General features: G+C 42.1%; 4 protein-coding genes and 1 pseudogene across 6 annotated transcripts in view; 1 reads left to right on the plus strand and 4 right to left on the minus strand.

Moving 5' to 3' along the window:
- Positions 1-472: 472 nt before the first annotated feature.
- LOC136700325 (sialidase-1-like) lies at positions 473-7,432 on the minus strand (annotated as a pseudogene).
- A 774-nt stretch (positions 7,433-8,206) lies between these two features.
- LOC136700160 (sialidase-1-like) lies at positions 8,207-17,428 on the minus strand. Its single transcript, XM_066675425.1, has 6 exons — positions 17,245-17,428; positions 15,945-16,134; positions 14,531-14,793; positions 11,907-12,089; positions 11,588-11,807; positions 8,207-10,589 (listed from the first exon to the last, which is right to left on the minus strand). Exons 1-6 carry the CDS (start codon positions 17,317-17,319, stop codon positions 10,369-10,371), a joined length of 1,152 nt encoding a protein of 383 aa, XP_066531522.1. The 5' UTR covers positions 17,320-17,428; the 3' UTR covers positions 8,207-10,368.
- Positions 17,429-20,574: 3,146 nt separating this feature from the next.
- Positions 20,575-38,327, plus strand: tmem268 (transmembrane protein 268). Of its 3 annotated transcripts, none has more exons than XM_066674728.1 (10): positions 20,575-20,660; positions 22,050-22,112; positions 25,528-25,653; positions 27,538-27,632; positions 28,779-28,886; positions 31,156-31,314; positions 33,083-33,193; positions 33,890-33,979; positions 34,334-34,546; positions 35,973-38,327. In XM_066674728.1, exons 1-10 carry the CDS (start codon positions 20,621-20,623, stop codon positions 36,138-36,140), a joined length of 1,173 nt encoding a protein of 390 aa, XP_066530825.1. In that variant the 5' UTR covers positions 20,575-20,620; the 3' UTR covers positions 36,141-38,327. The 3 variants fall into 3 exon arrangements, with proteins under 3 accessions (XP_066530825.1, XP_066530827.1, XP_066530826.1); XM_066674730.1 differs by lacking the exon at positions 20,575-20,660 and adding an exon at positions 21,708-21,931; XM_066674729.1 differs by lacking the exon at positions 20,575-20,660 and adding an exon at positions 21,709-21,922.
- Positions 38,328-38,489: 162 nt separating this feature from the next.
- On the minus strand, positions 38,490-51,107 carry prrt1 (proline-rich transmembrane protein 1). Its single transcript, XM_066675754.1, has 4 exons — positions 50,793-51,107; positions 46,870-47,231; positions 45,814-46,005; positions 38,490-44,668 (listed from the first exon to the last, which is right to left on the minus strand). Exons 1-4 carry the CDS (start codon positions 50,809-50,811, stop codon positions 44,492-44,494), a joined length of 750 nt encoding a protein of 249 aa, XP_066531851.1. The 5' UTR covers positions 50,812-51,107; the 3' UTR covers positions 38,490-44,491.
- A 2,528-nt stretch (positions 51,108-53,635) lies between these two features.
- The window catches only part of skic2 (SKI2 subunit of superkiller complex), a 37,855-nt gene continuing 19,401 nt past the window's right edge, over positions 53,636-72,089 (minus strand). The window contains exons 21-29 of the mRNA XM_066673937.1: positions 71,909-72,046; positions 71,547-71,651; positions 71,214-71,349; positions 70,818-70,944; positions 70,230-70,440; positions 69,632-69,742; positions 60,023-60,241; positions 57,447-57,587; positions 53,636-55,396 (exon numbers count right to left, since the gene is read on the minus strand). Coding sequence (XP_066530034.1) covers positions 55,196-55,396; positions 57,447-57,587; positions 60,023-60,241; positions 69,632-69,742; positions 70,230-70,440; positions 70,818-70,944; positions 71,214-71,349; positions 71,547-71,651; positions 71,909-72,046 — 1,389 coding nt within the window. The 3' untranslated portion in view covers positions 53,636-55,195. The remainder of the gene's footprint in view (positions 55,397-57,446; positions 57,588-60,022; positions 60,242-69,631; positions 69,743-70,229; positions 70,441-70,817; positions 70,945-71,213; positions 71,350-71,546; positions 71,652-71,908; positions 72,047-72,089) is intronic.

A 72,089-nucleotide genomic window follows, 5' to 3' on the forward strand; every position in this document is an offset into this window, starting at 1 on the left:
CTTGTTGACAATATCCATCAATCTTTCCCCCCCTTCGACTTGCTTTAAGGTGTATTTCCTGTGGTTGAGGTGTAAACAAAGTCATTCACAGTTGTCGGATCAGAAATGGTTCATTGTAGAGAAGCTTACTACCTCAGCAGTTACAGTGGTGGTGGAGCCAGGAGTCACAAGGCTTACAATACAGAGACAGTAGTTGTGGATCAATTAAAAACATAATTAACCATGTTTTTGAAATATGAATGATTCCATTATGAAAAAAGAGGAAAACTGGTGGAATTGCCCTTTTAACTGTAACACTCATAAAGCATTTGACTTCAAAACACAGATCAGTACCTAGGTAAATGAGTGGAAGAAACTGACACAATCTTCATTCAACCTTTACATCCTGTGATTCATTATAAAAATAGTGGATTTCCCTTTGCTTTTCATAGTGTTTTGTTTTTAAAATGCAAAACATCACCACTCTTTCATACTACAGGCCTCCGTAAAGGTGGATCTTGGCAAAAGAGATGGTCTCATAATAGTCCTTATGACCTTTTTCATAGATGAGAAAGATGTGTTTCTTATCCTCAGCTTGGTCTCCTCTGAGTGAAGTTAAAGAGGAGTAGCCACTTGGACCTGTCCAAATCTGCAACACTTCGTTCTCCCAGGACTTACCATCCGTCAGAGACCAGCGGAGAGTTAGATTGACCCCTGGAGGAGAGAGACAAGGATAAAAATGTTTTTACAGATGCCCTCAATTAAATATTCAGGTATTTATGGGGAAACACCCCCCTCCAGAAAAAACTAAACTCTTTTCTCACTCTGTTGGGAGTTGGCCGGGTTACTGAAGTACAGCACCCCCTCCTTTTGCAGAGCTCCAGCCGCCACCACAGGGTCAACTAGGGTGTGATCAAACAGTAGTTCCTCCACCGGCAGCGTCTCACCTCCGTCCAGACTTCGCACCACCATCCGGCAGCGGCAGTGATAGTTATTCTGGTTTCGCACATTTATCAATATGCTTCCGTCCTGCAGTTCCACCGGCTGAAAATGTTACATTTATTTAATTAAATTCTATTAAAAATTTAAAACACTTTATTAGAGTGATTTTATGAGGACAATCTAAATAAAATGAGACCAATGGAGAGACAGCTTTGGGCTGACACACACACACATACACACGGAGCAGTTGCAAGTGCCTTGCTCAATGGCAACTCAGCCATGGATGTTGAGGGAGGAGACAGGGTTGTTTCTGTATTAACCCTGCCCTTATTCTTATTAATCTATCAGTGTTAAGCCTGAACCCCATTGTCTCTCACCTGACACTCATCTGGGTTGAAATCCAGGTTCTGTTTCAGCTGGTTGTAGGGGATACTCTTTAACGCTGCCCCATTTCTCCAAGTTTGTCCATGATCATCGCTAAGGATGCAAAAAACTCCATCTCCCTGGATAGTGCCATGACCACACACCACGAGACGGCCTTGAGCGGGCGGATAGTGTTTCTGTTGAATTTATAATAATATATATATATATATATATATATATGTATATATATATATATATTTAAGTAGTTAAAGTTTTGAATCTAGAAACACTGTAGTTAAACAATTATATTCAAATTCACATGAAAATAGTGCAGATTAAATGTAGATGGGCAACTTAGTTAAAGTGCTTCTTCAACTGGGAATGATCTGCAGAAACATTTGGAAATGTTTTTTTCCCCTGATTTATTAAGGTTTATTAGGGCGGCACGGTGGCGCAGCAGGTAGGTGTCGCAGTCACACAGCTCCAGGGACCTGGAAGTTGTGGGTTCAAGTCCCACTCTGGGTGACTGTCTGTGAGAAGTGTGGTGTGTTCTCTCTGTGTCTGCGTGGGTTTCCACCGGGTGACTGTCTGTGAGCAGTTTGGTGTGTTCTCCCTGTGTCTGCGTGAGTTTCCACCGGGTGACTGTCTGTGTGGTGTGTTCTCCCTGTGTCTGCGTGAGTTTCCACCGGGTGACTGTCTGTGTGGTGTGTTCTCCCTGTGTCTGCGTGGGTTTCCTCCGGGTGACTGTCTGTGAGGAGTGTGGTGTGTTCTCCCTGTGTCTGCGTGGGTTCCCTCCGGGTGACTGCCTGTGAAGAGTGTGGTGTGTTCTCCCTGTGTCTGCGTGGGTTTTCTCCGGGTGACTGTCTGTGAGGAATGTGGTGTGTTCTCCCTGTGTCTGCGTGGGTTTCCACCGGGTGACTGTCTGTGTGGTGTGTTCTCCCTGTGTCTGCGTGGGTTTCCTCCGGGTGACTGCCTGTGTGGTGCGTTCTCCCTGTGTCTGCGTGGGTTTCCACCGGGTGACTGTCTGTGTGGTGTGTTCTCCCTGTGTCTGCGTGGGTTTCCTCCGGGTGACTGCCTGTGAGGAGTGTGGTGTGTTCTCCCTGTGTCTGCGTGGGTTTCCTCCGGGTGACTGTCTGTGAGGAGTGTGGTGTGTTTCCTCCGGGTGACTGTCTGTGTGGAGTGTCGTGTGTTCTCCCTGTGTCTGCGTGGGTTTCCTCCGGGTGACTGTCTGTGTGGAGTGTGGTGTGTTCTCCCTGTGTGTGTGTGGGTTTCCTCCGGGTGACTGTCTGTGAGGAGTGTGGTGTGTTCTCCCTGTGTGTGCGTGGGTTTCCTCCGGGTGACTGTCTGTGTGGAGTGTAGTGTGTTCTCCCTGTGTCCGTGTGGGTTTCCTCCCACGGTCCAAAAACACACGTTGGTAGGTGGATTGGTTACTCGTGTGTGTGTGTGTTGCCCTGTGAAGGACTGGCGCCCCCTCCAGGGTGTGTTCCTGCCTTGCACCCAATGATTCCGGGTAGGCTCCAGACCCACCGCGACCCTGAACTAGATAAGCGCTACAGACAATGAATGAATTACGCATTATTAGATCTACACTTGTTATTAATTTTTATTAAACTCAGAAAAAAGTTATTGTATTTCAGTGTATTGCTTTTTGATTTTTCAGTTTGATGGCAGTCATTTAGTTTTTTTATTATTTGTTTTAATCCACATGATGGCACCGTTCACACAGATGTTAAATTAAAGAATGAAACGAAATCAAATCAAACCTGAATGCCGAAACCAGGTCCTAGGATGAAGCTCTTGACCCCAAGCTGGAGGGTGAGGGTTCGAGGATGGCTCCAGGTCAGTCCATCGTCCAGACTCTGCACCAGCATGGTGCTGGGGGAACTACAGTGATAGCGGTAGAAACACAGAGAGTAAATCAGCATCAGTGTTCCTGTTTCTTCATCCACAACAACAGAGCCCAGGTTAGAGCCATCTGTGTGAATCCCATCGTCCACAATGAAGGAGGTGGGAGACCAGGTTGCTCCTGTGAATAAAAGAGAGAAGAAGAAGAGATTTACAAAGAATCCACTCTTTTAAATTGTAAACTGTACGTTATTCTTTTACAAGATGCCATTCTTTCTACTGTACTGGCATAAGTAATTTATTTTCTAGCAATAAGCACATTTCCTTTATCTAATAAGTATAATAATAATAATAATAATAATATATTTTAAATCCATTTTAAAGTCCTTACAAGGTTTCCTTGAAGAATATGTTACTCTCCTAATGGATTATTTAAAGGAGAGTTACTTAAGGAACCATTTATTTGAAGTAAATGGTATCTTTGAAAAAAATTATTTCTAGAAACCTCTATCAAAGCTATCATTTAAGTACTTTTATTTGACTGTGAATGTAATTGACATATTAGGACTGATTAGACAAATCATGTATCAGCATTAGAAATGAACATCTGATGAAACTTCTAGTGCAAAATCACTTCTCTGGGTCTTAAAATAGCAGGGTACTTTCAGCTCGTAATTTCCACGGCCTAAAAACGTATTTAAGGAACTGCTGTAATGGAGAACTCAGAAAAGCAAAGTGAGATCTGGAAGAAGAACTGTCAGACAGAGCTGATTGTACGCCAGAAACCTTATATATCTTGTCTAGTCAAAAATAAATCAAAAGACTGATTTAAAAATGTCTGCAGTGGTTGTATTTATGCCTTTTAAAAACTGAACATAATTTTGTCAGGGGTTTTCAAAATGTTTAATTCATATTGTATTAAATGTGTTTAGAGGCCAAACACTGATAAATTCCATAAAGTGTGGAGTTATTATCCAGGTATTAACCTTGTTATCTATTATTCAGTACCTTCCCATTTCATCCACTCACATCATCATGAAATGCTTTTTCTTACTGAGTCACATCTGACCCTTCACTGAACCCCCTGCAATATGTTTACCATCCCAACCATTACACAGATGACACCATCACATCAACCCTTCATCAGACCCTCACCCACTTGGGCAAATAAGTGAAAATATACTAGCAGTTCATGGACTTCAATTTAGCATAAAACACCATCATTCCTCAGAATCTGAACCCTCTAAGCCTCAAAAAAAGAAAAAAACAAAAACACAGTTGGATCCTGATTGGAAGACCTAAGATCATGAGCAGCATCTCCACTATGACCATGCTGAGCAATGGCCTTTCCCATTGGCAGTGTGTTAAGTCCTCTACTGTTCTCATTTCACAAGTTTAATCACATCAGGTTTGCTGATGACACTACTGTGCTGGGCCGCATCAGTAAAGACTATGAATCAGTGTACAGAACAGAGATGTGGCAACTAGCAAATCTAATCAAAAACTTACATCTGAATGTGGACTAGACAAAAGAGATAGATTTTGACATTACAAGCACCAAGTTCATTGGCATTCACCTAATGAAGAACCAATCCTAGACAATGGACACAAGCTCCAGAGCTGAGAAAGACCAGCAACTGAAGCTACGGAAGACTCCAGCCTCCCGTCTGTTATTCTTACCTTTTTACACAGGAACTACAGAGCACCCTGACTAGCTGCATCATTTGCCTGGTTTGGTAACTGCACTTGGTCTTAGGCCAAGGCCTTCCAGAAAATACTGAGAACAGCTGAGAAGATCACTGGGTGATCTCTCTCCCCTCAATCATGGACATTTATACCACACACTGCATTCGCTAAGCCAGCAGCTTTGTGGATAGACCCACACAACCCTCACACAAACACTTTCTTTTCTGTAGTTTGGTTCTGTCCAGTACTGTTAGATTATATAACAGGTTTTTCTCCACAAGCCATCAGACTCCATGACGCCCAGATTCTGAAATGTCAGATACCTCCAAACACACACACACACACACACACACACACAAACAAATACTCACTAACAGTCATTGTCTTTGAAACAATGCATTTAAAGGCAATTATTGTACTGCATATCAAGACACTGTACTTATCATGTCTCCTATATTCTGGTTTTTCGGTAACCTTTGTACTTTGCAAAATATGGACAATCAGAGTTTTTTTGCTAGAATATCTTTCTACAAATTGTTTGTTTTACTGTGTACTTGACTGGAACACAATAAATCCTCTTGAACTGCTAGGAGACTATTCTGTATGTTCTTTAGTAAAAGAAGTAAAGAAACGTAAACACATGTAGACCCTCATTCATTCATTGCCTGTAAGCGCTTATCCAGTTCAGGGTCGCGGTGTGTCAGGAGCCAACCTGGAATCACTGGGTGCAAAGCAGGAACACACCCAGTCCTTCACAGGGCGACACACATTCACTCACACCTAAAACACCTTTTTTTGAGTCGCCAATCCACCTACCAGCATGTGTTTTTGTACTTTGGGAGGGAACTGGAGTACCCGGAGAAAACCCACGCAGACACAGGGAGAACACACCACACTCCTCAAAGACAGTCACCCGGAGGAAACCCTCGCAGGCACAGAGTGAACACACCACTCTCCTCACAGACAGTCACCTGGAGGAATCCCACGCAGACACAGGGAGAACACACCACACTCCTCAAAGACAGTCACCCGGAGGAAACCCTCGCAGGCACAGAGAGAACACACCACACTCCTCACAGACAGTCACCCGGAGAAAACCCACGCAGGCACAGGGAGAACACACCACACTCCTCACAGACAGTCACCCGGAGGAAACCCACGCAGACACAGGGAGAACACACCACACTCCTCACAGACAGTCACCCGGAGGAAACCCACGCAGACACAGGGAGAACAGAGAGAAGCAGGACTCGAACCCACAACCTCCAGGTCCCTGGAGCTGTGTGACTGCGACACTACCTGCTGCACCACCATGCTGCCCTAAACAGCTGGATTTTGTAAAGGTGCTGAACCTCTGTCTGTGGAGCGTCTCAGGGCGATAAACTTGGCCTCCATGTCTCCACTAGATGTTTTCCGAGAAAGCCAACAGACTGCCGAGGGGGGTGAAGGTCAGCAGGGGAATCCGGTAGGTGTGCACTTCTCCAGCTCCTCCACCCACCCACAGCAACTTCTCTTCAGTAATGATGGGGTTAAACTAACAGAGATGATGCAAAAAAAGACAAAAACAGATACATTTCATATTTCCCTTTTCCACGAACCTTGCTCCGTTTTCTATGAATGACAGCCCAAATGACTAAAGCAAAATGTCTTGGTGTTTTATGCAGATAAAGAGCCCTAAAACAGAATATTCCTTACTTTCTTAATATAATATAGGTAAAGGTAAATATAACACTTTCTAGTCCTACACGTCTCAGTCTACAAAAGGCAGGTGTAAATAGTCATATTTAAACAAGTTCATGAATGTGACTTCACGACAATGTTAAATTCGACAGTGTAGAAAACAGTGAAGCTTATAAACTGAAAGTGTAAATCCGGAAGCTACGACGGAGTTTTAGGGCCACGGCGTTGAAAAAAAAAAACAAGATTCTGAGAATATTCTCAGAATAATTCTGAGAAAAACTCGGAATAATTGAGTAAAAAAGGTCTGTATAATTTCGAGAATATAATCAGAATATTTAGAGAAACACTGTTTGGGTTATAATTTTCTATAATATATAAGGCAGTTACACTGTGTGTCTGCTCCATTATATGCAGCGAATTATTTCGAAATTATTTTCTGTGAATTTTCCCAATATTTTTTTCTCATAATTATTCCGAGATTATTCTCAGAATATTCCGAGATTTTTTTCTCAGAATTTTCCCGAGATTTTTTTTCAGAATTATTCCGATATTATTTTCAGAATTATTCCAAAATTTTATTCTTGGAATTATTCCGAGATTTTTTTCTCAGAATTATTCAGAGAATATTCTCAGAATTCTGACTTTAATCTCGGAATCTTGTTTTTTTATTATTTTTTTTTTTTTCCCCAACGCCATGGCCCTAGAACTCCGTCGTACTCAGCAGCGCGTGCCACAGTGGCAGCAGTTCCTGTTTGAAATGTTCCCGGTCTAAAACAAATAACAGGGCTCTAACAGTTCAGTCCATCGCTGGTAAACAGACAGGCAAACTCAGACATTACTAGTGTGTTAATCTAACATAAAATAGAGACATTTTTACCTCTTCATTGCCTCCGTGTGTAGCCTGGATGAACCAAATACAAACCAGTAGCAGTTTCATACCTGCTCATCTTCAGTTTAACAGCTCTGTTTACCTGCTCATACACACACCACAACACATGACTGAGTACGTTGATCACTTTATGATCAGGCCATAAGACCATCTCAGTCCAATAGAGCTCTGTGTGTCAATGTTTAAAAGACAGCTCCATCAACTTTACATCATCTCTGTATTAAGTCGTTCAGATGTAAACACATGCAATGGGTTTATTTTGGTGTGAAATGATCTTTTTTATAAAAATGAATTTATTACAGTGGAGATAATAGTAACCAGAATTGAGGGTGGTTTGTTGTTTTTTTGTGCTGCTGAATTTTTTTAAACACCTCATTGATACTTCTGGACTTTCTCCCAACCAAAAATACAGTCTGAAACATCCTGTAACCACTGATAAGGTGGCGGACTAGAGGACGACTAACACAAACTATGCAACTACAGATGAGCTATTGTCTCATCTAAACTGAAGACCAGCAAAACAGGAACATTTAATATAATGGACAGAGTGGACACCATTTAAAAACTAAAGAGCAGGGTGAAAAGATGTAAAAACCATAGCATAAAACTGCAGCATGCACCTGTATGATTTGTGGAGCTGATAAATTTAATAGTGAGTGCAGACACACGTTTGTCCTTTGAATGATTTGGCTGGTCTGTGTATATTCAAAATGAATTTGTGTAATAACTTTAAACCATTTGGATGTCTAGTTCCTACTACCACCGCTGTGAAGATGTCTGAAAACAAGACACTTCATGTCAAACCACTCTAAATGAGTTTATTTATATATTACACAGCAATTGTCTTGTAAGTAAAGGGTTTTTAAAAAATCAGATCTGATTTGTTCTTCTTGCCGTCCTAAGAAACCTCATGCTGAAACTCATATATATCCCAGGCTGTGCTTCCATCTTGAAAAATGCATAGCTGCTGTTGCCACAAACCTAGTATCTCCATTTCCGTCATTCTTAAACGTTAACATTTGAAGCTGCCATCGTGTGATATATTCATGATGATCAGACAAAGGGCAGTGCTCCAGAATGACTTTAAATAAAATCTTGTTACATTAACGTTCATCTCTTCTGTAAAACTGCAGAGCCACAACAGCCGTGGTCAGGATGAGGCTGTTAGAGAGGATGAATGAATGAGCACCAACTTCACTTTAAAAAGGGCAGAAGAACCATACAGATCATAGACCGATCTAATGACTGCATTCATGACTTAAAAGTATGGAGAAAAACATGGATCTCCTCCCACAGCACAAAAACACACGTCATGTGGCTTTTTAAATGTGTCCAGAATGTGAGTGTGTGAGAGACTGGGTGAGTGTTTTATGCTCTGTGATGGACTGGTGCCCCATTCAAAGTGTCTCACTGCTCCCACTGGCTCCAGCTTCATTGCAACACAGAGCAGGATGAAACTGAATAAATGAATAAATGAATGAACAAGGGTGAACAAAATTCACCCATATTTTTAACACTCATAATTCCATACCACTTTACAGTATGACAAAAAGCAGAGGTCTTAAAAACAGTGTATTTTGACTTCACAGAAGTACAGCTCGAGATTAGATGGACATAGAAACTGTGCACTGTTGCCTGAACACACTCTTTGCTCATGTGACATCTGAAATAAACCATATATTGAAACAAACCTTGAGTGAAGTCAAATGTGCACTGATATTATACTGTATGCAAAATGGCACATTTCTTTCACATTTATTGTAGCCAATCGTCCGATTTAAGAACGTTTAACATTAACATGAACTACTTTAAGAAAAGCCAAATTGTCAAAGAGAGAGAGAAAAAAAAAAAGCAGTGGAGTCATTCCTGAGCTCACAAATGGATTCATATAGAACAAGAGTAAAACGTCTCCATGAACTCCCACACATTTGAGAGTATATACACTACATATCCAAACGCTTGTAGACACCCATTTTAAATTGTGATTACCACGAGTTTAAAGTGCACCCATTACTGACATCATTGCTTTAAATGGTAGAATGGGACCCTCTGGACCAAACACACATTAGCCTACAGTCACCACGCTCAATGCCAAGCACCAGCTAGAAGCTTACAAGATTTTTAGAGGCTGCAGCAAAGAAGGGACAACCACTGTCTACAAACGTTTGCTTGTATAGTGTATTACTACAAATTTCCCCAGACTAAGTGCATAATCTTAAGACTGTGTAAACAGAAAAATGAAATGCACACAGGTAAAAATAACACATGAATTTTCAGTGGAGAGTAATTGCACAGTGCTAGCACAGCCATTTTCTTTTGTATGGAAGCTTCAGTAGATTCTTCATGAGGAGTTGAGTTATTGCTGGCTGGATGGCAGTTAATTCTCAGCAAACCAGAGCTGCTGATGCTCACCATCATGTTCTTATGGTTTAAGAACACATCACAAACCACTGTTCTTGAACAAATGGATACAGAAAGGATAAACAAGCCTTAGGCCTTGCAGGTCAGGTCCTTATGGTGTGCTTTTGGAGGATGTTCTAAACCCCAGCCCGGAAAAAATGTCTGGAGTAGGGAAAATACGAAAAGAACTTGCAAGTGCTCTATTGATTCCAATGTCCTTCAGGACTAATTAAGTGGTAGCTTATTAATTATGATACTCTTCTTTTGGCACTGATGGAAAGCAATCGTGGGCATCTCCTTGACATCCTTCTTAGTTGGTTTAACTATGTGTGATGAGTCTGCAGATGGATTACCTGTGATGTTTTAAAGGTGAAGTGCCTGAACTTGTTTACTTATTAAACTACTCCCCTGCATCTCCATGTGGCAATCACCCAGAATACATTGTATGTGATCTTTATTTGCAGCAATCGCAAGTATCATGACTTTGAGTCGATCCCGTACTTAATGCCGCATTTATGTAAATTTACTAAACAAACTTATTTCTATTTCCCTTTTTTCGTCCCATTGCACGGTCCACTTCTCTTCTACCTGCCTCCATAGAGGTGGACCTTAGCAAGAGAAATGGTCTCAACTGACTCTCTGTGACCCTTCTCGTAGATGATGAAGATGTACTTCTTATCCTCAACAGAGTCACCAACAAGTGTGGTCATTGAGGAGTAGCCGCTCGGCCCCTGCCAAATCTGTAGTGCCTCATCTTCCCATGACCGGCCATCTGTCAATGACCAGCGAAGAGTCATATTGATCCCTGGAATAGAGACAAAGGATAAGTCCATTAAACCATGTCAAATATCATCATCACTCATCTTTTTCTTTTTTATACCCATTTCAGGGTTGAGGTGGCGACAGGGCAAGCAAGAAGCCCAGGAATGATCCCTCTCATCCTGGACATCAGCAGATGTCCAGCCCCTTCCCTGTGGCAGAAGGCTTAGGGCCATCAAACCAGGACAACCAGACACGCCAACAGCTTCTTCCCCAGAACTGTGACACTTTTTTTAAGGTGTACATTAAACCTTAAACTGAAACACCTGGTTTTAGACCGCAATAATTTATTAGTGTGGTGTAGGGCCTCCTTTTGCGGCCGATACAGCGTCAGTTCATCTTGAGAATGACATACACAAGTCCTGCACAGTGGTCAGAGGGATTGTAAGCCATTCTTCTTGCAGGATAGTGGCCAGGTCTCTACGTGATGCTGGTGGAGGAAAACGTTTCCTGACTCGCTCCTCCACAACACCCCAAAGTGGCTCAATAATATTTAGATCTGGTGACTGTGCAGGCCATGGGAGATGTTCAACTTCACTTGCATGTTCATCAAACCAGTTTCACCAGTCTCGCTGTGTGTATTGGTGCATTGTCGTCCTGATACACGGCACCGCCTTCAGGACACAATGTTTGAACCATTGGATGCACATGGTCTTACTGTTGCAATGTGCACTTAATGAAGATTGTCCACCAGGCTGCTCCAATTTAGCCATGACACCTCCCACGCTACAATGACAGATGTTTCAGCTTTTGTGTTACCCCTGTTCATCTTACTTAGAGTGTTACATCTGCTCTGTGATAGTTGCACAACTGTACTCTATTTAATCTTTTTTTAACATGATAGATTATCTTAATAAATGGTCTTTTAAAAAAAGTTTCTGCACTGAACCTGGTGTATAAGTCATATTATCCAAACATACATACAATACACTATAACAATGTCTCACTCCAGTTTAGATCCCCTACATTGCCCCTCAGTCTTACTGTCTGTGGAGTTGGCCGGGTTACTGAAGTACAGCACCCCCTCCTTCTGCAGAGCTCCAGCCGCCACCATAGGGTCAATTAGGGTGTGATCAAACAGAAGCTCGTCCACAGGCAGCGTCTCGCCTCCGTCCAGACTCCGCACCACCATCCGGCAGCGGCAGTGATAGTTATTCTGGTTTCGCACATTTATCAATATGCTTCCATCCTGCAGTTCCACCGGCTGGAAAATTAAAAATAAAATTTTAATCACAATCACCTTTTAAAGACACACAGGTTACTGTAATCCTTTAGTTTTATAAGAACGTGATAACGCACTGACCTGGCACTCATCTGGGTTGAAGTCCAGGCTCTTTTTCGGCTGGTTGTAGGGAATACTCTTCAACGCCGCTCCGTATCTCCAAGTTCGTCCATGATCATCACTCAGGACACAGAAAACTCCATTCCCCTCAAGGGTGCCGTGACCACACACCACCAGACGGCCTTTAGCGGGATCATAACGCTTCTGTATACACAGAGCACACCACATTACACTCAAGAGAGGGAAGAAACTAAACAGTCACTCTCAAAATGGGGGAGATGTGCTATATTCATCTACAATGAATCAATTCACACACTTTTACAGCTTAACCACTGCAAAATATAGAAAACTGGGAAAATATTGAAGAACACTGAAGCACTGAATTTCTGGTTATAAAAATACCCCACTTAGCCCAGTTTAATGGGATTATGTTCAATGTTCTATCAAATGATTGTACCCATATTTCAGTGTTTTTAATCTTTTTTATGTGGCAGTATTAGTGCATATGACTCATGAATATGAAACATACTTAAATAAATAAAAAATAACATTTGTCTTATTGTATGGAAACAAATCTGTCTCATCAGACTTTGAAATATTACCACCTTTGAATTTGTAACACTGAATTTTTTTTGCACTGAAATTATGCCTCTGAATATAATTGTTCTTGAATAGAACTCGAGAATTTTCAAGAACATGTTTTCACTGTTATTATTCAAGGTTAAAAATTCAGATAAAAAAAATTCAAGCAATATATTTCGAAGTTGCTCAAACTCGGTAGACGAAATTCAGAAACCAAAATACGAGTTACAAAAAATTCAGATACACATCCGGGACACCAAGGATGAGCAATCGATTCATTTGGATTTTCTCTTTCACCTTAAATGATGCACTAGTTCCATCCTGTCTCCGCTAGATGACGAAATACAAACACAACACATGGTATGGAACACAACTTCCATACCATGGAAAAACTACACATTTAGCTTCCTTCCGCGGATATTATCTCTTTATTTTAAAAGTGTCTCAAAAATCTGAAAGGCTCACTGAAGACAGAATATAACAGACTATTGATATCCTGAAGTTTACTGTGGAAATGTTTTGTAATGGCCCTGTGAACATAGCATGTGATATGACACACACACATATACACATACATATATATATATATTTTAATTGTCTGTAACCCTTATCCAGTTCAGGGTCGCGGTGGGTCCAGAGAAAGGCGGGAAAACACCCTGGAGGGCCAGTCCTCCACAGGGCAACACACATACTCAAACATTCACTCACACCTACGGACACTTTTGAGTCACCAATCCACCTACCATGTGTTTTTGGACTGTGGGAGGAAACCGGAGCAGCCGGAGAAGAACACACCAACTCCTCACAGACAGTCACCCGGAAGAAACCCACACAGACACAGGGAGAACACACCACACTCCTCACAGACAGTCACCCGGAGCGGGAATCGAACCCACAACATCCAGGTCCATATGACTGCGACACTACCTGCTGCACCACCGTGCTGCCCCCCATATATATATATATATATATATATATATATATATATATAAAAATATTCAGTGCTACAAATTCAAAAAGGTGGTAATATTTCAAAGTCTGATGAGACAGATTTGCTTCCATATATTGCCCCCTCCAGGGTGTGTTCCTGCCTTGCGCCCAGTGATTCTGAGAAGGCTCAGTCACATGCTTCACCTAAGGAAAGGCATCACTGATGATTAACCAGATCCAGTTACTGTGACAACATAATAAACCAAAACTAAAACTGCTTATTCTGTGGCTTTCAAAAGTGTCGAAACACTTAAGAATCAAATGTACCAGATTTCCTAGCCAAGCTGAGAGGAATACTTACTGCAAATGGTGTTAGGATATACATGTCTCATCTGTTTGCAAAAAATATATATATATAAAAATAAATAAATAAATAAGTTTTTAAAAAAGACTTCCTTTTTCAATTTCCCCAAAAAGCTCCTAGCTGATCCTACACAGCACAGAGCACAGCTGAGATCTGAATCTCAATATCAATGCCACACTGAATACATGCTAATATTCTCATGCATTTTAGACATCTGTTCATGTGGAATTGCATGTTCTTGGTCATTGTCAACTGACCCTGTGGGAATCCCAAAAAAAGGAAGTCAGAACAGCAATGGCATTCAGCCACAAGAGTGTTTGTAAAGTCGGGTACTGGTGTTGGATGATTCGTTCTGGATCACAAACCTCACTCCAACAGATCCCAAATGTACTGGATTGAGTTCCATCATGCCTGAAAATGACTGCTTCAGAGCTCACTGGAAGGTTTTACATCCCTCTAAATGACACTTGACATTGGGCATGGGGACCTTAGGCTTATGAGACTCTGCTTATGCATGTTCAACTGGAAGGTGCACATTCAAGAAATTGACTCGATTAATAATGATGAGTGTCCACCTTTCTGGACATATATTGCAAGCTGGTCATTCTTGCATTCCTTCACTTGGGGAAAGAAATAACAATAGTGCATTTTCATGTGTTTACTTATGTGAAGTAACACATAAGGCCTATAGTTAATTATTAAAAAGCAATAATATACACCCCTAATTTTGCCCTAAAATTAAGCTGTGGATTGGTGGTGGAGAGAATACCTGAATGCCAAAGCCAGGTCCAGGAGCAAAACTCTTGACCCCAAGCTGCTCTGAGAGGTTACGAGGACGGCTCCATGTCAGTCCATCATCCAGACTTTCCACCAGCATGGTGCTGGATGGACTGCAGTGATAACGGTGGAAACAAAGAGAGTAGACCAGCAACACACAGCCAGTCTGTTCATCCACCACTACTGAGCCCAGGTTCAAACCGTCCTCCAGGGAGCCATCATCCACTATGAAGTATGTAGGAGACCATGTGGCTCCTAAGGGACAAACAATAAAGAAAGATCAGAGAACTATGACATTATTTTCTATTTTGCCTGTGTATGAAGATAGGTACAACCCTGGCCAGGGACAGTAGATGAACTCAAGCCACGTGGCTATATCTGGTGCATATGCAACATAAATATTACATACTTAATGTTACTTAATACAGTGTCTCAAAAATAAACGTATGTGAAGGTGTGTGCTAATTTTACAGCTGGTGTTAAAGGGAAAGCCCTCCTATTTCTCTTCTTTCTCACTCTTCATTCACAGTGATTGGTTGTGAAAAGCTGTGGTTAAAGCAACCAGGCAGAGCCTGTAAACTTAATTGAATTTAATTAATTATTTGAACTGGATTACGAGAAAGGAAATTTAAATATTTTCCAAAGACTGCACTTTGTAAGTGTGGAAAAATAAGTGTCTGCATGGGTTTCCTCCGGGTGACTGTGTGAGGAGTGTGGTGTGTTCTCCCTGTGTCTGTGTAGGTTTCCTCTGGGTGACTGTCTGTGAGGAGTGTGGTGTGTTCTCCCTGTGTCTGTGTAGGTTTCCTCTGGGTGACTGTCTGTGAGGAGTGTGGTGTGTTCTCCCTGTGTCAGCGTGGGTTTCCTCCGGGTGACTGTCTGTGAGGAGTGTGGTGTGTTCTCCCTGTGTCTGCGTGGGTTTCCTCCGGGTGACTGTGTGAGGAGTCTGGTGTGTTCTCCCTGTGTCTGCGTGGGTTTCCTCTGGGTGACTGTCTGTGAGGAGTGTGGTGTGTTCTCCCTGTGTCTGCGTGGGTTTCCTCCGGTTGACTGTCTGTGAGGAATGTGGTGTGTTCTCCCTGTGTCTGCGTGGGTTTCCTCTGGGTGCTCCGGTTTCCTCCCACAGTCCAAAAATACACGTTGGTAGGTGGATTGTCCATCCATCCAGTGATCAGTGTGCAGCAGTTACAGGAGATTAATGAATGAATGCATGAATGATTTCTTCTTTTTTTTTAATCAATGTAAAGAAATTAAATAAATAGAGGTTTTTCTAGTTTGGAACTTTTTATATTAAAGCACAGAATAATTTAATAATTATGCAGAAGTCTGAAAAATATTTCTTTTGATTTGCTTTCAGCCAGTGTGGGCAAATATGCATTTGTGTGTGTTTGTCTAGAAATGGGGAAAGTCACCTTTATCTGTGGAGCGTCTCAGTGCGATGAATTTTGCCCCAATGTCACCTGACGAATGCTTCCTTGCCTCAGAAAAGGCTAACAGACTGCCACGAGGTGTGAATGTGAGCAGAGGAATCCGGTACGTATTCACTTCACCTGCTCCTCCACCAACCCACAGCAGCTGCTCATCATAAACCAGAGGATCAATCTGTAAAAGACATTTATAACACAATATAGTTGCTGAAAAACAGATGTTTCCTTGTTTTTATTACAGTTACAAATCATTCTAAACTCCCCTTTAAGCTGCTGAATGCATTATAACGTATGATAAAGTTTATATAAGGCATAAAGATCAGAACATCATGTGAGGAAAGTGTGACTGAGAGAGTGGAAAGAACACATTAGACGCTGCTTTAAACCAGAGTGTGATATAAAAGTTAAACATTACACCACATCAATTGATGGTTGTTTTCCTGGACTAGGATTGAGCCTAATCCTAACCCCCTAAAACTAGGCTTAATCCCAGAAACCCATAGTGTTCAGGCCAATTATCTCATTGGTGTCTGGCGATTGAACCTTGGACATCAGGACCCTGGAGCTGTGTGGCAGCTACCCTGCTGAGCCACAGTAGCTATGTTTTTAGAGATCTGCAACTTGAGCCCTTTCAAATTATAACCGAAGCTGAAAGAAGACATGCATTATTCCAAGCAGAGCGTGACATGTTCACCACCAAACTAATAAAGAGAAATGAAAAGAAAGAAACAAACATAAAACCCGCTGACAGATGAACATATTGACCATATGATACACAGGGGGATCACATTGTTATGTTTTAAATACTGTCAGCCTCAGCTGCTTCACAAAATGTGCAACTTGCTGATCTCTCTGAAGTTAATCTTGCTGCACCTTGAGCCAAGTGTTTGTGAAATACATTGTTTCATAAGTATATATATATACACACACACACACACATCTTTCATATCATTGCTATAAATTACAAAAAACACATCTACAAACTAGTAAGTGCAGGTGAAGGAACATTTTTAGCATTTCTATTGGTCCATTCATCATGACATTTTCACACAGTGTGAAGGACAGCTGCTGTGTTCAGATGATGTAGTAATACATATATATATACCTGCCACTTATGAGCTTACCATAGTTACATCAAAACAAATATTGCGTAACTCCATTTCCAACATATAAAATGTAAACATATAACAAATAAAACCTATAATGAAATTAGTCCACAGCTGCTTTCCACTCTTTTAATCACACAGACTGAACTCCAGCTCCTGTTTTAGAGTGTTAACATTACCTGTGGGCTCTGGGAGCTGTCAGCATCCTCCCGCAGCAATAACACCAACAAAAACACACACCACAGCGGCTCCATCACACATATACATTCACACAAACACACTTCCTGGTCTGATAGCCGACCCCCGGCCCCAATCAGTCCGATCAGAAACTCTCAGGTCTAAACTCACGGCGGATGTACGTTTCGCTTGTTCACAACTTTATCATATGATCCGTGTGACGTCAGGGGCCACATGACCTGATCTGGGCCAATCCGACGCTCACCTCAGAGAACCCGCTACTGCGCGCTCACAGCGCAGGCCTGGCTCACTGTCTGCGCATATCCTGCGCAGCCCCATTGCTTAAAGAGACAGACAATCATTTTTACACCAGAAAACGAATGTAAACCATCAGCAATTCATTACTGTTTTAGATTCTTTCTATAAAGTGCAGTGCCACGAATGAGCCAGTTTATTCTCCATACACCTAGCCAACGCTGGGTGGGCAGCCCACCTAGGTCCCATAACAGCCCCTGTACCAACCCAGACAGAGCTGAAGTCCATCTTGAACCAATTTGAACAATATTCAGGTTGGCCCTATTTTAGGTATGTATGTATGTATTTACTTATTATGTGCTTTTAAAACAGATACATATGTACATTCCCAGAATATGGGGAGTTTGGGCCTTTATATCTTAAGGCTACATTGCTCTCAATTAAAATTAATGAATCAGTGAATGGAATAATTGAAGGAGAAAAAAAAATTTTTTTGACACTACAAAATTTCATTTGTGGCACGGTCACACAGCTCCAGGGACCTGGAGGTTGTGGGTTCGATTCCCGCTCCGGGTGACTGTCTGTGAGGAATGTGGTGTGTTCTCCCTGTGTCTGAGTGGGTTTCCTCCAGGTGACTGTCTGTGAGGAGTGTGGTGTGTTCTCCCTGTGTCTGCGTGGGTTTCCTCCGGGTGACTGTGAGGAGTGTGGTGTGTTCTCCCTGTGTCTGCGTGGGTTTCCTCCGGGTGACTGTCTGTGAGGAGTGTGGTGTGTTCTCTCCGTGTCTGTGTGGGTTTCTTCCGAGTGACTGTCTGTGAGGAGTGTGGTGTGTTCTCTCTGTGTCTGAATGGGTTTCCTCCGGGTGACTGTCTGTGAGGAGTGTGGTGTGTTCTCCCCGTGTCCGTGTGGGTTTCCTCCAGGCGACTGTCTGTGAGGAGTGTGGTGTGTTCTCCCTGTGTCTGCATGGGTTTCCTCCGGGTGACTGTGAGGAGTGTGCTGTGTTCTCCCTGTATCCGTGTTAGTTTCCTCCGGGTGACTGTCTGTGAGGAGTGTGGTGTGTTCTCCCTGTATCTGCGTGGGTTTCCTCCGGGTGACTGTCTGTGAGGAGTGTGGTGTGTTCTCTCTGTGTCTGAATGGGTTTCCTCCGGGTGACTGTCTGTGAGGAGTGTGGTGTGTTCTCCCTGTGTCTGCGTGGGCTTCCTCCGGGTGACTGTCTGTGAGGAGTGTGGTGTGTTTTCCCTGTGTCTGCGTGGGTTTCCTCCGGGTGCTTGGGTTTCCTCCCATAGTCCAAAAACACACGTTGGTAGGTGGATTGACGACTCCAAAGTGTCCGTATGTGCGAGTGTGTGAGTTAATGTGTGTGGGGACTGGTGCCCCCTCCAGGGTGTATTCCCTCCTTGCGCCTAATGATTCCAGGTAGGCTCTGGACCCACGGGTCGCCTGAACTGGATAAGCAGTTATAGATAATGAATGAATAAATGAATGAATGAAAAATTTCATTTCAACAGGGTGGTGTTCACCACTTCCATAGCTACAGCACTGTGCAGACGACTTAGGCACCTAAGATAATGATATATATTTAAACTAATGTCTTCTCTGTAAGTGTGGTGCTTGTATAAAGTTATATATAATCATAGTAAATACCAAAATATATATAAAACAAATAAGATATTTATTTTCTATAAAGTAGTAGGTGTGAGTGAGTTTGAAGAACAATGTTTTGTTCAGATTCTCCTTGATTCCATGAATGTGTTAAATTCACAGCACACATTATTTAAAATCATTATTAACCACTAAAACTAGGTACTGGATAATAACCTCAAATAATACGGACTCCACGAGGAGAGATTTGGAAAAAGTTAAACCAATACATTCACACACAGAGTATCACAGTGGAATAATGTTGTTTGGTTTTATTCTAATGTTGGGCTTAATTAGTTGTTTGTTTGTTTGTGTTGATTTATCTTACTGTGCAGATACATTTCTTTTAAATCTCGTAATCTCTGGTGCCTAATACTTTTGCACAGTACTGTATGTGGGTTACAGAATGAGGCGGTGAATACCAAGTTTGATGCTTAAGTTTAACCACTAACATAAACACATTTCAAACAGGCAACGAGAATCTCGCTGGATGGAGCATGACCTGTGTGAACAGAGCAAGGTGATTTTACAGCATTTCTGAAGGTCAGTAATTTAATTTAAATCAGTATTTTAAAGGATCAGACAAAAGATGTGCACAAAGGGGAATTATTTTCATTTTTTCTTCTTCTTTTACTACAACATTCTCACTGCTCGTTGACACGTTTGTAGTTACATTCTTCTACCACAAGGTGGCCACATTCACAATTCATTAAATACTATTCAATATAGAAATATCCATGTTGGATCTTGTTTGTGATTCCTCTTAAGGTTTGAATAGCAGTTATTGTGGAGTATAATTAATATAATAATAATAATATAATATAATAGTTAATTTAAGATCATTTTTGTTGATATTGATTGTTGTGTATTCACGTTCATTCAGTCAATTTCTGTAACCACTTCTTTCAGATCAGGGTCTCAGTGAGTGTGGAGCCTACAGGTGAAACATTGGCAAAAGGCAGGAACACACCCTGGATGCATTTCACAGGACATCACACACTCACCCAGTCACTCACACCTGTAATCAATTTCACACACTCACCCAGTCTCTTAGACGGCCAATCCACCCACCAACATGTGCTTATGGATTGTAGTAGGAAGCCAGAACATCCAGAAAGCACCTACACAGACACAGGGAGAACACACCAAACCAAGGATTGAACCCAGGACCCTGAGACCCTGAGCCGTGTGGCAGTGACACGACCTGCAGACACCTGCCTATTTCAATTTATAGCAAAACCTAACCAGGAAAGCCACCGTTGTGTGTAATATTCTTCTCTGTGGTATATATTTAAAGGATTAAAACCCTCACACGTCTGTTTCCTATCAACCCCACTGTGAGATTTCACATCAGACCATTCTGACTGAATATGTGTAGTTCTTAAACTCGTAGTTGCGCCTAAATTCGGAAAAACAAGCCACATTCCCATTTAAATAGGTCCTTGGAGACCCACGAGTGAGCGAGCGTCCCACAGGGAGCAGGGAATGATTCAGCACCGCAGCCCGAGAGCAGAGTTGATGAAAGGTAAGTATTAAAGCATGAGTAAGACATACTGAGAGTTTCCAGGTAATACCAGCTTATTCCTGTTTAATGACACTCCTTTCAAACCCACAGCAGTGTCCTGGGTCCTGTAGGAGCACGTGGACGAGGCCTGGTCTCTTATTATTATTTATTATTATGGCTGATTCTGAATGAACGATCCAAACAATCTCCCTCTCTTTCACTGCACATTCTGCTCCTATCTCTCATTGTTTTTCATTTTTTCTCAAATCGATTTGCACACGTTGTACTGTTTCTCTCCTCTGATGTTTCTAAAGCCTCTCTCACTCTTTCTGCTCTCTTTATTATTTGTGTTTTTGTCCTTTATCTTATTCTCACTCTTTCTTTTTGTGCAGCTTGTGCTGTTTTTCTTTTCTCTGTCTGTGAATCTTGTATTTCTCCCCAACTCAGTTTCTCCACCTTCCTTTCTCTTTGTCTGAGTCATTCTTTATGACTTTCAGGTTCACACTCTCTCTCTCTTCCTCTAATTCATTCATTTCATTTTGCCTCTTATTATTTTTCTCTCTTTTTCTCCCTGTACTTTCTCTCAGTCTCTATCTCTACCTTCTTTTCTTTTTCTATTCTCTTCTATACTCTTCTTTTCTCCTCTCTATCACATTGTGCTTAAGGCTGAGAAATAGTGTATGAATTCCTCAGGTCATGTGTTCTAGCTGATCTGAGTCACAAGGTTGTGGTAAAAAGAGAGAGAGAGAGAGAGAGAGAGGGGTGAAAAAGGAAGGCTGGCTGCTGTCATTAAAGTGTCGCAGATGTATGAAACAGGAAGTGATTGCTCTTTAGAGAGAAAGACAAAGACAGAGAGAGTGAGAGAGAAAGAAAGAGAGAGAGAGAGAGAGAGAGAGGGGTGAAAAAGGAAGGCTGGCTGCTGTCATTAAAGTGTCGCAGATGTATGAAACAGGAAGTGATTGCTCTTTAGAGAGAAAGACAAAGACAGAGAGAGTGAGAGAGAAAGAAAGAGAGAGAGAGAGAGAATTAAACAAAATTGCAATTGCAATGATGAGGAAATGGTAGACAGTTAAGTAGACAGATGAGTGGTGATGGGGAGGAGCTAAACAATAAACTGAAAGTAGCAAAGGACACAGTGGAATGAAAAAACGAGGGAGAGGGAGTAAGAGTGAGTGAGTGTGTGAGCGAGAGGTGGGGAGAGAAAGAGAGAGAGATGGTCTAATCTTTTCAGGCAGCTGTAAAATGTGTGCTTAATCACAGCAGTGAGAAGGGGAGGAAGCTAGGTAATCCAGGTTTGTTTTTGTATGCTAAATTGTATTCCTGTTTATTTTTATGTATGTTGCAAAATGCTTAAAACATTTTCCCCCTCTCTGTCTCTTCCTCTGTCTTTTCTGCATTTCTTATTCACAGACGGACAGATAAGTATCTGCTCTGGACATGTGGGGCACCGTTGGCAGGTTCAGCTGAGCTGCAGTAAGTAAACAAATCTTAAGACGCGTGCCTTTAGTTAAAGGGACATTTCACATATTTTCCTTAATGTTCACCATCTGAGATATAAACATCAAAGGGTTAACTGTAGAGAAATGTACAGAATCAGAGGCCTTTACTGTGGTGGTTATAGGAGGCAATAAGCTGAAATGCTCAAATGCAGCCATTTTATTATCTGCCTCCACCAGAGAACCAACATGTGTCCTCTATGTTTGGACACGATAACAGTTGCATTTAGAGTCATTTAAAGGCATTAAACGCTTCAGACGTCTGGTTCCTATCACCACCACTGTGAACAATTCTGACCCTATGTTGTTTTTAAAACAGACCATTTTGCAGCAAACCGTTTTCAGGGACTGTTTAAATCTCAGTCAGTGAAGTGATGGAAATTTTGAAAAACCGGTGACATACCCCTTTAACTACAGAGACTTCTCCGCATGCTAATTTGAGTTTATTCACACAGATGTTTGGAATACATCCTCAGGCTTGTACATGGAAGTCTATACAAGCTGATTTCTCTGAGGTATTCCAATGTGTTTTTTAAATAAGCCCAAATTAGGGATAATAATGATTACTACACAAAATGACAACTATTTGGATCTGACCATTCAACTCACCTAATTAAGCTTCCTGTGTGTCCTCATTCTAAGGCTTATTATAGAGTAACTACATAGATAACATCGGAAAATGCTCGAGTTATTAGACCGTATGGATAAATATATCAGTGCTAATGGCTTTCGGTTGCTCTTGGTTTGGGAGTGTGAAATGTTTGGCATATCCTCTCGGCAGTGTGAGCTGTTCTCAGCTGACTGACTGCATGGAAGAGCATTACCTTGTGTTTGTTAAGAAAGAGCAACGGCTTGTGTCTGAAACTGCGAAAGAAGAAGTGTCTCTGCCTTTAAATTTCCTGTTCTGATGAGCACACAAGCCAAGCTTCTGCCTAAAAAGAGCCAGAGGAACTTTCTTCAAAAGTCAAAGGCTGGATGATTGTGAAGATTGGATTCAGTTCCACAAAACAAAGCCAACTGCAGTGTAAGAGGTTTTAAAATATCAGACCTTAGCCCCGCTCTTCATTAGCTCCCCTGCTTCATTAGCTGATTGTTGCTGAATTCGTCACTGAGCTGAGAGTGTGTGCTTAGAGCTCAGTGATTCCAAGACTAAGAAATGATTGTGTCTTCGTCTAATGAATGTGTGTATATACTATATTTCGGATCCATTTTCTTTGATAAAACCCAAGGCTGTATATTCAAAGAGAGTCCTGTGGAGTTAGGAGTGACATTTACGCATCATTTTTTGGTGTTGTTTTGACATGTATTGAGAGTATTATCTCACTTAGTCTCAGACAAGACAGAGGGTGTTGACAGAGGGTGTTTCTGATGGGTGTATGTGTTAAGCCAACCCTCTAAACTGCCCTATGAGAAAAATAAACTTGCAAAATAAGGACAGAGCGAGCAAAGAGCCACAGTTATGCTTAAAATCAGCTGAAAACATCTCTGGTTTTGGGCACTGTTTAAAGACTCATATGACTCTTGTATGATACAATCAGGTCACGATAAAAAAAATAAGGCACAAGAAAACTGATGTGCTTTGTTTAAGCCTCTAAAGTGCATTCAGTTCAAATAACAAACAACCAATTAAAATATGAGTGCTTTTCTTAAATCGTAAGTCTACTTGAATAGCTTGTTATTTAAATAATGAAATATATATTTTTAGACAATTTTTTAGCATCTCTACACTGTCAAAACTCAAAGACTATAATTTGTACATGTTTCCCTCTGTATAGAGAAGACCAGAAAACTCCTAAGCTGCTAAAATGTAGCTTTGTAGGCCCTCAGCAGTTCTTTAACCAGTTCCTTTTTCCCTACGACAAACTTTTTCAGTGGGAATGTCTATAATTTACAAAATCACAGATCGGTATTTTGAATCCTGTTTAAATGTTATTCATTCATTCATTATTTGTAACCCTTATCCAGTTCAGGGTCACGGTGGGTCCAGAGCCTACCTGGAATCATTGGGCACAAGGCGGGAATACACCCTAGACGGGGCACCAGTCCTTCACAGGGCAACACACACACTCACACATTCACTCACACCTACGGACACTTTTGAGTCGTCAATCCACCTACCAACATGTGTTTTTTTTTTTTTGACTGTGGGAGGAAACCGGAGCACCCGGAGGAAACCCACGCAGACACAGAGAGAACACACCACACTCCTCACAGACAGTCACCCGGAGGAAACCCACGCAGACACAGGGAGAACACACCACACTCCTCACAGACAGTCACCCGGAGGAAACCCACGCAGACACAGGGAGAACACACCACACTCCTCACAGACAGTCACCCGGAGTGGGAATTGAACCCACAACCTCCAGGCCCCTGGAGCTGTGTGACTGCAACACTACCTGCTGCACCACCGTAAACTGAAAATTAAGAAACATGTTCTTTAACCAGTTCCTTTTTCCCTACGACAAACTTTTTCAGTGGGAATGTCTATAATTTACAAAATCACAGATCGGTATTTTGAATCCTGTTTAAATGTTATTCATTCATTCATTATTTGTAACCCTTATCCAATTCAGGGTCGCGGTGGGTCCAGAGCCTACCTGGAATCATTGGGTGCAAGGCAGGAATACACCCTGGAGGGGGCGCTAGTCCTTCACAGGGCAGCACACTCACTCACACATTCACTCCTATGGACACTTTTGAGTCGTCAATCCACCTGTCAACATTTTTTTTTTGGACTGTGGGAGGAAACCGGAGCACCCGGAGGAAACCCACGCAGACACAGAGAGAACACACGCAGACACAGGGAGAACACACCACACTCCTCACAGACAGTCACCCGGAGGAAACCCACGCAGACACAGGGAGAACACACCACACTCCTCACAGACAGTCACCCGAAGGAAACCCACGCAGACACAGGGAGAACACACCACACTCCTCACAGACAGTCACCCGGAGGAAACCCACGCAGACACAGGGAGAACACACCACACTCCTCACAGACAGTCACCCGGAGGAAACCCACACAGACACAGAAAGAACACACCACACTCCTCACAGACAGTTACCCGGAGGAAACCCACACAGACACAGAGAGAACACACCACACTCCTCACAGACAGTCACCTGGAGGAAACCCACGCAGACACAGAGAGAACACACCACACTCCTCACAGACACATAAAAAAGACATCAGTGTATTAATCTGATAACAATGGAAATGTAGGGATGTGAGAGAAGGAGGATAGGTTTTTGGGGGAAGAATCCTGTGGTTTATAGATGAGGCTCAGTATCATAACTACAAAATGTACATGTAGACTTCATATTTGTTATAATATATAATTAATAAGTGAAGGGGCTGATATGTTTTTCTGTACATGTTCCTGCAGCTGGTGTTGTGATGGAGGAGAGGATCACTCAGTCTGATGGAGACAGGAGTGATGCTGAGTCCAGAATATCATCAGAGATCACAGAGATACAAGATGTAACAGGCAGACGAGCAACATGGGCAAACGGTAAGCTACTAGTACACATTACTTTTTTGGTTCCATTTTGGGCTTAGGAGACAAGCAGCTACAGAAAGCCAAAGGCGGGGATGTTGTGGATTCTGGGTCAGCTGCACAGGTTTGATGTTCCACATAAGAACACAATTGCAGCAGTGAACCACAGTGTTCTTGTTTAAAGGCTGCAGGTAATTTGTTAAACCAGCAATACACTGACTGGCCTGTGAACAGTGCACAATACATGAAGTTCTTGCACAGGATCTTAAGTGCATATTACTACTTTTTATTAAAAATAATGCTGTTATGTTTACAAGGGATTACGGGAGGGGCAAGGATGTGCCCCCCACCCGCAGCCCCTAATTACAACGTTTTTCCTGTTAGAGGTACAGGGGAAAGACAAGAGTCTTGTCAAAGAAATATTATTGTATTCCCAGGCAGGGAACTGAACCCACAGAGATAAGGAGTGAGAATAGTAACTGGTCAAATTTACAGCAAGGCTGTGAGGATCTTCAGATAACAGAGTAACAGACTGCAGCCCATCTGCTGCTGCACAGTTTTACCAGCCACCTCCTCTACCCTATTCATCACTGGTCATTTTCTAACCACACGACCACAGCAGACTAGATATTACTCAGTTGGTGGACCATTCTCAACACAGCAGTGACCTTGACACAGTCGTGTGAGTGTGTTTGCGTGCGTGGTGCGAGTGTATCAGAAACACGGAGGATACTAAGATATTTTCGCATGTCAGTGCGTCTCAGCTAGGCCCAATAATGTCCAGACAAGAGCAGATCTGTGACCAGTGTTTTGGGAGAACTAGGGGATGACTACCACAAACTTCGCTTTAACAGTTCCAGTCTCTAACTGCACAGCAGAAAGGTGGAACTACAAAGGGAGGTGTTTCTGTGGCCTGTTAGTGTTAGGACACTGATGGGTGGGGGTCATTATGTTGTGGACATAGATAAATTAAATACGGTTTTGTGTTATGTAAGTTGTGTGAAGTATGTTTTCTCTGCATTATATATCAGTAATGGTGATGCCATTTGAAATTGCCTCACATTGTCTGCATTAGCTGAGTGGGTCAGATGTAACGTGAACACATTTTATTTAAGTCCTCAGTGAATTTGATGAAATGATTTATGGTTCCCAAGTGGTTACTTCAGTGCTACACTAGCAACATAAACATGAAAACGTGTAGACTTATTCATTCATTCATTATCTGTAGCCGCTTATCAAATTCAGGGTCACGGTGGGTCCAGAGCCTACCTTGAATCATTGGGCACAAGGCGGGAACACACCCTGGAGGGGGCGCCAGTCCTTCACAGGGCAACACAGACACACACACATTCACACCTATGGACACTTTTGAGTCGCCAATCCACCTACCAACATGTGTTTTTGGACTGTGGGAGGAAACCGGAGCACCCGGAGGAAACCCACGCAGACACAGGGAGAACACACCACAGTCCTCACAGACAGTCACCCGGAGGAAACCCACGCAGACACAGGGAGAACACACCACACTCCTCACAGACAGTCACCCGGAGGAAACCCACGCAGACACAGGGAGAACACACCACACTCCTCACAGACAGTCACCCGGAGGAAACCCACGCAGACAAAGGGAGAACACACCACACTCCTCACAGACAGTCACCCGGAGAAAACCCATGCAGACACAGAGAGAACACACCACACTCCTCACAGACAGTCACCCGGAGCGGGACTTGAACCCACAACCTCCAGGCCCCTGGAGCTGTGTGACTGCGACACTACCTGCTACATGTACACTTAGTAAACCCTAATTTCACCTACTATATATTTATATCAGTGCAAAAGTATTGTCTGATAGATGTAATTTCACACTCTGTTTGTGTGTGTGTTCATATTTATTAGGTCAGTGTGTCCTGGCTGTGTCCACATCTTCTACATTGTACCCAAGCTTCGACTTGGCACTCTGCAGGACTCTTCTGGAGCAAGAGGGCTTCCAAGTTAGTGTTTTTTATATATATATATTTCTCTCCAACTATGTTAAACATCTTTATAGGAATCACAAAACTAAACACATTTGGAAATAGAGATTTCTCAGAGGAGCTCTGTAATGTAATTTCTGTTATTGAACCAGGGCTACTTGGTAAACATTAACACACACTACATGTCAAACATGACAAAACATGTAAAAGGTTTATTTAGTCATTTTGTCACTGCATTGCATTACAAAAATATTCAGTCCCTGCATTTAACCCATCCATGGCCGTGAACACTTGCAGTAGTGAGCAGTAAGCATAGACACATGCACACACACACACACACACACAAGTGTGTGCAACAGTGCCCAGGGAGAAGTTGGGTGTTAGATACATGGCTCAAGAGCAGTTCAATTGGGAATGTTTAGGGAGGAGAAAGTTGTGTTCCTTAACTCTCTCATTCATGTTTGCTTCTAGACCACATATACAGTATAAACCTATACACTTCTGTGAAGACTTTAGACTAGATGTTAGAACATTGCTGTGAGGATTTGATTTAATTACATTCATACATTCATATTATTAGAAGGTATTTCATAGAGTTTCAACTCTGTAAATCATTGGCCAACAGTTGATACGAGCTGATAAGCATAGGACTTTAGGACACAAATATAAATAAGGTCAGGTACTGATCTTATTGTTTAGTTTTGTACAATAATAGCTCCACTGTCTCATCCTAGTGTTATTGGATGCAGCTCCATCAGAGCAGAGAACCCAGATGCACTTCTCCACAGCTCACTGCTGGGGGCTTTGTACACCTCTATCTCACACCTGGCTTTGGCTTTGGTTTCATGGTTTTTGAGGTTATATAAACAGTGTGTGTAGGACTGAACACTTGGGCTCACACTGGTTGTTCCTTAAAGCTGGCCTTCAGAATCATAAATGCTATTTTAATTAGAGGCATCTACAACTATTTGGACATCAAGTGTATCTGTCTTAGCTCCCTATCTTCCCACACATTGTCTGAACTGTGAAAACGACCCACACAATAGATTCATACTGGGTCAGTTTAATAGGTTTTATCTATGTAACTTGCACTTGTTAAACAAATCAATCTTGAATAGAGCTGCAGTTTCTTACAAAGCAATTCCTATGAATTTTCTTACACAGATCCCTGTGGAGGACTTCGAAACTCCCCTGAAGGCGGCGCTGGACCCTCCGTCTATACGAAGATACCTGTTCTTCAATTCCTCCCTGTTTCACTTCATCATGGCTCCAGTAAGAGGAACATGGCAAAACACACTTTGTGAAATGCAGTTACAAAATTCACTTCATGAAAATCCCTGAACACACATTCAGCATTCTGAGTTCATTTCCCCTTCTATGTTCTTCTCCAGTTCACAACCTCTTTGTGAATTTAATTTCATTATTTCATACTGGTTTAGTGCTGGTTCTGTTTGCCTTTTACTTGCAGCTCTCAGTGTGGAGCTTGCATTTTAGACAAAATCGAACCAGAAAAACAGAATCGTACAAATTTCACTCCCTGTGCTGAAGATGGAGGAATTAAAATAGATAAGAAAATCCAATACAGTTGTTAAAGGCTAAGCACCAGCGATATGAAAGTGTCAAACAAAAAAATACAGTGGAGTTTGAGTTCCTAACTTGTGTTTATTGATAGTCAGAAAACATGTTATTTCTCACTAATTCAAAGAATAAGGTTTAAAAGACCGTTGGTCCCCCCCCCCCTCCAGCGGTGTTGGGAAACTCTAATAGGCGTCTTGCCTGTGACGTAGACGGTGGACAACAACTCTAGAAGCTGCACTTAATTTAATGCAAAATGACGAAAAGGTGTGTTGTTTTTGGCTGCAATCATTCAATGTACAGTGGGACATCTGTGAACAAATGGCCCAAAGATCCCAAAATATCCAGAAAATGGACTAAATTTGTCCACTTTAAACGGGCACTTTGGAAAGGACCATCCGCTCACTCCGTTATCTGTAGCTCATTTCACTGGCGCTTTTCCAACAATATGGGCATGTAAGGACACCAACGAAAGGTGTTCAAGAGCCTCTGTAACATGGAGGTAAACAGGGTAAGGACACTCACTTCGCCTGTTTTAGTTGGTGTTAGTTAACGTTAGCTTGACTCGCTAAACTCGGTGGCTCAGATTATACTCGGCTACGTAGCTGCATTACGGAGGTTTGGGGCGGCACGGTGGCGCAGCAGGTAGTGTCGCAGTCACACAGCTCCAGGGGCCTGGAGGTTGTGGGTTCGATTCCCGCTCCGGGTGACTGTCTGTGAGGAGTTGGTGTGTTCTCCCCGTGTCCGCGTGGGTTCTCCCACAGTCCAAAAACACAGGTGGCGACTCAAAAATGTCCGTGAGTGTGTATCTGTGTTGCCCTGTGAAGGACTGGCGCCCCCTCCAGGGTGTATTCCTGCCTTGCGCCCAATGATTCCAGGTAGGCTTCCACCCTGAACTGGATAAGGGGTTACAGATAATGAATGCATGAAAGGTTTATATAGTTCCACTTCGATCACATTTACAAGAATAACGGTACCTCTACATTTGAGTTTAGCTTATTGCTAGGCTATCGTCATGAATAATGTTGGTTATTTAGCTAGATACTGTCATAACAGTCAGTCATAACGGTGTTTTACCGCGGCGTTGTTCAGCTGTTGTCCACCAGTGACGTCACGGTTGCGTTCAAGAATTTCCGTAGCGAGCTCGGGTTTTTCCGTCAATGTAATAAAATTGTCAGTTTTAAAGCAAATTAAGCAGCTATTTTCATTTTAATTCATACTTATATCTGTCAGTAACTACAATAATGTGGAATATTCATGGAGGTCCATTAAGTGGTGCTTAGCCTTTACTCAGTAGTTGAAGAGGTTTCAGACCAGATACAGACATTATGTTACTCAGACTGGTATTTAGTAGCTACTCATTATTTTAATGAGGGTTTTATTGTATTTTACAATGATTTATAAACTTTTTGACAACACCTTTAGAATTAATCTGTATTTGCAATGAACAGTCAGCACTGATTTCAACATTAAAGCGTTGTTATGACTTTTGAATCATAATCCAGCCGTCAGCTCTGCACAGACATCTGTCACAACTGCAGTTCAGCAGAATGTCCAAACTAACACAAGATCACTGAAATGAGCTGATTCATATGTGTGTCCCATTATTGGCCAACAGTTAGCAAACTGGGGCTTTAACTGTTGAATTTAACAAATGTTTACACATATTTCTAGTTAAACTCATATATAGAAACAGTTCATTAAAGTGCCATATATATGTGTGCCTCTGTAGAAGATTTTTTCACTCAGAAAAATCAACAAATTGTGCCATGTGACCCACAATGCCTAAACGTCTTAGTTGGGTGAAAATAACACACCTCTGAATGAGAGCACACGTTTTAATCAGGTCCGACCAGTGCAGCATATCTACGCAGAACTGAGTCACAGCTCTATTTTTCAACACTCCTGGACTTTCTGAGTTGTAACTGATTGTGTTATGTTCTTGTATTGTTACTCTGTTGTTTAGATTCTGTATGTGGTTCTGTGGTGTGCTGTGTACTCCACTCTGCACCGGTACTTCTCTGAGACCTCCATACACTTCTGGGTTCTCTGTCTGTGTGTGAGCCTCTTCTCCATCTTCATCACCACTGTCATCATCTTCATCCTTTACTACAACAGCAAAGAGGCAGGAAGCAGCTCCTTTCTAAATCACTCTCCCAATACACAAGCATGTCCTTCACACCACTCTCACACATCTACTGGAAGACAAGATCTTGTTAGAGATGTATCTAAAAAATGATATTGTTTGAATTGGACAATGAAATGTGAATTGTAAGTCAGTGTAAGCACTTTGCTGGGCAGGGCATTTGTCTGTTAGCTGATATGACAGATCTGGGCGACCTCCACCCATATTAAGTTGTCCAGTGGTGGTATGTTTGATGAGCTAGTTTCTAAAGAAATGGTTTGTGGCACTTAGTGAAACTGCGTGACTCATAGCTATCAGGCTGGAACTGGCATTGATTAATGATTGTGTAGAAAATTGGGATACATTTTGAAAAGGTTTGAATCACATGTCAGTCAATACCTGAAATGTCTGTGTGTGAGCTTTTCACTTCCAAGAAATATCAAAGCAATATGGTGATTAATACCACCTTTAAAATCAACTGTATGCAGTTGTAACTTTCAGCAGAATGTTGTTATATTCAAAGATGTTGCATGAGCATTTCCATAAAAGGGCAGCACGGTGGTGCAGCAGGTAGTGTCGCAGTCACACAGCTTGTGGTTGTGGGTTTGAGTCCCACTCCGAGTGACTGTCTGTGAGGAGTGTGGTGTGTTCTCCCTGTGTCTGTGTGGGTTTCCTCCGAGTGACTGTCTGTGAGGAGTGTGGTGTGTTCTCCCTGTGTCTGTGTGGGTTTCCTCCTGGTGACTGTGAGGAGTGTGGTGTGTTCTCCCCGTGTCTGTGTGGGTTTCCTCCTGGTGACTGTCTGTGAGGAGTGTGGTATGTTCTCCCTGTGTCTGTGTGGGTTTCCTCCTGGTGACTGTCTGTGAGGAGTGTGGTTTGTTCTCCCTGTGTCTGTGTGGGTTTCCTCCTGGTGACTGTCTGTGAGGAGTGTGGTGTGTTCTCCCTGTGTCTGTGTGGGTTTCCTCCGGGTGACTGACTGTGAGGAGTGTGGTGTGTTCTCCCTGTGTCTGTGTGGGTTTCCTCCGGGTGACTGTCTGTGAGGAGTGTGGTGTGTTCTCCCTGTGTCTGCGTGGGTTTCCTCCGGGTGACTGTCTGTGAGGAGTGTGAGGTGTTCTCCCTGTGTCCGCGTGGGTTTCCTCCGGGTGACTGTCTGTGAGGAGTGTGAGGTGTTCTCCCTGTGTCCGCGTGGGTTTCCTCCGGGTGACTGTCTGTGAGGAGTTTACTCCTTTATGGGAGAAAAAAAACAGGTCATGTTGAAAACTCTGCAGACAGTTTTAGTCGCATGTGAACATTTGCACATCTCTGGTCGAAGTACATGATTTGTTGATTTTAAAATATTCCAGCAAATGCTCTACAGGGAGCAAAGTAAATATTACACTTTACTGGACATTTTAGTGTGGAGTGTCTTTGTTGTTGCTAAGGCTAACCTGCTGGAAAAAGAAAACGTACGGCCAGATTTTATATTATTCTCAAAAGACAAAGCAAAGGAGACACATGTTGTGTTTTTTTAGAGGATAGTTACTTCTTTACACTATTTTCCAATACTTCTGCATAAGACAGTATTAACTTTATTAACCCCAACGTTAGTTTATGAAAATTTAAAACCTGTTAAAATCTGCATCCCCTCTTTGTGTAGAGAGTGTGTCATTAGCAGTGTTGTGTTGTGTTGTGATGATATTTTTAACTGCAGACCACTCAGTTGTCCATCAGCGAGACTGCAGGTCAGTATTAAAAGCAGACACTCACTACATCTCTGTCGTTCTCTTGTCAGATTAACGTGAACACAGACGTCCGTCTGGTGCAGGTGAACGAGCACCTGGTCAGATATGGGCTCCTGCTGGCCGTGGCCGACTGGGTCCAGAACTGCAGAGGGAAAATGCAGGTAAAACACCTTCACCTTTTGCTCCACATGCACAGACAGAGAATAATCATGGTGACTTACCTAATGAAGTGTTTGACATGAAATATATGTATTGTATGTAAAAATGCTAGCGTCCCAAAACATACCCTCAGAAATATGGTCAATGACTGGAAATTGATTACAGTTTGTGATATCACTCACCACAATGCATTTCCAGCCCGCCATTTCCTACAGACATTATAAATGGTGTTTCAGGATAGGGCACCTCCAAAGATCCTGTTTAATTCTATGGTGCATAGACCTATTGGAATATAGCAACATAAATATATAAACTATGACCGTTTTTGGTACATAAATTCATTAACATGAATGTTGCCGTAGACTGTTGAAGCAGTAACAGCTGAGATAAAATAGGGGGCTTTCTGTCAGTGTATTTTAAGGATATTTTTAAAGCTATATCCCATTAACATTAGGATTTAGGGTTTGTGGAAATCCAGAAATATGTATTTCAAAGTTTTAAACCAGCCTGGAAGTCAAATTGCCTCTGCTTTTAACTTCTGGCTTACAGAAAGCGCTTACAATTTGTTCTCACATCTGCCTTCATGTGATTTTTATCTGCCTCTCCATCTCATGTTCATTTCCTGCGTTTATCTGATAAACCTCTGTAGTTGTCATGACATGTGAGTAAACAGTCTAACTTCACTCCTCTCTCTTCAGCTGTTTTGTGTGTTTTGGGACATGTCCCCCTGCCTGCAAGCCCTCACTGAAACTCTGGAAGGCCTCGGTTTTGTCAGAGACGAGATAGAGGTGCGCATGTCTTTACACTTGCAACATTTAGCAATGAAAATGCAACAAAAGATCATACTATATTTGTCCAGTACTTTGTGACCTAAGTGATGTTTGTTGGAAAAAAAACAGCACCAACTTTGACAAAGTGCTAGAAAAATTAAGTCTTTAATTGGAATTGGGTTGAAAAGTAAATTAGGAAAAGCTTTGCTTTCCATGATATGAGCTCTTTAAAGTTAAAACATAAGTGTTTCACGTGTGCTGCATTTATGAATGTGAGGTCTGTTACTGAGGATATGCTCAGTGCAACGTGGTGGTTGGGGTTTAATTAAAGTGGTGAAATGTAAAAATATAACACAAACATTCTCCCCTCAGAAGAAACTGAAGAAAAGAATGGCTCACCTGGTTATAGTGAGTGAGGTCATGACCTCTGAGGATGAGGGTAGTGATCTGTCAGGTGAAGAGCCAGATGAGGAGCGCCCCCTGCTAGTGGAGGCCAGAACAAAACACACTTCACTAAGGCAGAGGGAAGAGTTGAAACTGACCAGAAGCTACAGCCTTGTACCGGACTGCACTCTGTCCTATCAGGTGAGGAGGTGTCAGTTAAATCAATTAAAATAATACCCACACAATCCAATGTGTTTATTCACTATACGTGCATTTTTCATTGCTGTATTAAACCTGTTGTTTAATAAATTGGAAAACCTTTGTTGTAATATTAATTATATATAATTTTGTTTTCTAAAGATAATATAAAATACTAATATTAGTAGGAGTAATAGTAGCATTAATATTAGTGTTAGCATTAGTAGAGAAGTTCCAGGCACATGAAGAACTTGTTATTGTATCTGATTTAGGGCCCAACTAATATATATTAACTACAACTAATAATCCAAATTCTGTACATGACCTGTACCTAATGGGCTCCATGTAGTGTATAAGTACAAACCAGATAGCAGACACATTTGGGCCTAATATGTGCCTCTTTTGGTATTTACAGCAGTTATTGCTCTGGCAAAGTGTTGTGTGGGCCAGACATTTGGCCCTGATTTATTCCAGAACACACCTGACAACTGGCCCATGTACAGGGGTTGGACAATGAAAGTGAAACCTGGTTTTAGACCACAGTAATTTATTAGTGTGGTGTAGGGCCTCCTTTTGCGGCCAATACAGCGTCAGTTCGTCTTGGGAATGACATACACAAGTCCTGCACAGTGGTCAGAGAGATTTGAAGCCATTCTTCTTGCAGGATAGTGGCCAGGTCTCTACGTGATGCTGGTGGAGGAAAACGTTTCCTGACTCGCTCCTCCAAAACACCCCAAAGTGGCTCAATAATATTTAGATCTGGTGACTGTGCAGGCCATGGGAGATGTTCAACTTCACTTTCATGTTCATCAAACCAGTCTTTCACCAGTCTTGCTGTGTGTATTGGTGCACTGTCGTCCTGATACACGGCACCGCCTTCAGGACACAGTGTTTGAACCATTGGATGCACATGGTCTTACTGGTACAATGTGCAGTTAATGAAGATTGGCCACCAGGCTGCTCCAGTTTAGCCATGAAACCTCCCACACTACAATGACAGGAGTTTCAGCTTCATTGTCTAACCCCTGTAGGTAGAACCTGTGGCTGAGTTGAGGCAATGGCATCATTAAAAGCCAAATGTGGCCAATAAGAGAACTGCAGATTTGCCAAATTTTGGGGCGAAATATCCATTGCTATCTGGGACCAGTCTGTCAACTCTCAGAGGTCTATAAACATGTGAATATATGCCAAAATACAGCTAAAAAATCTCAATTTTGCCGTTAGTCCCTAGAGAGTTAATGCAAGATATGTCTTGTAAAGTGTGGACATATGGTGTCTTTGCCCCCCAAAAAATAATCCTGTGGGCAGGGATTGGAACCACTGCATTTCATTATGTGCTTCAGCTTTACATGATTTTCTTGCTGAATTCTTTAGCAATGTTCCATGTGTGTGTGTGTGTGTGTGTGTGTGTGTGTGTGTGTGTTCTCAGGCTATAGCGTACCAGCTCTTGCTGACCTACAGTGCCGTGTATGTGAGGCTGTTGGTGTTGGAGAGACTTCCTGTTTCAGCACATCGCCCTCTAGACACAAACACAAATCACTGCACAAATGCGTCACTGTGCCTCTGTCAGTACGTCCAGCACAAAGTCCTGCACTAGACACTGCCCACTCCAGAGAGCCTGCAGGACGCTTTCCAGGACAATAACATTGGAGAGACTGGCACTCTTCAAACAATAATCACCTGAGACTGCTGTACATTTACTGTGCATTTAAATTATATTTAAGCTTTTCTGTGTAATATATATAATGTTTTTTTTTTTCTTATGCAGTGGTGTTGAAATTGTGCTGTTGTGATATTAATGAGAGCACGGATCTGATCTTATGTAAGGGTTGTGTGAGGAGAGACAGAGCAAGAGAGAGAGAGAGAATCACTCATGCAGGAGGATGTCAGCATGAATCAGAAAGCAAGTCAGTGAATATGTACAGGCCTGGAAACAGATTATCACGTTATGGCACAGCAGAGGAACACACAGCATGGTTACAGCCACAATGAACAGCAATAAAAGAGTAGATTTTACTCACGGTGAAGATAAGGAATCACCAAACTCTTCCAGGAGATGAATATGTATAAAATACATATTATATATAATGGTGGGCAGTATGGAAATAACATATCAACACAGCACTTCATAAGGGGTGTTGTCCCCCTGACTGTGTGGGTTCCCTCTGGCTCACCAGTTCCCTCCCACAGTCCAAAGGCAGATTGTGTGAGTGACTGGGTGAATGTGATGCCCTGCAATAGACTGGAACCAGTGCGCAGTGAATGGTTGATTTCGGACCCCAGTATAAATCATAACACAGAACATCTATGAAAGTGTGACTGACTGACTCTATACATTTCTATAAAACAGAGATGACATGAGATAAAGATAGAGACAAAGAGATAAATATATTTGTAGTCACCAAAAGAACACGATCATCCTCCAAAAAGGAGCAGCCATGTGTACAGTAGGTTTAGTACCCATTCGCTGATACATCAGGTCACTAGGTGTCACTAAAGTGGCTGAAGAATTACACAAAACCTAAGGTGTTTTAAGCAGAAGGAACACAACAGTAAAATATAATGGTTTTGTGCTGCTGTGAGTCCCCTGTGAAGTTTGAAACAATCTTGGGGGGGATTTGGGGGTTTGGAGAGTTCTTTAAAGATCCCAGGTCAATGAGTTGGGTACATGAGGATTCATTCACTCATCCCCCAAAGACACAAAGTGTTTTAGAAAACTCTTTCCAAATAATCACATTCTCAATCCTGATTCATCCACCATCATCAGATTCACAACCAGTCATCCAGTGCCATCAGTGGTGGGGTTTCATCAGTGCTGACTGACCCAGGAGGAGGGAGCTGAGTCCACAGACATGGCCAAGAGTACAGACCCTCACAGTAAGGCCACAGGGCAGGTCAGAGCTGACTGAGACAGCTAGCAGCATGAGTCCAACTAAAAACATCACAGAGACGTGGGGTCTCTCTGGGCGGCTAAACGACCATCTGTCCTCCTGCAGAACAGTCTGGCCTACCTCTTCCTTCCAGATCCACTCCACCACCCCATTCATTTTCCCTGTGTCCCAATACTGACTGAGCTGTCTGAAGAGGCACCATCTGGCAACATCAAATGGTATTTAATTTTCCTCATCAGAGTAGATTGAGAGTATTTGTAGATTAGCATTTTAGCTAGCTCTGTTGGCTCTGGCTACTGTTTCAACAAGCCAATGTGCTAGCGTACCTGCACAAGAGTATTTTTGATATACTTTTTTACTTAGGGCATTATCTATGTGGGCAAACACTGTTCTCTTGTTTGTTTATGTTTAGAAGCTCCACTTCTTTTAGCGTGAAATGGATTGAGGGGGGAAAATGACTGTTTTGTAGCACTGGAAGTCTGTTTAATTTCATGCTATTAGCACTCTGCTGAATTTAGCCTCAGTTCCATCTACAGCAAAAATAAGTCAATATTACACACCTATGGAGCAGGAATAGAGCAACATCCGCATCTCACTTCATGTTTTTTAAAATTTGGAGGTCTCTTCTTTGTCTAATATCCTGTAAAATTCTGTTTTTCTTCTTTGAGCAGAGAGAGGAATCTTAGCTAACAGAAACCCTTTGTATTTTTTTACCCATTTACTGACACTGGGACTTCATAAACACATCAGACCCATTTCAAGCATGAAGACAGACTGTAGAACAGCAAGCAAATGGTGAGGAAACATTCTCAGAATTTTATAAAAATGTTTTTTGTTTATAATTGTGATGACAGCATTTAAGTGACTTTAGCAGGAGCAGGAAATGATTGCTGATTGAATCAATATCGAGTCAGTACGATGTTTTAGGTGCTATGTAAATAAGCTCAGAAGCTACACGATTTTGAGAAATCGCAGCTGTTGGTGACAGAGAGGCAAAGAGACAGACACAAACTCAGAAAAAGAAAAAAGAAAACAGGGCATCTATAAATAGCACCTCTGAGACGGAGGGAGAGAAAAGGCCACAAGGAGAAAGCGAGAGGGAGCGAAGAAAAAGAAACGAGAGCAAGAAATCGATTCTCGCAGTTCCTCTTTAATTTCAAAGACTGGATTCAAACACAACAAATGCATGTACAGCATCCATCAACATAATTAACCTTGAAAGCACGTGTACACAAGTCATTGGGCAGCCGCTTAAAGAGAGTCACCTGCCACATTTACAAGCTCAGAGAAATGCTGCGTTTTTAAAGTTTGCGTAGGTAAATATAGGTAACCTAAATTTTTAAGCAAGGTCATCTGAAACAATGCAGGATTGGTTTTATAGTAGATTCATGTGGAAATTAAATATCGTGGGGGTTTGTCTTCAAAAATATATATAAAAACAAAAAAAAAGACAAACCCATTATATGCACAACATTAAATCACCAAAGTGATTTAATGAACTGCAGAGATACCAGGCCTGCGTAGGTGATTATAACACACACTCTGCTCTTTTCCGATTTCAGACGCAATATCGGGAGTGTTTCTATCAGCGTCTTCCTTTTTAATAAATAAAACAATACACACATCAATATATCAGTAGTCACTCAGCTGAGTCTGGCAAAAAAACACTTTACACCAAAGCTCTTCGTCTAAAAATAGATTGGATTGGAGAGCAGAGAAGGACAGATATGATGCACTGTAAGAAGACTGATTGTATACTAAGAGAGAAACAAGAATGCGGAACCAAAGTGCTATAGTCTGAAGACTTTACTCCAAAGGAAATGAAAAATCTTTTAACAATTGTCCTGGGTGCCGTAAAACCCACTGCAGTCCCACCAGCCACACCGACGCCGCTATTATCGATGATCGAGGGATATAGGAGAGGTACAGGAGGGGGAGATTTTTCTGCTTCGTCCATTCAGCATCACAGCCATTTGCAAATTCTTTGCTGAGACAATACAAAGTAAGGTAGACTGAGGTAGAGTTAGTGTGTTAGCTAAATGACTTGCTCTAGATATTAGATTACACCCAAGTAATATTTAAAGCATAATACATACCGTATCTATCATTGTGCTCCTTCACTCATTTCCAAACCTCTCCTTTAAAGAATCTCAGTACAACTCGTCCAGTACCTGGTTTACTCTCTCAGCGCTTGCTTAAATTAACTCAGGTCCCAGTGGTTCTAAGCTGGTTCATACTGGTCCACTGCTGGTTTAGCTGGTCTACTGGGTGACAAACATACCAGCTTCCATAACACATGACGGTAACAAACATACTGCCCAAATAAACAGTTTTAAAGAGTTGGCCTAAGTAGCTTTTCCACAGTAGTGTTGCTTATGAACTCTGAAAGCCAATGCCAAGTTCCAGAATGCCTGAACGTACCCTACTGACGTATGTTTCACATATATTTTGGATATGAAGAATATACGGACGTATGGGTATTGTCTCCTATATTGGTGCTTGACCCAAAGTGAATGACGACATGTTAGAACTGGTGCGACTGGCTGGTGGGCAACAGTAGACTACAACAAGCCAAGGTTACGAAACACATTCATATTCAAACCAGTCCGACCCCACAATCTGTTACCAAACCGAACTCATCATTCATGCTCGTCACCAGCACATAAACATTATGAGCATGAATGACCAAGGATTCAGTAGAAAGAAAAAGGACCATTTGAAGAGGCAAAGAGTCTCTTTTGCTTTGTAAAATCATGAAATGAAAAGCTCTGAAAAATCTGCTGCGTTAAATTAGCTTGAGTCAAATAAGCTAACACTCACAGTGGTTACTTTATTAGGTACAGTCATCCATTTGAGTTCAGTTACCATAGTGGTGCACTTTGTATCTCTACAATTAAAGCCATTACCATTGAGCAGGTATTTTTGGTTGGTGCACCATCTATGCCAGCAATAAGCACTACTGTATGTGGTCCTAGAAATACATATGGCACTGTCTGATAATGATCCACCACCCAAGTAATTACTGCCCAGTGCTGGGGCTCCTGACCAGGTGAAGTGGGCTATCAACTGATGAATAGAAATATATGGATCATTATAAATATGCACTTATATTGAGATGGATTGGATACAATGGACAATAAAGCCACCAAGTAAGTGTATCTAATGAAGTGGCCTCTGAGAACATTATATATCAACACAGTCATGTCTACAAGTAAGTAAAACGAAAGGCAAAATTGCACTTATGTATTTTACTCGGTGGCCATGTTGAATCTCAGATGGACCATTTGAATGAAGTTAACTTGAGTGCAGCATTTTTTCAGTGTGACGATTGATCTCATAAGTTTGTTTTGATCAACTGCGGCTGTGAAACCCTTCACTTTACAAAACAATACAAGCAGTTCTCATAATCTAACTTTATGGCTCTCAGGAGAAGTGCCAGTGTAAACATCCACTCATATCCACCCAGTGACAGTAGGATGTTTGTACTCTGCATGTTCCTCCTGGTCATTTCGAGGTAGTCTCCCTGTTAGTCACATATTCTTCTCTATAATACTGTGCTCTGTGAAAACTATGGGGTGCAGATGGGGTTTGTACTGGCTAACCTGTTTTGCTAATATATTCGAGGAGTAACATATAACACAATATAGAAAAAGTTTCATTACACAGGCCACCTTTTGTGTTTTCATTATTTAAACTATTTTTAAATAAACATTTAATTCAGAATTAAAATGTGCACAAAAAGGTTCCAACTCATTTTCAATCAGAACATTATGGATTAACGTAGGTGAATACTGACTACTTTTGCAAATGACTGCCTGCGTTTTTTATCTGACTCTATTTCAGAAGCAGGTACCTCTTCTATGTCTGTTATTCAAACTCTCCCACCTCTTTACGTTTCTGTCTGACCTCCTCCGCTTCTCTTCAACATTTGTATTCTCATAAAGTCTTATAGTCAAGCCGGCAAATGAACAGAAGGCAGCAGTATTTTTGCTTGTCTGAACATAAAAAAGTAAAACAACGACCTCCTCACTGTGCATAAAAGTGCATATTGTGACATGCTTGGTTAAAAACGGACCATGAGGTTTGAGCGATCCTATTCTGAACTTTTATAGTCCACTGATAAAAAATAGCTACGAACCTATGGCTAAATATATTAATAAATATATAAATAATGAACCCATACACAAACATATAGTATCATTAATAATGTATATTACATTGGTTTTTGCCCCACGAGTATACTATATCTTTCCTATTAGACAAGCTGATTCACTATGAGGCAGCGATAACTAGAAATAACATCTCATTATCAGTCCTTAAAACGCTCTACTAACGTTTCTGAACTGGACAGCAGCAAATACTCTACTGTAGAACATACTGCATATTTAAAATCAAGATAATTCACTAAGGATCCTGGTAAACAATGTACATTTTTTACACTTACATACACGCTTCTTCTTGTAAAGAAAAAAAAACATGTGCTTTACAGGTTTTTTTTTGTTCAGTCAAAACGACATGATTATATTTAACACTTGGTATTTGGCAAATGCACCGAATATAATCGAATATAATAATAAAGAATTATTAATGCCTGTATACTAGGTCTCTCCTAATTACACAGTACTAGTACTACCAAGCCATGATGGTGAAGACAGCACATTCTTCCTCTGAGACATGTGACGCCAGCCATCACTTCTTTTTAAACTCCTGCTAACACAACAAAGAACAGCTCAACATGCTTGGAGGAGCACACTGACTGCCCACTTCTGTTGTTAACATGTTAACAGATAGCTAGCATTGATCTGAATGATGGGGAAAGAGGGAGGGCCAATGACGCTCTCTCGTATGGCAAGCTGTTTTAGCCTAAAATGACGCTAGCAATAACTCAGTTTTATTTCTAGGAAAAACTATTTCTAGAATCATTTCAGATAATAACAACAATTTTTTTATAGTAATAATATAGATCTATAGATGTTTAAAGCCATTCTGACTAGTCAAACGACCAGGGTGACAGATCTTAAATGGAAATTTGGCTTGTCATATGTCACCATTGGTTTACATAGAATATCGATCTTCACAGGTGTTTCCTATCTTATTTTCCCTTATAGACCCTTTCTCTTAGTCGCCTGGTTTGTCATTCATTTAGTCTCTGTGTGTTATGTGCTTCGGGCTCCAGTTACAAATATAAAAAATTATTTTTTACAAGTAAAAATTGCTGATGCAAACTTTAATTCTGACTAGTAAAAAGCCCAGGTCCACATATCCATGAAAATATTTTAATTCAAAATGTTTACTTTTGACTAGTAGTAATATGCATTCAAGATATGTGCAGTTTCAGATCACTCATTCATTCATTCATTCAAACATTCAATGTCTATAATCCAATCCATGGTGGGTCCAGAGCCTACCTGGAATCACTGGGCGCAAGGCTGGAACACACCCTGGGGGTGGGGGGCACCAGTCCTTCACAGGGCAACACACACACTCACACATTCACACCTACGGACAGATTTGAGTCACCAATCCACCTACCAACACACCACACTCCTCACAGACAGTCACCTGGAGGAAACCCACGCAGACACAAGGAGAACACACCACACTCCTCACAGACAGTCACCCGGAGGAAACCCAAGCAGACACAGGGAGAACACACCACACTCCTCACAGACAGTCACCCGGAGGAAACCCAAGCAGACACAGGGAGAACACACCACACTCCTCACAGACAGTCACCCGGAGGAAACCCAAGCAGACACAGGGAGAACACACCACACTCCTCACAGACAGTCACCCGGAGAAAACCCACACAGACACAGGGAGAACACACCACACTCCTTACAGACAATCACCCGGAGGAAACCCACGCAGACACAAGGAGAACACACCACACTCCTCACAGACAGTCACCCGGAGGAAACCCAAGCAGACACAGGGAGAACACACCACACTCCTCACAGACAATCACCTGGCGGAAACCCACGCTGACACAGGGAGAACACACCACACTCCTCACAGACAGTCACCCGGAGGAAACCCACACGGACACTGGGAGAACACACCACACTCCTCACAGACAATCACCCGGAGGAAACCCACGCTGACACATGGAGAACACACCACACTTCTCACAGACAGTTGTCACCCAGGGCTCAAACCCACAACCCTAGGACCCTGGAGCTGTGTGACAGCGACACTACCTGCGGCACTACAGTGCATTAATGATATCTAAAACTTGAATTGTTACTAGGCAGAATTACAGTGACGACATCTTAAACTGCATTTTTACTAGTAAAACTATTAATTATAGATATTCGTAACTTTGGTCTTTACTAGTGTGAATATAATCACAGATAAGAGGGTGAAATTCCATGTAAATAGATGGCGATATATTATTAGACAATATTAAATTAAAGATATGTTGTCCTGGTAATATGAATAGTCAGAATGGCTTTATAGATCTGTAGCGTGAAAACGACCAAAATCAACATACTTAATACGAGTCGATATCTGGCAATTTAACCCAGTAGGAGCTTAACTTCTGTTATATAACACTGCTGAAATTAAATGTATTAATGGCACAAAAACAAAATAATAGATTGAATATACTGAACACTGACAAACACAATCTATACATAATCAATATGTAATGAGAGTTAAATACAGCAAAAGCACTGCAGAATAAAAACCCGGGGTGAGGCTTCGGCACAGCTATTGGAATATTGTCAAACTGGTAAAGATTATGAGCACTAATAAAATTAAGAATTGCATTTTGTTTCATTTGTGTTTTGTTCTGTTGGTCTATGCAATGCATGCACATTTTTAGTCAGTGCTAATCCAGCCCCCGTCTGACACAGTGGAGCTGCGTCTATAGACTAAAATACAGTTAAAAACAGTGTTTTTAGCCAAGGTTTCAATAGTGGGGTTTTCTGGGGTTGGCTGGAGGGTCAGTGCAGGTGTCAGAACGCTATGAGCAGTGAACCGGCTGTACCGCAAAGAGTTCGGATGCCAGGAGTCTGTGTTATGGCCAGCAGGTGGTCCCGTAGTCCCCTGGGCTTTAGGGCTCCCAGTCGTCCTCGTGGTGCTGAGAAGCAATGATGACCACAACGGTGAGGATGGTGCACAGGACGATGGATGCAATGCCTACTGCCAGACTGATGAAGGAGAAGTTACGAGCCTCGCGAGATGCAATCTCCGCTGTAACCATGTCGCCACGGGCAACAGCAGTGCGCACCTGATGGAGACATTTTTTGGCTCATTTACTCAAACAGGTAATTTTACAAGACAAGGGAAATACCATCCTAACACTTAAAGGGCCCATAGTGTGTGTTTCCCTTTGTAACAACTGACTCACAGCTGGTTAGATAACAGAATGCATTCACAGTCAGTGATGGACCTAGAACTTCCAGAACGCTAAGGATTGTTCACCCACACATTATAAATGTGAAAGAATACAATGCTAGTTTCTATGGTAGTGGTTAAAATACTAGGCCTTCAGTACAGTTCCTAAAGATCTAACCAATTGGACAGCTCAGCGCGTGGCTCTACCGACCAAGAAACCACAGCATCCTATTTGGACAATTTTCTGAGACTTTAACCTTAAAGGAACACTAGGTAAGATTTTTACCTTAAACTTACAGATTCAGAATCATTGTGATGTTTCACTGACCTGTAATAAGCCGAACAGAGCCTTTGTCATTACTACTCTGGGCTTAGCACTGCAGAAACTGCAGTATGTATCTTTTGGAGGAGGGTAGGAAACCACTTCCATTTTAGAGGAAGCCAAAAATACAAAATCTTACCTTGTGTTCCTTTAACATACAAATGGAGATTGTAACCAACTAATGATGTAAAGTTTGTGTTAGCTATAGATCAGCCCTTCATCAACAGTTGGTTTTTGACCCTAGAGCCACACTTTTCTGGATATTTTTAGATGGTAGAACGTTCTAAAGTAATTAGTAAGTAATGTAGCAGATGTAATGACTCCAAAAACACACAGACTCCCCCAGTAAAATCTGTACAGATGCAGCCCTATGCTCAGATGGATGGAGTAGAGGGGAGCTGATGAATTGTGCAGCAGATGGGTTACAGTCTGTATTTAAACCGAATTGTTCACCTATATGATGGACCTAGAAGGTGGGTTGACCCCATATATCGGACAGTGATTGGAAGAAAAAGGTAATTGATTCTAATTGGAAGGTGGGTGTAGAGCCACACTGACCCCATTACTTTTAAACTCTTGCAACGTCCTCATAACTATTGTAATATATGGATGACCAAGCTTCAAAGGAAATGTCTCATCTCCCAGCTGAATCGACTTCATATTTAAAGTAATTCAGGACACTGCCTCATTTTCATGACATTAGCTGCCTGACCCACCTGGACAGCTTTGATGATGGCGATGATGCCAGTGGGCCAGAAGCAGCAGACGGTGGTCAGCACAGCGATGGGCAGGTAATCATGAGGTGGCCGGCGTGGTTCCATCAGAGTGATGGAAGGGGGCATCTGCATGGCCATCTGTCCTGGGGCCACACCTGGATGCGGGGCACCATTAGGCAGGTAGGGCTGTCCCTGAGAGCCAGAGATAAAGGGACTGCATAAGCATACATAGCTGTAACTAACATGCATTTCCATTCAACAACGACATTGGCTGTGATAATGACTGTAGGCTATAGTTTGGCACAATTTAACAATAAGCCGTCCCTGGCAAAGGGTTTATGAACGCATTAAAATTGGTTTAGTTTAAAAATCTGTTTATTTTAAATTTAATTAATATATTTTTTTAAATCTGTGGCTTGCCAAATAGCGAGCCCACATTCATACCATTAAAACTCAGCATTATATCTGCCATCAGCTATTTATATTCATACGGTGGAACAGTTCACTGTTGTGCTATTCATTGCTAATGCACATAAACATAAGGATTAAAGAGCCCTGAGATAAAGCTGTCGCAGCTGTTTTTGATTTCTAACCAATGACCAAAACCTGGTTAGATGATAGCTCATAGTCACAGCCAGGTTTATATCTAGAACTTCAGAAAGTTATTCCCCTTATTAAACAAATCCCACAATTTATGAATCAATAAATGTTTTGTTGATTCGATTATTATTTTGGTCGTCAGTCTGATTTGTGTGACCTTCCGTTCAGCTCCGGCAGGCCTAACCAATCAGAGCGAGAGAGAGAGACAGAGGAACAAATGGATGCATCTTTACAAGCAAGTATTTTTCCAGTTTTCATTAAGTCTACTTGAGAAAGAAATAGATTAAGAAAATTGCTAGCTACTATTAATCATTCCTAATACCCTTTACATCCAGTAACAAAATTACTGTACAATTAGCCACTGCATTAAAAACCTCTTTCTAATCCTCTGTTTCCACTGCAGTACCCATCAGAAACGAGCTGCAGGTATGCCTTTATAAAAGTATCATGACTCACCCCTGCACCGATGGGGTAGACAGGAACGTAGGCAGTGCAGGGCTGGAGCTGGAGGGGGTATCCTGGGTGAAGGTAGCCCACCGGAGGATGAGGGACCGCTCCCCCAGGCCCATGGGTCTGGATTGTGTATCCGTTTGGAGCCCCCTGAGGCCCGAGGGTATTGCAGTGGAACTGGGTTTCCTGCAGGTAGCCCTCTGAGCCTGGGGGAGGAGGGGGAGGGGGGTAGTTGGGCTGGGGTGCGCAGCCAGGGTGCGGGGGTTGTGGAGGCATGTTGGGGTCCTGCGAAGGCAGGTAAGGTGGAGGAGCCATTTGGGTCATCTGCTGAGACATGGCCGCCTGCCTATTAGCTGCCTCCTCCAGAGCTGAGGGGAGAGAGAGAGAGAGAGAGAGAGAGAGAGAGAGAGAGAGAGAGAGAGAGAGAGAGAGAGAGAGAGAGAGAGAGGCCGTAACTGTTAAACATCAGGGACAATAACATTCAGGATTTGATGGATCCTGACATTCTGCAATGTGGAGGTGTGTAATTTGTGGTGCTTGGCGTAATGTACTGGGCAACACTGCCTACTTCTACACAGAAGACATCCGTGCCTGGGTATTCACACCACTCTATTCACAAAACTAGTCTCTGGGCAAGACTCCTAATACTACAATTGCCAACCACTCTAATATATAATACGAATATAATATAAAAGAGTTAATATAACACTTAAGTCACTCTGGATAAGAGCATATGTCAAATGCCGTAACGTAAACTGAATTTATGTGAGCATTTCATGAAGTAATGACTGAAAGAAATGTCCAAAATTCCATTTACCAAAGCCTCATCACATTAACACAGTGTATATTTAATGTAAAGGAATGAACTGACGAAACATGGACACCAAATAGTTTGTAGCTTAAATTTGTCCCCTTCAGTTTTAAACTGGAGCTGTGAGGCTAATGTTTCTAACAAACATAACATTTCTCTCATTGCATCCCAACTTTTGTAAGTTCGTGATACAGTCACATATATAGGGGACTGCAATTCGTGACATAGTCGCATATTTTCGACATTAAATGCGACAATATCACGATCATGGGCAATTACCATAGAAACCGTCATATCCGTGCGCCGTTATGCGACAGTAACACGACAACTCCTCCCTCATTAAGGCGTCATTACCATCCGTTAATACCACGGTCTTTTATTTTTATTTACGGAAAATATAACGTTACTAGTTCATTATTTGCTAAAATACTGGAACAAACAATGGTTAGAGAAATGTCCTTTCCAGTATTAACCTTTTAAAAATTAGTCAAAATAACGTTAAGTGGTCCAATTCAGGGTCGCGGTGGGTCCAGAGCCTACATTCACTCACAACTACGGACACTTTTGAGTCGCCAATCCACCTACCAACGTGCGTTTTTGGACTGTGGGAGGAAACCCACGCGGACACGGGGAGAACACACCAATTCCTCACAGACAGTCACCCGGAGCGGGAATCGAACACACAACCTCTAGGTCCCTGGAGCTGTTTGACTGCGACACCTAATCCCTTTATTTCCCTTTTAATGGTGTATTGTTTTCCATATTTTTGCGACTGAAAATGCATCACTAGAGGTTTCCTTTGTTAGGCACAGTATTTATTAGGGGGTTGTCTCCCCTTTGTTACAGTAACAATCTCTACTCCTTTGGGACATCTTTACTGTAGTTGTTGGAACATTTCGTTGAGGATTGAATAGCCTTCAGCCTTGTGCTCTTTAGTTGGGTCAGGTACAGTTACCTTAAACACTACCCCAACTCTATCCAAAGGTACTGGATGGAGCTCCATCATTCCAGAGAACACAGGTCCACTGCTCCACTTGGCACTGGCTTGGTGACCTTAGGCTCAATGCTTTTTCAAGGAGATTAAATAGTGGGTGCTCATAGGTGAATACAGTAATTTGAAGGACTGTCTGGGTATAATTGAAGCATATTGTTTACTCGTTACAAGCCAATGAGGCTCAACAGAAATCTGAAATCTGTGCCAGTAATGTGTATTGATGACATGGGGATGTGTGGGGGCTGTGTGTGATACGAGAGGAGAGAGAGAGAGAGACGCTTGTGGACAAGCCATTATGTAACATTGTCACTAGGGTAATGTGTAAAAGGATGCAATGGTGTAAAACACCAAAGTTCATGAATTGGGATCAGTGAGAGAGGGAAAGACCGAGAGAGAGAGCAATGGAGATGGCGATGGTCGTCAAAAATTCAACTACCACTGTTTAATTTTTTTAAATAGCTCCTCACTGTGATGCAAATTTGTTGCGACAGTAGCCATTAGCACTCGACATTTTGCACACATCACAGAAATTGAGAGCAACCATTATGTTTGAAGTAGTTGTAGATAAATAGAGGAACAGAGGTCGAAACATCCTGCCTGTAAACACAAAACCTAATCAAAGCCAATATCCTTCACTTTTTCCATCCTGTGTCTGAAAAGCTGCAGATACCATCTCTCTGCTTTAACCCAGCTCATCAAACGAAGCTTACACAAACGTCTTTGAAAACCTCCAGATTTTTTGTTGTTTACACATTAAAAGGTATTACAGCCAGCAGCTGTTTGTACATTTTGAGGACAATAATTTGATGTCAGAAGAATAAATATAGATTTTTCCACATAATACCCTCCTCCCACTCCCACGTGTAAACCAGGCCTGAAGGTAGCTTTGTCTGCAGGGTTTTTGCTTAATATAAGTTTACTTCTTAATATATCGCTGGCACAAAGTGGCCTTCTCAGACACACACACACAAGAAGGGAGAGAGAGCGACCCCAGGAACAATATTAGTCCCCTTCAATTATTACAAACTTTCTTTGCCTTTCAGTTTCTATCACTTGAGGTTTAATTCGCTCTAAACACAGACTGTAATTGTGTACGCTGTACTGACACGTTGTGACTAGAGAGAAAGGACGCGCGTTCTCGCGGATGCAGCTGCACACAACGGGAGCGCGGAAAATACGACAGATTATTTTCCCTACCCGTTTTCCGACAAGCCCCGCCCACTGAACCGCGATTCATACATTTTTTTTATTCGACTGTACATACACGCTATATATGTACATTATATGTCCGTGTGTGTGAGAGAGAAATATCATCAGAATATTATATTAATGTTAAAATATAAAATATGATTTTGTATTAATAGATTAAAAGTTGTGTAAAGGTGTAAAATCCCAAAGCTCCACGTACAGTAAATTTATTACAACCATTTTTTTTAAATGTATTGTTCTATTTTGCCATTTTCAAAAATCATTTTCAAACTGAAAACATGCTAAACACTGCAGTGCTAGGACAGGTAGAACTATATAAATTATATAAGACACAGCAAGAAAATATACATTACAAACATGATATACAAAAAAATCACAAAATAAATGTGTTTTTTCTCGTTTATACGGTGTATGTTTGCATGTCTTCAACACTGTAATACAGTTGCTATGGTGACGAAAACGACTGGGTGGAGCTACTACTGTGAAACAGAAAGGCCAGTGCAAGGAGGCGGGACAATAGTAGCCAGTTATAGCGCAGTAGGCGAACCAGTAGCCAATCACCGGCTTGGAGAAGGGATCCTATCATCCTACTAATCAATACCAATGTAAAGAGGCGGGACAACAGTAGCCAATCATAAGATAGTAGACAGGATATTAGCCAATCACAGCGTAGCTGTTGGAATACGGGTGGGATAAAATCTACCGCTGTAGCGAAGTCGTGCGTCACAGGCTAATAACGACTGTAAATTAGCGGTTAAATGAATAAAAATTGAACAACAAGGTTCGCAGACGTTTTTGACGCAGGGAAATGTTTAGTTAAATTTATCAATAACGAAAAGAAAAAACAGATGAAGTGAACTGTTTTAAAAGAAAGCAGGAAAACAATAATTAAAAGGACAAAACCTCCAGTATTACCATGTTTTTCCGCCGACATTCTGTTCACCTGAGCGACGTCTCTCCGCTGTTTCTCCACAGTCCGCCCCACGTCTGTGTCTCTTTGTGTCGATTTAATGCGTTAACATACAAAGAGCAGTGGTAAGAATGTTCTTCGAGCTAAGAAAGCATCTCCAGATGATAAGTCATCTTGGTCTGGACACGTTGTTTGGCTGCAAATCCCTTTGAGTAGTGTTATATTATTTTTTTTAAATATTATTATTCCAGTACTAGAGCAGCGCAGTTCCAGCGGCGGAAAATAGGTTTCCCTCAGCACCTCCCGTTACACTGAGTCCATCAGCCGCTCGGGTTTGTCTTAAAGAGACAGTGGCATCAGCATCTCACAACGCTTAGAATTATTCATAAAGCAGGATTTCACAGTAACTCGGATCACCTTATAGTCCAGAGCAGAGCTGCCCAAACATGACCACGCAGAAAGTTGCCATAGCCCCATACTCCCTCAGCCAATCAGAGAACATGTTTACACTTCTTATTCGGATGGCAATCAGCCACACAAAAATGAGTGAGGTCAAGGGCTGGTGTTTAATGATGAAACACCATTCTAACTCATCCCAGAGATATGGGATTGAGCTCTATCATTGCAGAAAATACAGTTGCACTGATCTACAGCCCATTGCTTTTGTTGTGGGGTTATAACCCTCCAGCCTATAAGCTTATGTTATCTGGCTAACAGTCTGGTAAAATAACCAGGTCGTATTTTGTAATGGATTTTCTGAGCTAAGGGGCAGCACGGTGACACAGCAGGTAGTGTCACAGTCACACAGCTCCAGGGACCTGGAAACTATGGGTTCAAGTCCTGATCCGGGTGACTCTGAAGATTGGAGTGTTCTCCCTGTGTCCACGTGGGTTTCCTCCAGGTGCTCCGGTTTCCGCTCATGGCCCAAAACACACGTTGGTAGGAGGACTGGTGACTCAAAGTGTCTGTAGGTGTGACAGTGAATGTGTGAGTGTGTGTCGCCCTGTGAAGGACTGACGCCCCCTCCAGGGTGTATTCCCGCCTTGTGCCCAATGATTCCAGGTAGGCTCTGGACCCACCGCGACCCTGAACTGGATGAGGGTTACAGACAATGAATGAATGAATTTTGTGAACTAGGTCAAGCTTTATAAAACAACCCGCGCTCAAGACAAACAAAACAAAACTGACATAATGCAAAAAAAATGTTAGATCATTGTATCAATCTTCACCTCTTCAAAAATTGTTTATTACATTTAAAAAAAATTGTTTTATATTACATTTACAATTTTGGCAAAAGTCAATAACTGATATGGAAACACTCATTAAGAGCTTAAAAGCTTTACTCTAAGGAAATTTATGTTAAATATTTTACAGAGGTGGTGATAGGAGTCAGAAGCCCATTAGCACCTCCTTTGGAAGCAGTCCTTGAACATGAGTATGTGAGAATAGCTCCCCTTGTGGTGCAGTTTCTACTCATGAGTGAGTGAGAGAGTGTGTGTGTGAGTGAGTGAGTAGCCCCATGAGTTGCTTCACATCTTAATAGCTTATCAAAACATACAGTCAGAGGTTAGATACAAATACACTTTCAGATGCCTGAGCTGTTCCTTTAAAATTTTTGATATAGTTTTTAACATTTATGGAATTATGGGAGATGAATATGCAGGTTAATATAAAGCAAAGAAAAGATTTTTTACATTTATTTTAACATTATGAACATTACATATACAACTCTGAAGACTAGTTCATTCCTTGTTTTGGTTACTAAATAACAATAATACATTTCTTGTAGCTATTGTGACCTCTGGTTCCTATCACCACTGTGTTAAAGAGTCTGTAAATTCCTCCGAGTTCATGCCAATCCACTGTGCATGACTTTGATTTCAAACATTCAGAAAAACTGTCACTGTGGTGGTATTCAGTGCCTTAATTACAGAACATGAACAAGGCTAAGCACCACTTGATGGACCTCCATGAATATTTCACATTATTGTAGTTACTGACAGATATAAGTATGAATTAAAATGAAAATAGCAGCTTAATTTGCTTTAAAACTGACAATTTTATTAAATTGACGGAAAAACCCGAACTCTCTACGGAAATTCTTGAACGCGACCGTGACGTCACTGGTGGACAACAGCTGAACAACGCCGCGGTAAAACACCGTTATGGCTGACTGTTATGACAGTATCTAGCTAAATAACCAACATTATTCATAACAATAGCCTAGCAATAAGCTAAACTCAAATGTAGAGGTACCGTTATTCTTGTAAATGTGATCGAAGTCGAACTCGAATTCATCCGACACTATAAACCTCCGTAATGCAGCTACGTAGCCGAGTATAATCTGAGCCACCGAGTTTAGCGAGTCAAGCTAACGTTAACTAACACCAACTAAAACAGGCGAAGTGAGTGTCCTTACCCTGTTTACCTCCATGTTACAGAGGCTCTTGAACACCTTTCGTTGGTGTCCTTACATGCCCATATTGTTGGAAAAGCGCCAGTGAAATGAGCTACAGATAACGGAGTGAGCGGAGGCTCCTTTCCAAAGTGCCCGTTTAAAGTGGACAAATTTAGTCCATTTTCTGGATATTTTGGGATCTTTGGGTCATTTGTTCACAGATGTCCCACTGTACATTGAATGATTGCAGCCAAAAACAACACACCTTTTCGTCATTTTGCATTAAATTAAGTGCAGCTTCTAGAGTTGTTGTCCACCATCTACGTCACAGGCAAGACGCCTATTAGAGTTTCCCAACACCGTTGGGGGGGGGGGGGGGGACCAACGGTCTTTTAAACCTTATTCCTTGAATTAGTAAGAAATAACATGTTTTCTGACTATCAATAAACACTAGTTAGGAACTCAAACTCCACTGTATTTATTTGTTTCACACTTTCATATCGCTGGGGCTTAGCCTTTAAAGATTACACATCTCCTTATGGAGAATAGAATGTAATGTAGCTTTAGAGAACACAACTACTCTTTAAAACCAATGCTGTACTTTTAAAGGTGGATTTACACTAGTTGTACATTTAGTGACAATAATGTACCTCTACTGTACCTTGTTTGGTGAGAGTGTAGCTCAGCCACAAAATTATGTAGTTTGAAAAACTGATGGAATTCCCCTTTAAGATTGCGCACACACACAAATGTATCACTACATCATTTCGAGTGTAACAGACTAGAAATACCAATAGGATTTTTTCAATTATGATCAATGACAAGTATAACACCAGGCCCAAGGACTCATTATCACAAAGTGAATTTTATTACTGCATAATGAATTACGGTCCATCACTGGGTTTGTCCTCAATTTCCAATTCAGTAGAGATTACTTCTATGATCTGAGGATTTTCCTAACAAAGCAAGCAGGCACAGTTTCTCTCTCTTTCACACACACTGACTCTCATTTTCTCTCACTCTCTCTCACACACACACACACACACACACACACACAATGTAAACAAGTTTTCTGTAATTCCATAAGTACTCATTTGGACCAATTGTGCAGCAACCATTGTGTCCTAAGAGGTTTTCCTTCCCCCTGCCTCTTTAGGCAATCATAGCCAAGATGGCTCTAATGCGTCTCTTTGTGTTTCTGTCTAGTCTGTGTTTTTTATTCAGCAATTTATTCTGATCTGCAGCCCATTTAATGCTACAAACCGCACTGTACAGAAATGAGAAAGCACCATTTCATTTGTGTAATTCCCAGTTAAATGACCATGTATATGTCATTATTTTTTTGTGTCAAGGTTAAAGCATTAACAGTAAATTTATTAGAAACTTACTCAGAAGCCTAAAGAACCACATATGGTCTAAAAATGCCCAACATTCATTCGTTGGAAGAATGGACATAAAAGCCAGTGCGTTTGTTCAGATCCAAAGGAGAGAATGGAGCTTGGTTTTCTCTTCTCTCAAATGTAAAAGCTTTAAATGTTGTTTATCTGATGGGGAAAGTTATGGTCTGAAACTTTGGTCTTAATAATTCTTTAAACTCCCGCTTTGGAAATTCCTTGTTTTCCTTGTTTTCTGCAAGTGGACAATTTCAGATCTTCTCAGAAATATATGTTTCAACTATTGTTAATGTACAGGAAAAAGAAAAGGCTGCTGAGCTGTGTGTGGTTAGTTATTTGTGCGAATGTCTGCGTGTCTTTTTGTTAATTATGTTTCAAAGACACTGAAAGATGAATTATTCTTTCTAACAGCTGATTTGACAGGAAATGAAATGTTGGTCTCTGATTTTGCACGGTGTTATACAAATATACAGTGCTAAAAATAATCAGCAGATTATGACACTGCGTATTTCATGCTGTCATGTGTTACTGGTTTGAAGCCAATAGTTAATGAGTTAATTGTTTCGTACAGGTCCATCTATTCTCACACGGTCAGCTGTGTTGTGTCCTCCTCCTTTCAGTGTGTGTAGAGAGAAGCTGTGAACACAATGTCCCTGCGGATGGCCAGTGACGCCCTCTCCATCTTGCTGCCGAGGACAGAGTCTCCGACAATGCGGGCAGCCTGTCTCACCTCCTTCAGTACTTCATCCAGTCTCTGAATACATCGGACCACTGTCCCCTCCTGAACATCTGTTAGCTGGGCAATCTCAGCAAACGGCTGAAAAACAAACACACACACACACACAATGCTTTAACACTAACTACTACAATGCACTTTAATGCTAATACATAAGCAATGTTATACTGATAGATATCAGTCAGAATGCCATGTGCAGGGTCCAGGGCCTTTGCCACTTTGAGAACTTTCAAGAGTCTTTATATTTGTGAAGGCAAAATGTGTCATGTCTGTGATTGACACTGAGCATGATAACCTTATGCTCATGTGCATCTGCTCCAGGGCATACTATTCTCTTGGACAATGTGATTACACAGGAACCTGTGTTGAGTATTGGGGAGATGCATTCAACATTACAGGGGCTGTTCAGATAGCTTTGTGAATATAAGAGCAGGTTCTGAGAAACAGTGCCCGATTAAACAGATCTAATATTAAGAGCGAGAAGCTCTGTGATGAAACATCTTCACATTCATAAATACTGAACCCTAATTATAATACTTAAACTAGTTTGTTAATAAGGAGCCACTGGGGACTGAAAGACCTTTTCTATCATGTTTCCAATCGTGTTCAATCACACATTCAAGTATTCAACAAATTCGCATATACACACACTGAGCAGAGTGTATTAACACATGATTTAACAATATCTCTTTAAAAATGTATTACTTGCTTTGAATGAACACTAAATAATGGTGGGAGGTAAAATCCATCCATTCATTATGTGTAACCCTTATCCAGTTCAGGGTCGTGGTGGGTCCAGAGCCTACCTGGAATCCATCCATCCATTATCTGTAACCGCTTATCCAATTTTAGGGTCGCGGGGGGTCCAGAGCCTACCTGGAATCATCGAGCGCAAAGCGGGAATACACATTCACTCACACCTACGGTCACTTTTGAGTCACCAATCCATCTACCAACGTGTGTTTTTGGACTGTGGGAGGAAACCGGAGCACCCGGAGGAAACCCACGCAGACACGGGGAGAACACACCACACTCCTCACAGACAGTCACCCGGAGGAAACCTATGCGGACACAGGGAGAACACACCACACTCCTCACAGACAGTCACCCGGAGGAAACCCACACAGACACAGAGAGAACACACCACACTCCTCACAGACAGTCACCCGGAGGAAACCCACGCAGACACAGGGTGAACACACCAACTCCTCACAGACAGTCACCCGGAGGAAACCCACGCAGACACAGAGAGAACACACCACACTCCTCACAGACAGTCACCCGGAGGAAACCCACGCAGACACAGGGTGAACACACCAACTCCTCACAGACAGTCACCCGGAGGAAACCCACGCAGACACAGAGAGAACACACCACACTCCTCACAGACAGTCACCCGGAGGAAACCCACACAGACACAGAGAGAACACACCACACTCCTCACAGACAGTCACCCGGAAGAAACCCACGCGGACACAGGGAGAACACACCAACTCCTCACAGACAGTCACCCGGAGGAAACCCACGCAGACACAGAGAGAACACACCACACTCCTCACAGACAGTCACCCGGAGGAAACCCACACAGACACAGAGAGAACACACCACACTCCTCACAGACAGTCACCCGGAAGAAACCCACGCGGACACAGGGAGAACACACCAACTCCTCACAGACAGTCACCCCGAGGGAAACCCACGCAGACACAGAGAGAACACACCAACTCCTCACAGACAGTCACCCGGAGGAAACCCACGCAGACACAGAGAGAACACACCACACTCCTCACAGACAGTCACCCGGAGCAAGAATCGAACCCACAACCTCCAGGTCCCTGGAGCTGTGTGACTGCGACACTCCCTGCTGCACCACCGTGTCGCCCCGGGAGGTAAAATTTAATTAAAAAAAAAAAAACCCTCATAGAAATGACAGTATTACTGAAGATGTGCACTAAGTCTAAGCCCAAATCTCATTACCAGGCTCAGTGGAAGTTAAGATTTAAAAATATAATCAGACTACATGACAGGGCTTGTCATATTCTCACACAAAATCACACTGCATAAACTGTGAAGTGCACCCATGCTGCAGCCCTGAAGGGCCAAACTTGTGTTTTTTGGAGATTGTCCTCACCATGCCTCTAGCCCAGCAGTACACCACCTCAGTCAGACCGAACTTGAACTGAGACACAAAGTCTTCAGCTGTTTGTGCCAGACCACATTCTCTCTGTAGCTCCCCGATTCTCTGAGCAACACACAGCACGCGGTCAATCCCCTGCAGGGAGAAGGAGAGGAAGAGAGAGAATTAAATTTAAAAAATTGTATGATATTTCAAAACAACACATTATGCTACATTTATCGTACTCCAGAAGAGGCAGGTCATTTCTGGTAGTTTAGGTAATTAACCGAAATTAGGTCATTTTAACCCTTGTGATGCTAATGCAGGTGGATGTAGAGCAACCTTGACATAATACAGATATTTATATATCTACATTGTCAGATATGTAAGTGTAAAATATTAGATATCAGCACTGATCCACAATGTAAGAGGGAGTTTTTCTAAAATATAAGTCATGGATTAAGAACACCAAGCTCACACTGCACTCATCTCTGTGCTCTATACTCCAAGTCTACTGTTCAATTGGCAGTTTAAGTGCCCAGACAGGCAGGGAATGGTTGGAAAATCACAGTCGGACACCTGTGGGCTCCACTCTCTTAGTGTCTGGACAGAGAGAGCATTTTAGCGCTGCTCTGCAAGATGTCACCTCATTTTAAACCCCACACACTCTCATTCATGACTAATTCAGGCCCTTTAAAGCTCTTCCATGTTCCCGAGCTATGTGACACGGTGTGTATGAGTGTGGAGCTTTGGAAGTATGCTGCCCTTGCTGGAGGCACAAAAAAAATAGTGGTCAGGTTCAGTCACTGGCCAACAGTGCAGTAGCTTAGTGCTCTGATCACACAACCATCTTTAGGAAGGGACAAAATCTTTTTGCTCGTGCTAAAAGGCCTAAACCATGCATAAAGTGTATGATCGCTGTAGATAATGTTGTACATTACACTCCCACTCAGTACATGAGTAAGAGGTGAATAATTCAGTCCATGAACTTATAAAATGCCAAGTATTCCTGATTCTCAGCTCAGCAGTGGGTTCTTGTGCCATTAAGAACATTTAAGTCACTTTGCTTAAGGTATCTAAGGATTTTTTTAAACGCTGTTTTACTTTTGGATATTTTATTGTACATATCTGCTGATACAATGCATAAACACTGAAAACTTGTAGGAATCAACATTAATATAACATTAAATATATATTAAATATAAAACACAGTAAAGTAAAGCACAGTAAGGCAAGGACGTCTAAATATTGAATACTGAATATTGAAAACATTAGTTTAAACATTTATTCATTCATTATCATTAAGCGCTTATCCAGTTCAGGGTCGCAGTGGGTCCAGAGCCTACCTGGAATCATTGGGCGCAAGGTGGAAATACACCCTGGAGGGGGCGCCAGTCCTTCACGGGACAACACAGACACACACACACACGGACACTTTTGAGTCACCAATCCACCTACCAATATGTGTTTTTGGACTGTGGGAGGAAACCTGTGCACCCGGAGGACACAGGGAGAACACACCACACTCCTCACAGACAGTCACCCGGAGGAAACCCACGCAGACACAGAGAGAACACACCACACTCCTCACAGACAGTCACCCGGAGAAAACCCACGCAGACACAGAGAGAACACACCACACTCCTCACAGACACTGTTTTATGTTGCACTAGCTTTGCACTAGTCGCACTTTAATGTTGTGTATTGTCTTATGTAGCACCTTGGTCCTGGAGGAACGCTATTTCGTTTCACTGTGTACTGTAAACACTGTATCCTGCTGAAATGACAATACACTTCTTGAACTTGAACTTGAGACAGTCACCCGGAGTGGGAATCGAACCCACAACTTCCAGGTCCCTGGAGCTGTGTGACTGCGACACTACCTGCCGCCCAGTTTAAACATTTCAAAAGTGATATATTTTCAGCAAATATTTGCCCCGTATCAAAATGACAGTGACATCATCATTCATTCCTATACTTATATTTCCTATAGCATATAACCTTTATTTAAGAAACGAATGTGAAAATGACATATCTGAATACTCCAGCAAGTAATGGGTGAGGGGGTCATGTCTTTTAGGCCATGTCCGGAACATAGACACCACCTTTAAAGCCACCATCTTGGATCAAGTTTTTCCAATGGGAAAGAGGTCATGTAGCATTTCAAAGAAGACCAGAATTTCCTGCAAAATTGACTGCCGGCATAATGGATGTGACCAGTTTCTGTAGTCAGGTAGCACTGAGCATTTAGTGTCTGGTCGAGCCTGTAATGAACCTGTAACCAACAACAGAAATTTTTAAATTTCTGCGTTGATAACTTTTAAACCACATGAGATACTGAATATTTGATTTGGAGACAATTCCGGTCTTCTTTGATATGCTACATCACCACCTTCCCCATTGGAAAAACTTAATCCAATATGGCGGCTGTCAAGATGGCAGCCATTTTCTGGACATAGTCTAAAAGATAGTCCCCCTCACCCATTACTTGCTGGGGCTATGAAATAAAAGGGTGCCACCTTTGACTCACCCTGTATATAAGATATCACTTAACCTACCCAGAGAGACCAAATTAAGACATGAAAACTCACCTCTTGTATAGTGTTGGGGATGTGTGGCTCTATCTGTGTGTTCTGTGTAAAGACAAGGCAGGAGAGCAGGGCAGCACTCTCCTCTGGAGCTAAAGGACTTAGAGTGTTCTCAAACAGCAGCTCGGTCAGCAGTAGCTCGTGGCTACTGATCTGACAGGCCACTCGGCCCTTCAGCTGTACAGCATCAGTCTCATCAATGTACTTCAGCTCCTTCAGCACCTGTCACATCACAAACACAATATTCACACCATATAAACACAATCCTTTAATGACCTTGTAATTCAAAACAGCATTTAGTAAATATTGGAGGAAGATGAAGTTTGTAACCATTTTGTTCACATCTGGGCACAACAGCAGCAATTTTTAGAATCGCAGTTGAAAAATCCAACTTATGCCTTTTTAACACTAGGCTATTTTTCTAGGCCTGGGTCTTTTGCTCTGTGGATTTTTCTGACGTTTGTTTGTTCATATGTGAAAGCTATTTTCGAGCCCAGGCATGGTAAAAAGCACTGATGTCTGGTCGTTTTAAAATCAGGGGTCTGGGATTTACTTCTAGTGGGTTCTGGTGTTGTCTGCTGTAGATATGGGATGCTCACTGCTCCTGGTGCCGCGTGTACGGCTGCCTGATTGGTTCATTTTGTAATGTGACGGCTTCAACTCATTGTGTTATTTCCCTTTGCTATGCACAATAAAATGGCTGCTTGTTTGTGGGGGCTCCTGCTCAGTAAAATGCCTTGCATCCCATCCCAGCTCTGTTCCTCACCATTTGAGTGTTTATATTCACCAAAGATCAAACAGAAAAGAATCAAACAGATGACGATTCTTTCTACCATTTTGTGAGGCTACACACAGAAGGGTGTTGTATGTTTGACGGGAAAATGCAATATAACGTTGTAATGAGATAACAGCGATAATAATCCACCAATGTACTCTATAATGATTGTTATACGCAGATACTTCATGATTGAAGTATAGAACATATTGTGCTTAAGCTCATGACCTTAAAGTGCTTATTACATAATGTACTCAGGACACGACCCTGGAGTGGGGAGGGAAAGTGCTTAACAATGCACTCCTTTAGTTAAATTAGAGAAGTAAGATTTCTAGACAGATTAGAGAAGACCTAGCCGCCTGGAAACATTATGCTGACAAGAGAAAACAAGACAACAGAAATATGCGTAACATAAGGTGGTAGTTTGTGAGTGTCTGTGTTTTGAGCAATGAGACATGACGTAATAATGACCGAATGATTGACATGACCATTGGTCTATGTGACAAAGGTCCTATATACAGTGCAACAAATGTTTGAATAAACTAGAGATTGGAGTGAATACTTCACTATGTGTCTTTATTCCTTTGATTTCTCCTTGGGCCCGAGAATCATTTTGGAACTCGGTCTTGGTTCCTGGTTGCACTTAGACAATTGCCATAACAATTTGGGGGCATCTCATGCATCTGGAGGTCTCCAAGCGGAGAAAAAGTCTTAATCCAGCCAACCACCAAAAGCCTCCAGAGTGAGGAGGTGGCTCCGCTGTGTGTCCGCCGATGCCAATGATATTGGACTGAAACGGGACACCAGGTGGGAACAAGGACTTGGCGGAAGGTAAGGTTTTGACGACACGTGTTCATGTCTCCAGAGCTGACGAGCTCCCAGGGCAAGACATTCCGCTAGAAGTAGGACTCCTAGGGCAGGACATTCTGCTGGAGAGAGATATAAGGTCACTTCTACTGGGTAGAAGTAATACTCCTAAGGCAGAATAGGATTTCGCTAGTGAGTAGTGAAAAAAAAAGAAAAGGAAAAAAACAGGATAAGGTGAGAACAACAAAAGTGGGGTACTGCCGTAGTAAATCAGCATGTGCTTAGATTCTCAATAAAGGAAGAGAAACATGTCGAGAGAATAGGGACCAAACAGTGTAGGTCAGAAGGCAGAATGGGTTAAGTTGGGGTTTCCTGTGGGAGGAAGCTTCAGTCCTAACCAGTCAGAACGGTTAAGAGAAGAATTATTACAGAATTCAGAAAAAATTCCAGTGCCATTTGTGTTGGACTGGTGAGCTTTAGACCTGTGGAAGGGTGAGTCAGAAAATAATTCAAACACAGAACAAAAGTGAGAAAAAGAGAGAGAGAGCAATGAATATAAAAAACTGATGTGTGTCTTATGCTTGCTCTACTTCTCCATGTGCTCCGGCTCCTGAGTATGGCCATCATCCGAAGATTGACTGGGACCTGGATGTGTGTCCTCAACTGATTTCACCTGCACCTCTGTCCACTGTAGCACTGTCGACAGCACAACCAGTGCTAATGGCGCAGCTGCAGCAGCCGACACTTACCACACAGCCACAACAACAGTTGAAGCATGCAGAAGGGTCTATCGGGGAGACAGTTGAGACCGGAGAGACAACACAGTTTCTTCGACCATGTTTCCAAAGATGACTGCACCTGACTTCAACCCAAACTGAAAAAGGAAAGAAACCACACCATTGAGCATAAAGCCCTGTTCCTGTGATTCAGCAGATGAAGTTCCGTGCTGATGGAGGCGATAGGGCAGTTCAGCATGCCGGTGCTGGAAGTGCCTATGGGTGAAGGGGTAGGACAATTGTTTGGGCCTTGGACATTTGCAGAAATAAAAGAGGTGGCAGCCTCACTCCCTGATATCAATGATGGGTGTGAGATTTCTGTAAACACATTCACTGTGCTGTGAGAGTTCCCACCCAAGGCTACATGAACTTTGGAGAGTGTTGGCAATTCGAATGGGGGGTGGTGGAGGAGAACTTCCAACAGAAGATTGGGAGACCACTGATATGGCACCATGAGACAGTCATCTGAAATGTAAATGTGTCTGCAGTTTGCTTCCAGACTTGCATTGCTAATGTGAAGAAGTTTGCTGCACACACAGAAAAGACTTTGAACAGCAAGAAGAAGGAAGAGTGTAAACTGGCAGAAGCTCAGCCGGCTCTGTGGAAACAAGTAGCTGGTACAGACCCACGAAGGGGTTTTCACCATGGACATGTGTAAATTGAGTATTTAATATATAATGAGTCTATGTGGGCATCAAGGTCTGTGCGGAGGATACAGTGGTTTTATGTCATGGTGAAACAGGCGAGTGGCTTGCTGTTAAACTGGGCAAGCTTGGCTTTATCAACAATTTCTGCAATCCACTGCCCTCCTAACAGACTGGGTCAAGGTCATGTCAGTAGAGGACCTTCATTGCACTGTGCACATGCACTGAATAAAGGGCCTGATAAAGACTTTAAACCAAATGGAATTTGATGGTTTTAAGTGAAAAACTAAAGCTTGTGTATCTCTACTGGGAAAATTGTCACCCTGTGGCTCAGATCATTTTCTCACCCAATTGTTTAACCTGTTTGTTCAAAAGAAAAGTATATTTGTGCGTTCCGAGCCTCATATATCACTGTCTAAACTTCCTAAGGATGAGTGGAAAGATCTGGGCCCGTGGCTGTGCAAGTGCACCTCCTTAAATGATTGGAGGGGTCATGGAGGAGGGGTGAAAATTAATAATTTAAAATTCTGAAGTGTTCCACGTCCAATACATGGCTGTGGTTTCTGTTTTCTCAATTGACTTGAACACACACACACACAAACCAGAGCTGTGTAAGTGTTTCAGTTCCTCCTGAGGATCTGGCTGCAGTCCCAGACTGCTGATATGCAAAGAGCAAATATGAAGTTGTGGATGATAATATGCGCCCAACCTGTAGTAGTTCATCCTAAAAACGACAATCAACCAAAAAAGAATCAGTAGCCGCTCAAACGTGTCGCTATTGAGGGCATCACTCTAGTGTTCAATTCGCTCATCGCTACTGGTGTGATTGTTCCACGCCCTAATTCAGCTGTCCATACCCTGAAGAAGAAATAAAATGGGTGCTTCAGGGGAATCTGATGAGTGGAGAAATCCAGTACTGGTTGGCGTTTTTATTTAAGGGTAAACTGTGGACATGGACCCGATCGCCTCAGTGTTATGCAGAATCACTTTTGATGCAGCCCTTAAGGCTGATTTGAGAATTTCTTTTCCCCCAGGGGCAGTTCATTTCTTCCGTATGTAGATGATTTGTTGGTGTGTTTGTCTGATGCTGAAGCATGTCAAAAAGATACTGTTGCATTGTTGTGTTCTCATGGGGTTCTCATAAATGCCCAGGGGCATATTTCTCCAGTAAAACTGGTGATCCCAGCTTCCAGAGAGATCATGGTGTTAAAAAAAATGTTGATATTGGAGGTTCAACATGAGGCATTAATGATTTTTGTTAGAACAGGATACATGTCGTTTATCAGCTACACGCTGCTAAAACGACATCATGCCTTGTTGCTTGAACTGCTGAATGTTAATATTCACTGTTGCACAATTCTAAAGGCTACTCCTTACACAGGATGATGGAGAGCCTCATGACTTTTTCACAGCCATCTCTCAGGTCTGCTCCTTGAGACTTGATTTAAGGGATATTCAAATTCCTAACGCTGATCTTAATTTGTTTGTTGATGGGATAGCATCCCATGACACTTGTGGAAAGAACCCAGTTGGTTTTGCTGTTGTGACTCTGCATGAGAGTTTGTGTTCTGGCAGCTCAAGCAGCTGAATCGGTGGCTCTAACAGAGGCCTGTAAACTGGCTGAGGGTAAGAGTGCAAATATTTGGCTTATTCCTGTGTTTATGATTTTTCGAATGGTGTAGTAATACAGGAAGTTTCTTACATTTACAGGTGCACATTGATCATATTTTACTGGTGGTTTTATTGAAAGCATTTCTTTTGCCCAAAGCTGTTGCTGTGATTAAGTGTCATGCTCACATTTAAGACACTTCACAGATTGTTAGGGGTTGTGACCTCACAGACACGGCAGCCAAGCATGTCGCTCAAAATGACCCATTGTTTTCTCTCTTTCAGGAAGTCTGTGTTCTGGCCCGTCTTTCTCACTGAACTCACCTCTCAGATGCTTGACGTAAAGATGGCTGTGTTTTCAAAACGGAGTATAACAGGCCTTAGATGGACCACATCTGCCCTCTGTGTGTTTTCCAATTTTCAAATATTTCCAAATATTGTGAGAAGTGCCTTATTTGCGTCCAGCATAACGCACACGAGGGATTAAAGTAACACCAGGGGCACATGCTCCACCCAATGAGCCTTTTGAACATTTACAGATGGGCTTTTGTGTGAGGGAACGAAATACTGTTTGGTGATAGTGGATGTTCCAAATGGGAGGAATGTACCAGAAAGCAAGATGTGCAGGCTGTAGCAAGAGTTTAGGTGCATTTTATTCCACATTGGGGTATTCCCTGACACATTGGCTGTGACAACGGACTAGTCTTCATTAGCACAGCACTCACTCAGCTCAAGGAGAAATTGGACATAGAAGTGAAACTGCATTGCGCATATCATCCACAAAGTGTAGGTTCAGTGGAAAGAGAAAATGCAACGATCAAAAGCAAACTACAGAAATGTTGTGCAGAAACAGGCCTCAATTGGGTGCCACTGGTCGTAATTTATATGCGCATGCGAACCAGAGTCAGAGCTGGTTTAACAGCTTTTTAAATTCTGTTTGGCAGACCACCAAGATGAGGGTTGGATCCACCAGGATATTTGGACGACAGCAGATTGTTGGAAGACCATATGTTGATCTATTGTAAGGAATTACTAACAACTTTATGCTCTGTTCACTCAGGCAGCAGGAGCTCTGCTCAAACCATCTGAGGGGAAGTTACACTCCTTGAAACAGGAGACTGGTTGGTGATAAAAGATCACAGGCGTAAGCATTGGAAGCAACAGCGGTGGTTGGGTCCATTCCAAGTCCTGCTGACTACAGAAACCACGGTGAATTTTGAGGGAAGTGAACCTTGGATCCACGAGACACACTGCAAGGAAGCTCCAACGTTACAAAGCAACAATAATTCTGTAAAGCAAGAATGAATGTTTTTTGAGTGTTAATCACTTGGCTGATGTTATTGGCACCAACTTTGTAAAGGCTATTTCAAGGTTCAGGCCATCTCTGCACGGAGACCATATGATCTGGTATTAATCTCTGGCAGCAGAAAGTCAACAAGCTTTTACAACAGCTACTAATTCATCATGTTATCCTGCTTGACCTATCAGCAGCATTTGATATGGTCAACCACCACATCTTACTAGACAAACTCACTCACTTGGGCTTCAAGAACAATGCACTCTCCTGGTTTGAGTCTTATCTCACTGGACGATCCTTCAATGTGTCATGGCTTGGACAAACATCAGCGCGACACCACCTCACCACAGGTGTGCCCCAAGGCTCAGTGCTGGGTCCCCTCCTCTTTGCCTTGTACACCACCTCTTCAGGCCCAATCATACATTCGCATGGCTTCTCCTATCACTGCTATGCAGATGACATACAGCTCTATTTATCCTTTCCTCCAGGTGACACTTCAGTGGCAACTCTCTGACTGTCTCTCTGACATATCCACATGGATGAAGGAACATCACCTCCAATTGAATTTATCCAAAACTGAACTGCTGGTCCTCCCAGCCAAGCAAGCTATTCTCCACAACATCAGCATCAAGCTAGAGTCCCTATCAGTGGCTCCCACCAAGGTTGTAAGAAACCTGGGTGTCATGGTTGATGACCAGCTGACCTTCGCAGATCACGTTACCGCTGTAGCTCGATCGTGCCGCTTCTCCCTATTCAACATAAGGAAGATTAGGCCATACCCAACTCAACATGCAACACAGCTCCTTGTTCAGACGTTAGTAATCTCCCGTCTTGACTATTGCAACGCCCTCCTGACAGGTCTTCCGGCCTGTGCTGTGAGACCGCTACAGATGATCCAGAATGCTGCAGCATGCCTGGTTTTCAACTAGCCTAAAAGAGCACGTCACACCCCTATAAGTTGAGCTGCATTGGCTACCCTTAGCTGCTCGCATCAAATTTAAATCACTAATGATGGCCTTCAGAATATTCACTGGTCCTGCTCCCATCTCCCTCAATAGACCCTTAAAACCATACGTTAGCACCCGCCCTCTCCGTTCCTCAAAGGAGCGCCAACTAACACGGCCAACCCCCTGTACAGGTCAGTCGAGGTTATTCTCATCTCTGGTACCACGCTGGTGGACGGAGCTTCCAAGCACTATCAGAGCAACAGGAACCCTCTCCGCATTCAAGAAATCCTTGAAAACCCAGCTCTTCTGAGAGTATCTCTTGCACTGAAAGTCTTTCTTTAACGCACTTATTACTTCCTGGCATATTGCACTCAATGTGAGGTATTTTGTATAAATCATGCTGTAGTTTGAAAGTTAGATCCTCTTTTGTAAGTTGCTTTGGATAAAAGCGTCTGCCAAATGCATAAATGTAAATGTAAATGTTATGTTTGTATGAGTGCTTGGGAACTTCCCAGTATCATGCCATTTCCTTACAGTGCTACCATGTGTGCCAAATATATGAGATACATGCATCCAGAACCATTAAAGTTATGGTGTCTATTGCATGACCATAAAAGTAAAGCATGCAAGGATGAAGACATCCTAGATCAGTCAATGAAGAGAGGTTATATGTACCCTAGAGACTGTGCCTTGCAGCAGGTTCTAAAGCGTTTAATTACTCAGTAATCCCATGTGAATGTCCTACTTGGTTAACATCTCTTCTAATGTTATCTCTTACAGGCATGATCGAAAATCCAGATGACTACAGTGATAATTTGGACGCATCGGATGTGTGTTTCACACAAAATTTGTCAAAAGACAATCAGCATAATAAGTAATCGTTCTTGTCCGTGTGTAATAGAAGTGGGGCATTTCCCAGGGCGTTGTTCGATCATGTGGGCTGTTGATCAGAATTAAAAGGTGTTCCACCAGGACTCAGATTACAAAGCCACGCTTCAAAATGTGTATATGCATCTGGTGACTCAACAGAGACCAAGGGCTGATATATTTTGGCTATGGCCACGGAGGTCACCACAGATCAACCCTTCCTTCAAATTGGACAGGTACGTGTGCACTAGTCATGCTGGGGGAACCAACACTTATCTTCCCTAAATTCAAATTATCTGATCTAAAAAGGTAATTCACAGATACAAAAGAGATTTCCTGAGGGACCTATCGGCATTCCAAGGGGAGTCCCTGATAACTTCAAAGCATGGAACCCTGTGGCAGCTGGGTTTGAATCTATTGTATGGGTCACGGTAAATAATATTAATTTCATATGGTACAATCAACAACGTTTAGCCAACACGACTTGTGACACATTGAAGGTTCTGGGAGAACACCTGCCTTATGCTTCATAAATGACCTATCAGAAACGACTCACCCTTGATATGATCCTGGCCGAAAAAGGGAGAGGTGTGTCACGTTTGGTGACCACTGCTGCACATTCATTCCTAATCACACAGCAGCAAACTGGTCATTTACTAAAGCTATGGTAGAACTGACAGCTTTCAGTGCTGAGTTGCATGAATTTTCTGGTATAAATGATGATTGGATGGCATGGTTTGATTCATATTTTGGCAAATGGGGAGCATTGCTGTTGAAATTAACTATAATGGTAATCATTTCATTATTAGTACTGGCAGTAATCAGATGCTGCATTCCCTGTGTTAGAAGTCTGATCACCAAAACTATTGAGCGTTCTGTCACCTTCACTATGGTTAGTGAAGAAGTGTGCATGCAATCCTCTGGAGGAGTTACCCCTTGAAATGCCTCACGATGATGCATGATCCCTAGCTAGTCTGAGGATGATGTTACCTTTTGCATTTTATTACTTTAGGTTGATGTATGATTAAGTTGTTCCATATTACATGTTTAATTCATCATAAAAATGGAGGAATCTGACGGGAAAATACAATATAACATTGTAATGAGATAATAATTACGATAATAATCCACCAATGTACTCTATAATGATTGTTATATGCAGACACATCATGATTGAAGTATAGAACATATTGTGCTTAAGCTCATGACCTTAAAGTGCTTATTACATAATGTACTCATGACGCGACCCTGGATTGGGGAGGGAAAGTGCTTAACAATGCACTCCTTTAGTTAAATTAGAGAAGTAAGATTTCTAGACAGATTAGAGAAGACCTAGCCGCCTGGAAACATTATGCTGACAAGAGAAAACAGGACGACAGAAATATGCGTAGCATAAGATGCCAGTTTGGGAGTGTCTGTGTTTTGAGCAATGAGACATGAGCCAATGGTACACAATGGTCCTATATACACTGCAACAAACGTTTGAGTAAACTAGAGATTGATAGAGTGAATACTTGACTCTGTGTTATTCCTCTGACTCTCCTCAGGCCTGAGAATCATTTTGGAACTCGGTCTTCCTTCCTGGTTGCACTTAGACAACTGCCGTAACAGTGTGGAACTGTGCAATTAATCCACGGTTCAAACGGAGTCTTGTGTGTGAAAGCAAGCCAGAGATAATAAGCCCCTCCCACAAACGAGTCCTGGGTGTGAACTCAAACATTTGTGACAAACGTGAAAACGCCTTTATAGAGCTTTCCTTCTATAAGCAGGACAGGTATCTCCTGCTTCTTGCATGATGTGATACTTCTGCTTGGATCTGTTGGACCCAGAGGAGGTAGACATGTATTAGGAAAGGGCGCAATGATAATTTGCTGAGTGTAATAACACTGACCTTAATCCTCTGATTGTACTCAGGCAGCAGAGTGAGGGACATATCAGAGACAAGAAACAGCAGCCTGTCCAGTTCCTCCTGGAGACTCATCCTCTCCTGGACGCGTGCGAACTGACACAAGACAGAGGAATGTTATTAGGTATTCACTCACTTGCTAATTTATCCTAGATCTCTGATTTGACCCTGCTGATTGTACATGCACTAAACACAGATAAATAGTGGGGAAATGAGCTTTAGTCTTTTTTTTTTTTTCCTCCACTGGAGCCTGGACATGATAAATAGAAGCTAATGAGACAGGCTCTTATCCAGGACAGTCACAGAGATGCAGAACAGATGTCCCACCAGCTCGAGGCTAGCATCAGCACAACAGAAATAACGCAGGATTTAATATAGCGTTCTGAACACTGCAAAGAGTTTTGAAAAATTCTCTGCCTTTTATTCACTTTATTTTTTTTATATCTCAAGCTATACAGTCGGTTTATATTTAAATTAGTGTTTGTTAGATAATGTATTTAACCCTACACACCCCAAGTTGAATCGGGAAAATACCATGAATAAAGATTAAAAAGATGATAAAAAGACAGTAAGGGAGTTGAACCTGTTCAGTGAAGGTGGGTGAGTGTGTGCAGTGGAAATCCTTCAGACTTTCCTGAAGAACCCTCTGCCTCATCACTCCCTCCACCACGTCCACACCCTTCAGGTGGATGTCATTTACAGGGTCAAGGGTTGCAATACCGCCCGGGTTGGCCTCAGCCAATCGCAGAAGCTCCTGTGTTGCCGTGGAGATGGCCTGACCAGGCGGATCCATTCTAAGAGAAAGAGTTTCTTTCATTAAAGTGTCTTTATGTCAGATTTACACAAACGCACCTTAACTGGGCTCTAAAATGAATTTATAATTATCTCCAGTACAGTACTTTAACATAGAGTACTTTAACAAGGACACAAAATATTACAGATGAAACGCACAACAGCAACCCCTAGCGGAACAGTCCCTAAATGTGAGTATATGAGCAATAGCACTATGTTGTGTAATCCCTGAATGTGAGTGAGTGAGTGAATGAGGGAGCAAAAGAGCTTTCAAGTCAGTTCCATGAAATGCTTTAATGGAAGCAGGTAAATGGACATTCCTTATATTTAATGAGCATAATGAAAGGCCTAATTCATACACACAGATATAGACACACACCTGAAACGAGGCTGCTGTCTCTTGTTATAGTTGTCGATGATCCTCTCAGGAATGACCTTCAAGGTTTTATTAGTGATGGCTGAAATATCCTGAGCCTTTAGCTTCTGCACAGTGTGACTGCACGGACCTACACACACACACACACACACAGGTTTATATTCACTTGTTATATTAACAACTGGCATATTCAGTAAAAATAACAATCAATTCAGTATTAATATAAACAATACAGACTGAAATACTGTAAGCTGGATCCCAGCCAGCAGTAGTTTGGTGAGTTTCAGGTTGAGCTAGTAGACGTTTTGGTTTAGCTCAGTGTAAGCCTCCATTAAATGAATGGAAGACAACACAGTGTCTATGATTGTGTGTGTGTGTGTGTGTGGTAGGGGATCTCACCCTCAGGAATAAAAAGGCTGGTATTGTGGAGATGTGTGAAGCCTATGTTTTTTGGAGCATTTCCTGATGTTTCTTCATTCCCCTTTTCACAAATAATGAGAGCAGTGAACGTCCGATTCACAGAATCGTTGGACACCTGAAACCAGAAGAACAGAGAGATGAATAATGACACAGCTCTCAAAACGATCATGTAAGTTTTAAAGAGAAATAAAAAAATAATAATATGATTCATAAATATACATTTGAACAGAATCTGGCCAAACTCACCAGACCCGATGGACATGAAACACGTTAATGACAGGAGTAAACACGTTTACAGTAACACACACAGACCTGTAAAATGACTGCTAAGGCATTGAAGTGCTGGGCATTATTCACAATGACTACCCGCCCAACAGAGAGAGCCTTCAGTCCATTCATTGACTCCATCACAGCTTGCTAGAGAAAAGAAAACAATCAGAAACAGTTATGTATGGTAAGGTCACAAAGGGTATCCGTGAAGATAAAAGCAAATTATGTGGGTCTTCTGCCTTGATTTCAAAAACACCATCATAATATAAACAAATAAATAAAACATTGTGATTAGCTGCTGCTGATGGAACATTATGCATAAGATCTGTAGGAGTGTGAGAGTCTATATATACACACACTTGTGTTTCCCTTTTGTATGCATGTGTGTGTGTGTGTACACTCACTTGCAGGGCTTCTGTTGTGATGCGCAGCTCATTAAGAGTGTGGTAATATGACAGTAAATCAGAGAGCTGGCCCTCTGTGTCCAGAGGAGGGAGGGAGGAGAGCACTGATCTCAACTCAGATATTCTCTTCTCATGAGTCTGAGAGAGAGAGAGAGAGAGAGAGAGAGAGAAATGAATAATG

The sequence above is a fragment of the Hoplias malabaricus genome, chromosome 6, assembly GCF_029633855.1.
Source record: "Hoplias malabaricus isolate fHopMal1 chromosome 6, fHopMal1.hap1, whole genome shotgun sequence".
NCBI classification, from domain to species: domain Eukaryota; kingdom Metazoa; phylum Chordata; class Actinopteri; order Characiformes; family Erythrinidae; genus Hoplias; species Hoplias malabaricus.

Coding starts and splice junctions, on each gene's coding strand:
- prrt1 (XM_066675754.1), bottom strand. Junction 46,006..46,869: donor TCTACCCCATCGGTGCAGGG/GTGAGTCATGAT, acceptor TCTGGCTCTCAG/GGACAGCCCTACCTGCCTAA. Junction 44,669..45,813: donor CCATCATCAAAGCTGTCCAG/GTGGGTCAGGCA, acceptor TGTCTCCATCAG/GTGCGCACTGCTGTTGCCCG.
- LOC136700160 (XM_066675425.1), bottom strand. CDS start 17,319: ATGGAGCCGCTGTGGTGTGTGTTTTTGTTGGTGTTATTGCTGCGGGAG. Junction 16,135..17,244: donor ACAGCTCCCAGAGCCCACAG/GTAATGTTAACA, acceptor TGTCTTTTACAG/ATTGATCCTCTGGTTTATGA. Junction 11,808..11,906: donor TCAACCCAGATGAGTGCCAG/GTCAGTGCGTTA, acceptor TTAATTTTCCAG/CCGGTGGAACTGCAGGATGG.
- tmem268 (XM_066674728.1), top strand. CDS start 20,621: ATGATTCAGCACCGCAGCCCGAGAGCAGAGTTGATGAAAG. Junction 27,633..28,778: donor TGGAGCAAGAGGGCTTCCAA/GTTAGTGTTTTT, acceptor TTTCTTACACAG/ATCCCTGTGGAGGACTTCGA. Junction 31,315..33,082: donor TTTACTACAACAGCAAAGAG/GCAGGAAGCAGC, acceptor TTCTCTTGTCAG/ATTAACGTGAACACAGACGT.